This window comes from Elaeis guineensis, chromosome 4, assembly GCF_000442705.2.
Source record: "Elaeis guineensis isolate ETL-2024a chromosome 4, EG11, whole genome shotgun sequence".
NCBI lineage: Eukaryota > Viridiplantae > Streptophyta > Magnoliopsida > Arecales > Arecaceae > Elaeis > Elaeis guineensis.
In genome coordinates, this window is record NC_025996.2 from 136574772 (window position 1) to 136646860 (window position 72089).

At 38.8% G+C, this 72089-nt stretch overlaps 1 protein-coding gene and 3 pseudogenes across 1 annotated transcript; all 4 read right to left on the minus strand.

Annotated features, from left to right (window-relative positions):
- Positions 1-34779: 34779 nt before the first annotated feature.
- Positions 34780-35867, minus strand: LOC140857415 (wall-associated receptor kinase 17-like; annotated as a pseudogene).
- A 12766-nt stretch (positions 35868-48633) lies between these two features.
- Positions 48634-49788, minus strand: LOC140857416 (uncharacterized; annotated as a pseudogene).
- A 376-nt stretch (positions 49789-50164) lies between these two features.
- Positions 50165-51231, minus strand: LOC114914081 (wall-associated receptor kinase 17-like; annotated as a pseudogene).
- Positions 51232-61633: 10402 nt separating this feature from the next.
- LOC105042604 (wall-associated receptor kinase 17-like) lies at positions 61634-64364 on the minus strand. Its single transcript, XM_073256842.1, has 2 exons — positions 63634-64364; positions 61634-63061 (listed from the first exon to the last, which is right to left on the minus strand). Exon 2 carries the CDS (start codon positions 62871-62873, stop codon positions 62016-62018), a length of 858 nt encoding a protein of 285 aa, XP_073112943.1. The 5' UTR covers positions 62874-63061; positions 63634-64364; the 3' UTR covers positions 61634-62015.
- Between the last annotated feature and the right edge of the window lie 7725 nt (positions 64365-72089).

Consider the following 72089-nt stretch of genomic DNA (forward strand, 5'->3'; position numbering starts at 1 on the left):
CCCTGTCTTCCGCTATATGACCTAGCCTTAGGTGCCATAGATACTTATCATTTAGACTATCTCTAGGCCTTTTAATTCCTATGGCATTCATATTTTACTCGATATTAAATACAGATACATCAATATGTAGCTGATAGAGATCGTTAATAAGAAAACTATTTGTAATTTTATTATTTTTATAAAATATGTTATAATGGTCCTTATGAAAGCTAATCACATAGCCTTCTTGTGCTAAACATGAAACAGAAATCAAATTCCTGCTTGCTGCAGGCACATAATAACAATCTTTAAGAAATAAATCTAATCCTAATGGTAATCACAGAGGGTAGGTTTCCACGGTCACAGCAGCAACTCTTGCTCCGTTCCCTATGCGTAGGATCATCTCCCCATCCCTCAGCCTCCTGCTCTCCTCAAGATCCTGCATAAAAGTGCACAAATGAGCACTAGAATCAGAGTCAAGCACCCAACTGGATGCAGAAGAAATCGTAAGATTAGATTCTAAAATGAGCATACCTCCAGAAGGACCATCCTTCTTGTTCTTTAGGATGTCCAGGTACTGAGGATAGTTTCACTTCCAATGGCCATCTGATTAGCAGTGAAAATATTTTTCCTTTTTAGCAACCTTCTTCTTCGGTTCTATCTTCTTCTTTTTCCCATCCACTTTCTGCTTCTTCGTAGACTTCTTTTTCTTTCCAAAAGACTTTCTTTTGGAAGAAGTTTGCTCCACAGTAAGAACTAAGCCTTTTGAATCCTTCATAGAAAGCTCAGCCGTAACCAGCATGTTCATTAACTAGGCCAAGGTACACTACATCTTATGCATATGAAAGTTCATGATGAACTGACCATATGCATCAGACAAGGACTGAAGGATCACATCAGTCTGAAAATCTTTGTCTAAGATGACATCAAGCTTCTCAAGCTCCTCAAGATCCTTGATTATTGTCAAACAATGATCTTGGACTGACTGTCCATCACGTATTTTAGCCTTAAAAAGTCTTTGACAGACTTGATACTTGGCTGCGCGACTTTGTTCACCAAACAACTCTTGTAGGTGAGCCAATATTTAGCGGGTAGTCAAAATGTTCTCATATTGACGCTGCAAGTCATCAGACATGGCACCCAACATGTAGTACCTTGCTTTATTATCATCATCCATCCACTTTTTCAGAGACGCCCTCTGTTCAGCAGTCGGACGTGCTGGCATGGCAGGTGGGTCCTGGTCCAAGACATGAGTCAATTTTTTGAAATCCAGAATAATTCTGTAGTTTCTTAACCAGTCCTTGAAATTGGATCCAGTCAATCTGTGGGTGTCTAATATTTTGGTCAGGGGATTGGACGCAGACATATTTTCTGTAGAGAGTCAACCGTTTCTAGTTAGATTTTGTAATCAGACTTAACCAATTTATTTAAAAATTTTATTTTTAAACAAATTAGGCTTCCACTATTTTTTCAGATCTCTACACTCCTTTGGTAGAGATATGAAAATCTCCGTGATCAGTGATTTCTAGTGGGTGGTGCAGTCTCACCGACTGGCTCATCACCTCACCTAACAGTTATTGTTGATGGGTCAACTGATGAGTGGATAACTCTTGCCCAATGATTCTCTAATCATGGTGCACCCAAAACTTGGTCTCTAATTCATGAAGCTCACCGTGCCCGAAATATTACTCCAATCCTTAGTTAAGTCAAACCCACCATTTGTACGAACTAGATTTCTGATTGGGTCCCTCACCGTATCTAGAATATTGAGCCCAACCTGTCCTTTAATTCATAGCATCCAATGCCTAATGGACATGGTTGCATCTTTCTGGTGCAACTGAGCCACTGTATCCAATCGAGAACAATCAACCCTGAGAAAGGCCCGCACATCCACAATGGTGGAAGATCTAGACTTAATATTTTCTTAGAGAGATTTGATTTAGGTCTCTTTAAACTTGACTTGACATAGTCATAACAATTATGACTAACCTAGTGGCATGGGTTAGCTCGAATTGTTAGCCACCTTAAATCAGAACTGGATTGACACATATGGCCAGGTAAGTGAGACCGGTGGAAGGGATATGCCATTAACTTGACAAGAACGCATTCGAGTCGAGTAGCTCCCAATTAAAAATCATTCGGTCGCATCTGCCCAACTTATCTTAGACACCAAATTATCGAACCATAACTAATTGGGTTAGCCTACAATCCAGGCTCTAACCATTGAGCGAAATTAGGTCTTAACTTGATCGAGTCACATCTAAATGTGATTCGACTTTGACCCAGACTTAATTCTATTAGGCTGGTCAATTATTAGCTTTCATAATCTCACCTAACCAACTATTGATTCGATTTGATCAACCGTTAGACCTAATTGAGCTATCCAAGCTCGAACTCAATTTTATGAAAATGACTTAGATCTGAAATTCTCAATTTTAGATCTAATTTAATTTTATAAGCTTAATTTATTAATTAAGTCTTTGGTTCATAAACAAAATATATAAAATAAATTCTAAGATTTCAGGATCTAGGATTTTGCAAAAAAGTAAGTTTTGATTTCTGATTAAGGATGAACGCGCAACACCCCTACACATCATAAGAACACCCCATTGAATAGGAGAAGAGGGTCTTTAAATCCTACTTTATTCTTATGACCGGACGGCCATGAGGAACACCTTAATTAGAAATATAAATTTAACTACAAAATTAGTTAGATCTAAATTTACATATCACATATACAATTTAAGATCTAACTAATACATGCTTTGCATACATCTCATGTATCAAAAATTGATCTAATTAACATGCTTTCAGATTTAATACATCACATATAATATCTAAAAAATAAAATTTAAATTAAACTATTCAATATAAAATTTATTCTAGACAGTTACTAGAATAATTCTACAACTAGTCTAGGCATGCAACAGATCAATCTTATGTAATAATTAAAATTTTATTTTTTATTTTTTAATCTTATTATAATATTTATAACATCAAAAAAATAAAAAATAAATTAGATCTAATTCATATTTTAATCATATTAAAATATAAACTTACAAGACTATTCATAGATCAAACTATTCCTACTCTAGTCATGCATCTCATGCATGTTAGATCTTCTCATATTTAATTTTAAATATTTTAATTTTAGATCCTATCATATCTGATGTGATATCTAAAATCTTTTAATATCAGATAAATTAAAATTAAAATCAGATTTAAATTAGATCTGAAACTGAGCCATGAACCTGGCTCTGATACCAGTTGAAGGAAAAATTATCTTTTTCCTTATAGGATCTTTCAGATTTCATCAAATCTGGGATGGAATAATTTTAAAAAAAAAATTATCCTACTTTTATTTCAGATCTAAATCTTTAAATCTAATTTTGTTATCTGATATTGATTCTAAAATAAATCTAAAAGCATGAGGAAACATGAAATACCTCAAGGGTAATCTGATTACCCTGTAGATGATCGCAGCAAGCTTGAGGTTCTGATTTAGCCACGCAGTCGCCTGGCCTCTACCAGTATCCACTCAGGTAGGATCTGGATCATCTTCTCCTCATAAATCTTTGCTCCAAAAATCAAAATTAAATCTGATTAGAAAGATCTTCAAAAGTCTTCCTGAAGTTGGAGCAGCAGCCTGTCGAAGAAGTTCTGCAGTCTTCCTGTTTAAGGCATCACCACGCCTTGATCCTTCACCAGATGGATGCCTAACCTTTTGGGTGTGAAGAGGGAAGAGGGAGCACTAGGTAAGATGTGGAGAAGAGGAGGGTTGGCTGGCTTTTGCTGGGTTGGGAGCAGAATCACTAAACCCTAGGCGCAGACAGGGTTTATATAGACCCTGCTGCGCTGCGCAGTGCCACATCATTCGACCAATCAAAAAATTCTAATAAATTCAAAAAAATTTTGATTGATGGAGTGATATCATTTGATCATATCAGATAAGAACTCCAACCTCTCTCCAAGAGTTGGCACCAACTTTGGATAAGCACAATCATGTTGGCGCCAAAGAGTCCATGTTGATCAAGACTCCTTCCATCCTTATCCACTTGGGGTGCCCACTTAATCCAATTGGGCTCACGCTATAATCTGATTATGGCATCCAATTTAATATAATTTTGGCATGTGGACACTCCACAAAATTTCTTCAATGAGCTCTTGTCAAGTGGCCTTCAGTTTAAGATCCATATGTCAACATTTGACAGATGTCGTAGAATGAAAATGATAGGTGACAGAAATTAGCAGATGTTGTTTTAAATTCATCTCATGAATTAAGATAAGACTTTTTTTAGTTGAACAAGCTTCATTTAGACTAAAAGAAATCTTCTCAAGGTTCTCTAGATGAGTCAAATCATATTTGGCTCAGTCGAGATAGAAAAGATTACACGAGGAGAAAGTTAAGCTCAATCGTGTGCTAGCACGATTTCTTTGAACCTAATTGGATCTAATCTAAATCAATTGGGCTAACCCAACTGATGACATCCAGATCCTAACCCTTATTAGTGTGATCTAGTTAGGTTCAATTCTGTATAGTAATGAGACATGTCTTGATCTCATCATCAACATCATCGAAACTCCTTTCGATGGACCAAAACTTTTTTGATTCATACAATTAGAATGATCGATCATCAAGATCATTCTAATTGCTCCCAAAATCCACTAGTGATACCTAGTTGTATATGGTGGCAACCCATCAGAACTAAAGATGAACCTCTCGATGTAGCTACCTGTGTGATTGAGTTCCTCTATCATGAGTCCCGACTGAATTAGGGTTAAGGTAAACTCGTCAAACTCAATATCAGTCATATGAATCAATCGATCGATCCGAGTCCGATGTGAAATCCTAATGGAAAACTCTTTTCTATTATTTCACTTTACCATGATCATGGACTTAAGGACTCAATCTTTCGATCATCATAGGACTACTCATCTTGTCTACCGAGATTGATAGATCCCATCTTGGTGCAATCTGGTTCCTACAATGAATATGCTACAGCCAACATACACCTCAGGGTTTCGAATGGCTAGGAGATCGAGTTATGATGTAGTCAAACTATAACACACTCAAGATAAACTGTCGATGCACCTCAGGTCAAAGAACTAGACGTACAACTGCAGCATCGAGCTAGTCATCGATCAGAAGGTAGACTTCCTTATGACTGTTCGAGGTGGTCACGCTCAGTACTCTCGTTCTCAATAAATATCTATACTCTCTCTTCGGTGTCTTCACACCGTAGACTCAAGACACATCTATCCTAAGGAAGCGATCGTACACCAACCTTTCGGATCGATCACCATCCTCGTGATGATCCTATGGTCAGGAGCTATTTATGAGTTAGTTATGTAAATTCATGTCTTAAATTTTTAACTCTTAAAAATATGAATTGACATTCCTACTAACTCAAAAGATGTATCACAGACACAATGCACACAATGTGATAGAAGAATAACCCATTTATTGATTTATAGTCAAAATTATAAATTTACCCTTAGATTTGTACAGGAATGTGTCAGCTAATCTGACATCTAGGGCACATATCTAACAGTCATCGGGGCATAGCTACGGCATATGATGCCCAGCTCAGTCTGACATGGCTCATACCATCCCCTAATAGGTCTGGTGTAGCCGGTCGGTATCTCTATCTGGAGATGCTGTCCCGAGTGCTCACGTCTCCAACACTCTAAAGTGATGTTCTTTGATGGACCTCATCCTCGCCTGACCACCGATGTAGACTAATCTGAAACAACAATAAATAAATCATTAGTATGATTCAAATAAAAGAATCAAATTTGATTATATATAAAGTGTAATGATTAATACCACTGGGACCAGCCTCATTGGGATCCGCCTCACTGGGAACCGACTCAGTCGTAGTTGGCTCACTGGGACCCGCCAGTGCAGGACCCTCTGACACTGGAGCCGGTGAGGCCATGGAGATCGGTGAAGGCATCTCAACCTCCAAGCTGTCTGCAGGTAACTGTGAATGCGACCGTCGTCGTCTATCTCTTGGTGCCATATCTGCAAGAATTGAGATGTAAATAAATATAATATTATATAATAATAATAATAATCAAATAATATTTTAATGAATATAATTATATCGCTACCATTATTGCAATACAAAATTGAACGAAGAATAAAGATCTACTCATCAATATTCGTATCTTCCTCAATGTGTAGATTTTCGTCTGAATCACAGTAATCGATATATGTATCGTCTTCTATCTCATCATCATTTATGAACTGATCATCGCCCTCCGACTCATCTAGATTAGATACAAAATCAGCTTCAACTTCGTTGGATGGAAGATCAACCCTATGTTGGGAATAGTGTCCCAAAGCTAATCGTTAGCCTATTGACGGTCGTGCTCTTTCTTGTATTAGTATATGAATTATAAATTTAATAAAAGTTATTTTGATATTTTTTTATCATAAATTGTTTCATCTTCTAATGAACTCCTGTGTTGTGGTGAAGTCCTTAGGACTATTTAGACTCGATAAAGGAGGATTTGCTGTTTATTCCTTAAACTTGTTCATGACCAAATGATACATTGTTACCAAGGACAACAACGTTTATCAAGCATAGGTCATTGTGTGCCATATGGGTTGGTTGTCCTCTTAACCAAGAAATATGGAGATACTGGTATGACATACAGGTGAGATGTAAGGGTACATCTGCATTGAACGTGATCGACTCTGGAGCTTTTTCTGCTATCAAGATTTACTCCGATGGGATATGGGTATAACTGTCCCTCCAATCTGAGACCGTCATGGTGACTTGCAAGCAACTCACTGCACTTAGGCACTGGACTACCTGAATTTCTAATTCAGTGACGGAAGGCTACTGGGTGTAGTCAAGTACTTGACTTATCGGTGCGTGTGTCAAAATGGGATTGACCACTCTAGTTCAGGAGCTGTGTATAATTGTGTTTCAATTTAGCAAAATCTTGATCAGGATAGTCCTAATGAGGAGTCACAGGACTGATTGAGTTGAGCACGATTCGGATGATCTGATCAGGGTTGACAGTTTAACCCTGAGTCGTTCTATACACAGGGGTCAAAAGGGATGAATTATACAGTAACCATTTTGCGTAGGTTCTGAATATTGCGATTGTGACTATTCGACCTATCCGAACGTCGGGTACCATTGCTAGATGGTCACTTTGATTAGTACAGGAATTGGTTCCTGTGCTACCAGCTTAGGTTCGAACCTGCAGGGTCACACACATTAGAGGTTCCTATCTGATCTGATGGCTGGTGAAGAGTCCCACTGGACTGGGACTCTTCGACCAAGAGTCCTAATACTTGGGGACTCTGAGTCCTACGTATCTGAGACACTATGATCGAGAATCAAAATTCTCTGATCATGAGTTCTACACATTTTGGGTACCAGGATCAAGAGTCCCACTGGTTATCTCCCTGCGCCACCTTTCATATCGATGGACTTTGATGCCCGATTGCCCATCGAATTTGGACTCAGTATTTATGAGAAGTTTAATTAGTGATTTAATCACTAATTAACTCAATTTGATTGAGTAATTATTTTTGGATCAAGTTTAATTGAATTGGATTCAGTTGGGTTTGATCCGATTAGGTTAAGTGTTGACCTAATCACCGAGGTGGTTTGGTCCCTGATCTGATCAGGAGTTGGGCTTAGTCAATTTTTGATTTGATTAGAATTTTATTGAGCCTAATTAAGCCTAATTGTGTTGGATTTAATTTAGTCTAATTGTGCTTAACCTATTTTAATAAGGTTGGTTCAATTGGATTTGAAACCACCTTGACTTATCTCCCTGCGCCACCTCACCTCATCCTGCGCCCTTTTGAATTCATGAGAAATGAGTTCTCGTAAATTTTCTCCAACACAGAAGCCTTCCCACGCCCCTTCTTTGTGCACCATCTGAGTGGATAAAGATAGGTTGGTTGGCCATTCAAATTCAAAGAAAGTTTGAATTTGAATGGGCAACCAATCCATGCGCCACCTTATCCCTTGTGCGCCCCTTTTTCTACACGAGAAAAGGTTTCTCGTGTAGACTCTCCACGCACAAAGAATCCCACACCCCTCCCTTCTCACGCCAAGAGTGGATAAAGATTGGTTGGTTGACATTTGAATTCAAATTCGATTTGAATTCAAGTGAGAAACCACCTATCTTTATCCTCTCACACTGTAAAAATACTGTAAAGATGCGTCTTGCACTGTTTTAAAAGAAATGAGAAAATGGGGCGTGCGAGATCTGATCTCAGATAGAAAAGGGGGCATCAGATAGACCCTCTGCATAAGAAAAGAAAAGAAAAGAAGAGAAAAGAAAAGAGAGAGTGGGCGCAAGGTTTTTCTTGTGTACCCTAGGATTTCTGCCTAGGGTTCGAGAAGTGAGAAGGTGAGCTACGAGTGTTGTGAGCCCACCAAACTTCAGAAAGTGCTTCATCAACCTCTCTACTACATCTGCTGATGATCCAAAATATCTGAGGAGTCGACAGATCAAGATTGAAGGAGTTCGATCAGCATCAGCCGTCGAAAGGGTTCTGCAACGAACTAGCATTCGTGAGGAGCCGATCAGACTGAGAGCTTCGTGTGGATGATCCATAGAGATCAGACATACTGTGTGGCTACATTGCGATGATCAAACCATTTCAATGATGATCAAACTGCGACGATCGACTACCTGCACGAAGGTAATGTGTTCTGAACACATAATAGTAAAATATTTACTGTAGAAGTTTAAATTTTAAATTTAAATGCATGCTATATATATCATATTTAGATCCTTGTGTAGGGTTAATATTTATTAATTAATTAGATTAATTAATAATTTATGCTGTAAAATTATAATTTTGAAAAAGTTTTAAAATTACCATTTTACCCCTACACTGAAATTCACTACAAATGGTATAAGAGCGGGTTCTAAAATATGATATACATTTGCATGCATAGATTAAGCAGTAATCTAAAAATTTAAATTTAGATTTTGAAATTCAAAATTCAAAATTTAAATTTTAAAATTTAAAATTCAAAATTCAAAAATTTAAAATTCAAAATTTGAAATTTAAAATTTGAAATTGGTATATTTAGATATACTTGATCCAAGTAGCAAGTAGTCTAATTAGATTGGTTGCCATAGTCATCCGATCATAGAAGAAAAGTAGGGTTTAAAGGTCCTCTCCTCCCATTCGATGGGGTTCTCCTATGGCGGTAGGGGTACCGATGCGATTATATTCCATGCAGACAAAGCAGCGAAAGAACTTAATTGTAAAGATTCAATTATAAAATTAATCATGAATGTGTTAGATTAGATCTAAAAGAATATTCATGATTTATTTTGATTGAGTTATTTTCTGTTATGTAATTAGCAATAGGAGTGCTGTTTATGAAATATGCTGATCCATTTGTGAAATGAGTCAACACATTTGGTGAATAGAAAATAAAACCTTTCAAATTTAAAAATTATTTTCGAAATACCAAACACTGACCCATCAACCCAAATACTTAATTAAAAGAATTAAGTATTGTCTAGTTGGTCTAGAATTATGAATTAAGACCTAAGATAATTGCATAAACTTGTGGATCAATGGCTTAGATGGATTAGATCCATAATTGGATTAGACCTAAGGTTAGCTTAAAGAAATAGACTAAATTAGAGTAATTGATCAAATCTAATCAAAAATTGAATTAGATTAGGTCAAAGACACTCTATACTCAACTCCAATAGTTTTAGTTGAATGAGTCCATGTCTTTAACTAGATCAAGATGGACTTAATTCATGGCTACGCGGTGGAACCCTATTTACTAAGTTGATCAAATTAAAACTAATGAACCGGTTGGTGTCTAAGGTAAGTTCGGCAGTCTGACCAGTGGTTTTTAACTGGGAGCTACTCACATTGATTCGATCTCTGACGAGTTAATAGCATATCCCTTCCATTGATCTCACTTACTTGGCCAACCTAGTGAGTTAGATTTTGATTAGATCACTTGGTGATTAGGGCTCACCCATGTCATTAGGTAAATCAGTATGACTGATTTAGGTGTTCCTAATACCGACTTTAATTAAATTCTTTTTAATCTGACTTGGTGAAGTCAGTTGGAGGATTGAAATTGGCTGGTTAATTTCTTCTCTTCTATCCTTTAATAAAATTCTCAAAAATTATTAGGTCCCTAAAAATGATTAAGTTATAGTGATAACTAAGTCATAGCCTCCCATTAAGTGAGTGATAATGAGTCCATTAGTTTAATAATCACTGGAGGCCCAAAGGCCTGGTGCTTATTGACTAATGGAATTATCATTCATAATATGATCATTTGGTTGAGTCTTTCTGATGGTGGTCGGGTTGGTCGGTCAAAGTCGGACCTGATCTTTTATTGGTTAGATTCACCAAATCAAGTCATGTTAATGGTTGGACCTAACCAGATCTTTTCAGTAGAGACCAAAGCCTACTGATTAGGTTCTGGGATAAAATCAATTACTAGAAGTTGTTTAGAGAAACAACTGGTTATGAACCTACCCATAGATGCACATGGGTTGACCAACCAAAGTTGGGCTCGTGTGTGGTCTGTGTGGATTCTAGTACCCACTAAGGAATTAAAGTAATTTCTCGAATTGGAGGTTGAGGCTACCAGTTCGTAAAAATACTGATAGAAACTTTAGACTAAAGTCCAAATCTTTAGTATTAATAATTTATGTACTAATAAAGGTCTGATTTTTCTTTATGCAGCTATGGCCACTATCCTGTCACTCCGGTCATTATTAGATAATGACAAGCTTATGGGACCTAATTTCGATAGCTGGTATCGAAAATTGAAAATCATCCTTGAGAATGAGCAAATTCTTTATGTAGTAACGGATCTGGCACTTGAGGAGCCAGCCCCAAACACTAGAGGGACGGTCCGAGATACTTATCAAAAGTGGCTCAACGACCGCACCACCGTTCGGTGCATAATGCTGGCGGCAATGAATGATGAGTTCAGCCGCAGGTTAGAGAACGCCCAGCCGCAGGAGATGCTTCAAATATTGAACGACTCCTTTGGCATGCCTGACGACGTTGAAAGGCACAAAACTAGTTATGCCATTTCAATGCTCGGATGAGGGATGGGGCATCAGTCACTGATCATGTACTGTACATGATCGAAATGATTGAGTGCCTAAGTAAACTGGGCTTTCCCTTGCACGAGCAGTTCGGTAAGGATGCGATCTTTAATTCATTGCCCAAATCTTTCCTCCCATTCCTTACTCATTTTCGGATGACAAAGCCTGCAGTGAACTACCACGATTTGTTGGGGTTGCTGTAGAACTTTGAGAAGGACCACCAGCTCCATAAGGAGTCGGTAAATGTTATGGGAGGGTCTTCTTCTGGTCGTTGACCCTTTAAGAAAGGAAAGAAGAACAAGAAGAAGAAGAATAAGAAGGTGCAGCCGCATACTGGGACGTCTGCACTGGGTCAGACCAAGAAGCACAAGCCCGATCAGAGCCAGGTGGAGTGCTTCTTTTGCAAGAAGCAGGGGCACTGTAAGAGGAACTGTCCTCTATACATTGCCTCCCTGGACCCGAACAGGCTGAAGAAGAAGCAAGATAATTATATGATAACACCTTGCAACTTTTTCATTTGTGACACTACTGCCTGGGTATTGGATACCAGAAGCCCTTATCATATCTGTAATTCGATGCAGGGTCTGCAGGTCAGTAGGAGATTTGATGAAGGCGAGAGATTCTTGAACGTTGGAGATGGAAGCAAAGTTCCAGTTCTAGCTTTAGAAATCATGAACCTTGTAATCAACTCTCGTAATGTAATTCTGAGTGAATGTCACTATTGTCTAAGTTTTTTATTAAATATTATTTCTGTAGGCCTTTTGGCCATGAACAGTTATAAATTTTTAATAAAAAAAAATATTTGCAATATCATTTTGAATGGTGTTACAATATTTGTTGGACAACTAAATAATAAAATTTACTTACTATCACAGCCTGTTAATGTGGTTCAAACCTCTGGTAAACATCCTAGAATGAAAAATATGTCAGAAGTCTACCTTTGGCACTATAGGCTACGTCATATCAATAAGAACAGGATAAACAGGTTGGCTCAAGAAGGAATTCTTAAAGTTGGTGATTGTGAATCACTTCCAACCTGTGAGTCCTGTCTTCTTGGGAAAATGACCAAATCACTTTTTATTGGAAAATGTGAGCGAGCCAGTGAACTCTTGAGTCTGATACATTCTGATGGATGTGGACCCATGAGCTCAAGTGCAAGAGGTGGATATTTCTACTTCATAACCTTCACAGACGACCTATCGAGGTATGGGTATGTCTACTTAATGAAACATAAGTTGGAGTCGTTTGAAATGTTCAAACTATTCCAAAATGAGGTAGAAAAATAAACTGAGAAGTGTATTAAAACTCTTCGATCTGATCGAGGAGGTGAATATCATTTCAATGAGTTTCTGACATATCTTGGAGAGAATGAGATTCTCTCTCAGTGGACTCCTCCTGGAACACCACAGCATAATGGTGTGTCTGAAAGGAGGAATCGGATCTTGTTGGACATGGTTCGATCCATGATGGAGTTTGTTGGTCTGTCGATCTTCCTCTGGAGATATGCGCTCGAATCGGCTTGTTACCTTCTAAATAGGGTTTTGAGTAAGTCTGTAACCAAAACGCCACATGAGATATGGATAGGACGTAAGCCAGTACTCTCGCACCTTAGGGTTTGGGGGTGTCCGGCTTATGTTAAACGTTTAATTACAGACAAGCTTGGACCTAGGTCTGACAAGTGCTATTTCATAGGGTACCCAAAAGAGATCAAAGGGTATTATTTCTACCTAGCTGATGAGCAAAAGATGTTTGTCAGTCTTAAGGCAATCTTTTTGAAAAAAGAATTTCTTGGTGAAGGGACTGTTGCCTCTAAGGTCGAACTTGAGGAAGTTCGGCAAGTGCAAAAACCGACACAAGTTGCTGAACCTGAATCGGATTTGGTTAGATCAGATCCGGAGCCCATTGTTCCTGCACCCTTAAGGCGGTCTGGTAGAGTACCACATCAATAGGACAGATACTATAATTTCTTGGTCCGAAATGGCGATCCTGTCGAACTTGATGAAAATGATGAGGATCCGATCACCTACATGGATGCAATGCAGAGACCTGACTCTGAGAAATGGCTAGAGGCCATGAAATTCGAAATGGAATCCATGAAGGTCAACGATGTGTGGACATTGGTTGACCCACCCGAAGGAGTAAAACCCATAGGGTGTAAGTGGGTCTTCAAGAAGAAGAGAGGCACAGACGGAAAGGTGGAGATCTATAAAGTCCGTCTGGTTGCCAAGGGATATCGTCAACGTTATGGTATAGACTATGACGAGATATTTTCTCCTATGGAAATGCTCAAATCCATTCGGATTATGCTTGCGATAGCTGCCCATCTGGACTATAAAATCTAATAGATGAATGTGAAGACAGCTTTCCTAAATGGAGAGCTGGACGAAGAGGTGTATATGATACAACCTAAAGGGTTCACGTCCACAGATGAGTCTAAGGTGTGCAGGCTACAGAGGTCCATTTATGGACTTAAGTAGGCATCCCAGAGTTAGAACATACGTTTTGATAAGATGATCATAACGTATGGCTTCGTTAAGAACGGAGAAGAGCTCTGCATTTATAAGTGGGCTAATAGTCCAGTAGTGGTATTTCTTGTATTGTATATGGATGACATTCTCTTAATCGAGAATGATGTCCCTGCATTGCAGGGAATAAAGATTTGGCTGTCGTCACAGTTCTCCATGAAGGATCTGGGAGAAGCTTCCTACATCCTAGGGATGAGGATCTATAGGGATAGATCTAAAAGGTTGCTTGGCTTATCCCAGTCCACATACATTAATACTATGCTGAAGAGATTCAGTATGGAGAATTCTAAGAAAGGCTATCTACCGATAGGCCATGAAATTTTTCTCTCGAAGAGAGATTGTCCGACAACACCTCAAGAGAGAGAGCATATGGATAGAATTTCATATGCTTCGACAGTGGGATCTATCATGTACGTCATGATATGTACACGACCAGATGTGGCATACTCACTAGGGATAGTGAGTAGATACCAATATGATCCAGGGAAGAATCACTGGAAGGTTGTTAAAATCATCCTGAAGTATTTAAGAAATACTAAGGACCAGTGGCTTGTTTATGGTGAATCAGACTTGAGACTTATAGGATTTACAGACTTCAGTTTCCAGTCTGATCACGATGACAGCAAAAGTGTGTCGGGATTTATTTTTATCCTTAATGGTGGGACTGTCTGCTGGAAGAGTTCCAAGCAGCACACTGTGGCTTATTCAGTTTGCGAGGCAGAGTATGTCGCTGCATCAGATGCTGCCAAAGAAGCGGTGTGGCTGAGAAAATTCATCATCGAGCTCGGAGTAGCACCCTCCCTTGTTGGTCCAGTTCTGCTCTATTGTGACAGCTCTAGAGCCATTGCTCAGGTGAAGGAACTGAAGGCACACCAGCAGATGAAACATATTCTGCATCGCTACCATCTTATCCAGAAAATCATGGATAGAGGTGACGTCGACCTTCAGAAGATCGACGGAAAGGAGAACCTAGCTGACCCATTTACTAAAGCCATTGCGGTGAAGGAGTTCGACGACTTCAAGTCGAAGATGGATATTAGATACTGCACCGATTGGCTTTAGGCCAAGTGGGAGATTGTTGGGAATAGTGTCCCAAAGCCAATCGTCAGCCTATTGACGGTTGTGCTCTTTCTTGTATTAGTATATAAATTATAAATTTAATAAAAATTATTTTAGTATTTTTTCATCATAAATTATTTCATCTTCTAATGAACTCCTGTGTTGTGGTGAAGTCCTTAGTACTATTTAGACTCGACAAAGGAGGATTTATCGTTTAGTCCGTAAACCTATTCACGATCAAATGATACGTTGTTACCAAGGACAACAATGTATATCAAGCATAGGTTATTGTATGCCATATGGGTTGGTTGTCCTCTTAACCAAGGAATGTAGAGACACTGGTATGGCATACAGGTGAGATGTAAGGGTACATCTGCACTGAACGTGATCGACTCTGGAGCTTTTTCTGCTGTCAAGATTTGCTCCGATGGGATATGGGTATAACTGTCCCTCTGACCTGAGACCGCCACGGTGACTTGCAAGCAACTCACTGCACTTAAGTACGGGACTATCTGAATTTCTAATTCAGTGACGAAAGGCTGCTGGGTGTAGTCAAGTACTTGACTTGTCGGTGCATGTGTCAAGATGGGATTGACCACTCCAGTTCAGGAGCTGTGTACAATCATGTTTTAATTTAGCAAAACCTTGGCCAGGGTAGTTCTAGTGAAAAGTCACAGGACTGTTTGAGTTGAGCACGATTCGGATGATCTGATCAGGGTTGACAGTTTAACCCTGAGTCGTCCTATACACAGGAGTCAAAAGGGATGAATTATACAGTAACCATATTCGTGTAGGTTCTGAATGTTACGATTGTGACTATTCGACCTATTCGAACATCGGATATCATTGCTAGATGGTCACTTTGATTAGTATAAAAATTGATTCCTGTGCTATCGGGTTAGGTTCGAACCTGCGAGGTCACACACATTAGAGGTTCCTATCTGATCTAATGGCTGGTGAAGAATCCCACTGGATTGGGACTCTTCAACCAAGAGTCCTAATACTTGGGGACTCTGAGTCTTACGTGTCTGAAACTTTATGATCGAGAATCAGGATTCTCTGATCATGAGTTCCACACATTTTGGGTACCGTGGTCAAGAGTCCCACTGGTTTGGGACTCTTCGATCAAGATTTCATATTGATGGACTTTGATGCCCGATTGCCCATCGAATTTGGATTCAGTATTTATGAGAGATTTAATTAGTGATTTGATCACTAATTAACTCAATTTGATTGAGTAATTATTTTTGGATCAAGTCCAATTGAATTGGATTCAGTTGGGTTTGACCCGATTAGGTTAAGAGTTGACCTAATCACCGAGGTGATTTGGTCCCTGATCTAATCAGGACTTGGGCTTAGTCAATTCCTGATTTGATTAAGATTTTATTGAGCCTAATTAAGTCTAATTGTGTTGGGTTTAATTTAGTCTAATTATGCCTAACCTATTTTAATAAGGTTGGTTCAATTGGATTTGAAACCACCTTGACTTATCTCCCTGCGCCACCTCACCTCATCCTGCGCCCATTTGAATTCATGAGAAATGAGTTCTCGTGAATTTTCTCCCACACAGAAGCCTTCCCACGCCCCTTCTTTGTACACCATCTGAGTGGATAAAGATAGGTTGATTGGCCATTCAAATTCAAAGGAAGTTTGAATTTGAATGGGTAACCAATCCATGCGCCACCTTATCCCTTGTGCGCCCCTTTCTCTACATGAGAAAAGGTTTCTCATGTAGACTCTCCATGCACAAAGAATCCCATGCCCCTCCCTTCTCACGCCAAGAGTGGATAAAGATTGGTTGGTTGGCATTTGAATTCAAATTCGATTTGAATTCAAGTGAGCAACCACCTATCTTTATCCTCTCACGCTGTAAAAATGCTGCAAAGATGCATCTTGCACTATTTTAAAAGAAATGAGAAGGTGGGACGTGCGAGATCTGATCTCAGAGAGAAAAGGGGGCGTTAGATAGACCCTCTGCATGAGAAAAAAAAAGAAAAGAAGAGAAAAGAAAAGAGAGAGTGGGCGCAAGGTTTTTCTTATGTACCTTAGAGTTTCTGCCTAGGGTTCGGGAAGTGAGAAGGTGAGCTACGAGTGTCGTGAGCCCACCAAACTTCAGGGAGAGCTTCATCAATCTCTCTACTATATTTGCTGATGATCCAGAGCATCTGAGGAGTCAACAGATTAAGATCGAAGGAGTTCAATCAGCATCAGCCATTGAAAGGGTTCTGCAACGAACTAGCATTCGTGAGGAGCCGATCAGACTGGGAGCTTCGTGTGGATGATCTGCAAAGGCCAGACATACTATGTAGCTGTATTACGATGATCAGACCATTTCGACGGTGATCAGACTACGACGATCGACTACCTGCATGAAGGTAATGTGTTCTGAACACATAACAGTAAAATATTTACTGTAGAAGTTTAAATTTAAAATTTAAATACATGCTATATATATCATATTTAAATCTTTGTATAGGATTAATATATATTAATTAATTAGATTAATTAATAATTTTCACTGTAAAATTATAATTTTAAAAAAGTTTTAAAATTATCATTTTATCTCTGTATTGAAATTCACTACACCCTATTCAAAGGTGCCATTACAAGTTCTTCATCAATCAAAAACTCAACTGATGTTTGTTCTTCTTGTTGAAAAGCTTTCTCTTCATGTAAATCCAAAATTTTATCTACTCTAATCGAGTTGGTATGTCATATACGCCTCTAGGTATTATTTTTGTACGATATATCAATTACCTCGATACTTTAGGTCCTTCAAATATATTACTTGTTTCGCTTGAGTTGCTAATATGTATGGCTCATTTTGGTACCACGTTCGTGCAAGATTTACACTGATAAATTATGAATCAATATGAATCCCGATCTTTTTATTACTAATATCCCATCATTCACACTGAAACAAAAATACAGAATTACTGGATCCATACTTTAGTTCTATGATATCTACCAGTACACCATAATAATCAATCTCTCCTTCTCCTTCATATCCTGTTGTAGCAATTCCACTATTCTGGATTTGTCATTGCATCTCAAGCTTCTTTGTGTAAAATCTGATTTCTCTAATGATACAGGATGTATAGTGATTAACCCTTCGATCGGGACCACATGCTAAATCTTGCAACTCATCGATTGCACCCATTTCTTTATTAAAATACTTATATTTCATCTGCATCATAAGATAAAAAATTATATTGATTGAAATAATATTATTTATAAGTAAATAAATAACATATCACTAATGCAACTTACAAGATTATCAAACTATTTTATAAATTTCTTCCTATATCGATCATCGACATCCGTATTATTCTCTCTACGTAGTATACTCTTATGCTCACCGTAAGAAGTTATAATTTTTAATTTTACATCGATATGAAAAATTTTTTTGATCATTAAACAATATCATAAGATGATACTTACTCAATAAAATCTTCAATTTCTTCATAATTATTTAGAATATAAAAATATGCCTTGGATAGCTCATTCACATCTATAAATTTAAATTTTCTTACACCAATAGGTCGAACCGTTTGTTTAAATATAAACAACGTTGGCTCATTATCATCCCATTCACGGTCTACATTACGATCTGCATGATTGAATCTTATGTTGATATCATCAAGATACATTGAGCAGAATGTGACAGACTCGATAGCTACATATGCTTCCACTATAGACCCTTCAGGCCTTGCTTTATTGTGCATATATTTTTTTAAGGTGCACAAGAATCTATAAATAAAAATAAATTTAAATTTTATAAATATATTTATATTTTATAATTGATATGATAAAATATGTATAACTTCTTTAACTTTCAATAGGATACATCCATCGATAATGTACCAATCTGATCAAAAGAACTTTCTTTGGAAGATGGACAGCCAGATGTACCATAACATCAAAAAATGATGGTGAAAAAATTTTTTCTAACTTACAAAGAATGAGTACGATATTTTTCTTTGATCTCTCAAGCAAGTTAATCTTCAATTTTCGACAACATAGTTCTCGAAAAAATACTCCCAGCTCCATCAATGCAGTTTGAACATCACTACCCAAATAGCCACGCATAACCACAGGAAGCAAACATTGCATCATCACATGAGAGTCATGATTTTTCATGCCAAAGATATTGCCATCGTTGTTTTCAACACACTGCGAAATATTTGAAGCGTATGCATCAAGATTACGATTTTGAACCATCCACAGAAAATTTTCTTTTCCTCTCTAAATAGCGAATAACATATGGATGGCATAAAAAATCTCTCACCTCGATGAACTAAATGCAACTCTGATTGAATTTCCATTTTTTGTAGATCAAGATGAGCTTTTGTACCATCTTTTATTTTTTTTAAAATATTCAATACAGTACCGATGATATTATCATAAATATTCTTTTCAATATCCATTACATCTAGATTATGATGAAATAGTAGCTGCTTCTAATACGGTAGTTCGAAAAAGATGCTTCACTTCATCCAATTCAGCTCAGCTTCAGTACGCTTCCGCTTGCAAGTACCCGATATTTTTTCAAATCAGACATTTTCAATGATTTCAAGTTATTCTAAAATTTTTGATCCACTTAACTTCTTGGGTGGCAGACATCGATCGGACTTACCATCAAAGAATTGATTATAACAGATCCTCCAAGAATGATTAGTAGGAAAAAACCGTCGATGACCCATGAAACATATTTTTCGTCCGTGCTTTAAATGTAAGGAGGATGCATCCCTATTGCATATTGGAGATGCCAGATATTCTTTGGTGCTCCATCCAGATAAATTTTTATATATCGAAAAATCATTTATAGTCCATAAAATCGAAGCATGCAACTTAAAATTACTTCGACTCATAGAATCATATGTCTAAACTCTATTTTTCTATAACTCCTTCAGATCATCAATCAAAGGTCATAGATATATATCAATTTCATTACCTGGTGCTTTCAGATTCGAAATTAACAGTGACATAAAAATAAACGGTTCTTTCATGCACTTCCAAGGTGACACATTGTATACAAATAGCATCATAGGCTACATGCTATAAGAGGTACTTATATTGCCAAAGGGATTAAATCCATCTGTTGCTAGACCAAGCCTGATATTGCGTGGGTCACTCGCAAAGTGCGGATGCTTTGCATCGAAGTCTTTTCACACTAAAGAGTCGACCAGATGGCTAAGTATGTTCTCCTCTGAAACCCGCTGCTCATAATGCCATCTCATTTTTTTAGCTGTCTTTGTAGATATATACAACCTTTGAAGTCTTGGAATCAATAAAAAATATCTCAAAATCTTTTGAGGTATCATCTTTTCTTTTCTATTATCAATTTTGTATCTAGGCTCACCGCAATTTGGACATTCAGTTGCTTGTTCGTTATCCTTATAAAATAATATGTAGTTATTATTGCAGGCATGTGTAGGAGTATAACCAAGTCCAATTTTCGACATGTATATTTTTGCTTCAGAATATGATTTCGACAGTCTCTCTCCATCAGGCAGAGCTGCTTTAATCAATGTTAAAATTTGATCAAATGACTTCTAACTCTATCGATTCATGATTTTAATATTAAGCAATTTTATTAAAAATTCTAACTTGAAAATTTTATACAATTTGGATAAAGTGGCTCTCGTGCACCCTTACAAGCTTTGTAAACTGTTCAGAGATCCCTTCTACCTCAAGCTGGATATTATGTTCATGATCAGAATTGCTTTCAGATGCAGCAGTATTCATTCATACATTCAAACAAGTACCTTGATATAAATTATCTAACAATTCTTCTATACCACTTTGTTCGACAGGTCCATCAGCATCACTATCATCTTTAGTATCATCATCGTCGCGCACCATCTCATTCGGATCACCCTCCCCATGCCATGTCCAACAAGTATACTTCTTATCCATACCATATTGTAGCAAATGCTCTTCAACAAGTGTTATGTGATGATATACCATATTGACACATCTCTTACATGGATACTTTATCCGACTAGCACAGTCAGTCTTATGCCATGCAAAGTCAATAAAATCTCGAACTCTTTTTCGATATTCAGGCGAAAAAATTTCTCTAGCATTCATCCAACTTTTGTTGATAATCATCTAACAATAAACACAAAATCATTAACAACCAAAAAAAGTTTCGTGGTATTCAGGATCCTGACTCAAATTTCGGACTGAATCACGTTCCAAATTTTAAACAAAATTTTGACTCGGATCCAGATCCGAATCACTTCACACAAAATAACACATATTAAAAAAGACATGCAGACTGAACATTAACACAGAAAATATATGGCCCTATCCCTTTATGAAGTAAAAATGCATGATCCTATCCTTTTCAAATCATTACTAACAGGTGTGGCCCTATCGCTTTCAGAAAAGTAATAATCTCATTATTGTTATTAGTAGATATTTTATCTCATTTTTATAAAAATTTCAGCAGCATCTCCCTATGGTTCTCCAAGTATATGATGTGGATATGGTGCCCACGCACCCTATCCACCACATACCTAGAGAATAATAGATAGATAACTACTGAATACCACATAATGAAATGAAATATCAACTATTAACAATAATAATATTATTACTTTTTCCAAAAGTTTGAATATGGGATATCCAAATTTCAATCTCGATGAAGATCAAAACTTGAACAGAAATCTATGGCTCAATATAATTTAAGTACCATCTTTGAACGTACATTCGAAGATGAATTTCTAATTTATCAAAAAAGAATAACTTTGTATTAAATTTTTTGATCAAAAATTTTAATAAAATTTTCTCTAAAATAGAAATATTTTTTTTTATTTATAATTTCAGTAGCATACAAAATAGCACATAAAATAATTTAATTGTAACAAGTAACAGCAACGTGCATTGTGTTAGTGAAAAAATAATCAATCAAATAATTAACTAACTTCAGTAGTAACACTAAAAAATAATATACAATAATTATAATAATATATAATAATTATAATAATTCGAGTGCCCTAGCCTGGCCCGGCACTCCCCGGACCCAACCCGACCCGGCACAGACCGGACCCGACCCGACCAGCCCCGACTCCACCCAATCCACCCTGACCCAACCCGACCGGGCACCACTCGGCTCACCCCAGGCTGACCCGACCCGCCTCATCCCGGCACGACCCAAAACCGACCCAGCCCGGACCCTACCATCCCCGACCCGACACAGATCGGACCGGACCGGACCCGACCCGCCCTAGCGCCACCCAACTTGCTCCAGCCCGACCCGACCCAGCTCCACCCGACTCGCCCCAGCCCGACCCGACCCACCCCGGCTCCACCTGACCTGCCCCGACCCGCCTCATCCCGACCTGACTCAGAACCGACCCGGCCCAAACCCTACCATCCCCGACCCGACCCAACCTGCCATAGCTCCACCCGACCCGCCCCAGCCCGACCCGACCCGGCTCCACCCGACTCGCCCCAGCCCAACTCGACCCGGCCTGACCCGCCTCATCCCAGTCCGACCCAGAACTGACCTGGCCCAGACCTTACCATCCCTGACCCGGCACGGATCAGACTTGACCCGACCCGCCCTAGCTCCACCCGACCCACCCCAGCCCGACCTGACTCGCCCCAGCCCGACCCGTCCGGACCCGACTCCACCCAGCTCACCCCAGCCTGACCCGACCCGGCCCTACCCACCCCATCCCGACTCAACTCGGCCCAACCCGACCCAACCCGACTCCACCCAACTAGCCCCAGCCCGACCCAACACGATCCAGCCCAACCTGCCCTGCCCCAGCCCCAAGCCCCGGCACGCACGCACACCGACCGCAGCACGCCGGCTGCGGCACGTCGGCACCGTGCCCGGCACGCTGGTCTTGGCACTCAGGCCTCGGCATGCAGGCACGCAGGCCCACCATCCCAGCCCAAGCGACCGTCCACGGCATGCCGGCCACAGAACGCCGCCACCGTGTGGCCACGGCCCTGCCCGACTCCACCCGACTAGCCCCAGCCCGACCCGACACGATCCAGCCCAACCCGCCTCGCCCCAGCCCCAGGCCCCGGCACGCATGTCGGTCGCAGCACGTCGGCCGTGGCACATCGACACCGTGCCCGGCATGCCGGTCTTGGCACTCAGGCCTCGACACGCAGGCACGCAGGCCCACCATCCCGACCCAGGCGGCCGTCCCCGGTATGCCGGCCGTGGAACGCCACCATCGTGTGGCCGCAGTCCGCAGGCACGCAGGCCCCACGCGGCCGCGGGCCACCATCCCGGCCTAGGCGGCCATCCCCGGTACGCCGGCATTATGCTCGACATGCCAGTCCCGACACATAGGCCCGCAGGTCCCAGCATGCAGGCACGTAGGCCCGCCGTCCCGGCCCAAGCGGCCGTCAACGGCACGCCAGTCGTGGCACGCCGACTGTCGTGTGGCCGCAGCCCGTAGGCTCGCATGCCCGCAGGCCCCACACGATCGTGAACCACTGTCCCGGCCCAAGCGACCGTCCCCGGCACTCCGGCACCATGCCCGGCACGCCGACCGCGGCATGCTGGCCCCGCGCCGTTCCCCATCCCGGCCCGAAGACAACCTAAAAGAAAAAACTCAACACGACTCACCTCGATTGCGGTGGCGGCGGCGGAAGAGCTCCGGGCGGCGAAGGAAACTGGAGGGGATGCAGGAGGCAGGGAGAAGAACACGGGAGGCCGAATGCCGTGGGGGTGAGAGAAAGAAAAATGGGTTTCTGATTGGATGTGAGGTATTAGCGATATAATTTTTCATCGTCAATAATTAATTTTCATCAAAAATAAATTGAACGAAAAAAATATTTACGATAAAAAATATATTTTCATCTCTAATAACATTATTAGCGACGAAAAATTTTTTCCATCGCTAATAATTCCCACCATAAAAAAATTTCTCGCTGGAAAAATTCACGCTCACGCCCTGAAAAAATATTATTTATGATGAAAATAAGTTGTTTCATCACTATTTATATAATTAACAATAAAAATTTAATTCCGTTGCTAATAATCGTTCAAAAAAGAATTTTTTTAATTTGGATAATGCAATGATATATGTGATATATGTATATATATACATATATACATATATATACATATATACATGTATATACATATATATATATATATGTGTGTGTGTGTGTGTGTGTGTGTGTGTGTGTGCGTATATGTGTATGTATATGTGTGTGTCTATATATATATATATGTGTGTGTGTGTGTATGTATATATATATACATATTAAGTTGGTAAAATCTTTGGTCGTTGGATCAACTAAAATGGGATCAAATCTTACCTCCGATTTTGGAGGTCTAGGGATATTTTGGAGAGCGCAACTTCAAAACACAAAATGGACTAATCAAACAAAGATAGGAAAAAATTTTAATTGACATACTCATTTTACTCCAAACCAATATTATATATTGATTTATATATACAAAACTATATATTACTTTATATAATATAAATAGAACAATATTTTATATCTTACACTAAACAAATTGATATTTATCTATCTTATTTTTGGATCAAAACTAAAGGTTGAAAACATAACTTTTGAATATAAACAATTAGAGACTCAAGAAAGACATATTAGAATGACAAAAACCATAAGAAAAAATACCATGATAAAATATAGGAATAGAAATAAAAGTAATCACCTCGAGCATGCCTTCATCAACCCCATCCACTTCGACCCTCCCATGTCCCAACATTTGCGACAATATAATTTTCATAAGCCATGACTTTTCACGTGCCTTTTATATACACATATCTTGATATTCTACATAACATTATTTTACATATATTATATTTTAAAACTATCTTATAATTTTTTATAAATATAGTAATATTTATTATAATATATATCTTTTAATATGAAAGTTTTTTTAAATTTTTAAAATTTTTTAACCATTAGCGACAAAATATTCCATCGTTAAAACTCATTCTAACGACAGAAAAAGCTTATTGCATCGCTAATAGTTTAGTTTTTAAAATTTAAAATTATTTTTTTAAATATTAGTGATGAAAATAATTCATCATTAATAAATGAAGATTTATGATGATAATATGATTTATCATTGCAAATAGTTCATTATTTACGATGAAAATATTTTATCATAAATTATCTTTTATTTTTAAATTTTTAAAATTTAAATATTTAAAATAAAAAATATTTTTTCATCATTAATATTCATATTAGTGATGAAAATATTTTTATCATTAAGAAAATAACTAATTTTTTATTTAAAAATTATTTTCATCTAAAAATTTATCGTGAAAAAAAGCTTATTAGCATTGCAAATAACTTACTTTTTGAAATTTTATATTTTTTAATTTCTTAATTATGAGTGATGAAATATTTCATCATAAATGTTCCATATTTTTTGATAAAAATTTTATTTTCTATCATAAATATTTTGTTATCTATGACATTATATTTTCATCATAACTAATTATTCTGTTTTAAATTTTTAGTTTATCTAACTTTTAAACTATTAACAATGAAATTATTCATCGTTAATATTTTTAATTTGTGATAAAAAATCTTTATTGATCATAAATAGTTAAATTATTTGCGACTAAAATTTATATTATAAATAATTAAAAATATCTAATTTTTAATTTTTCTTGACTTATTAGTGATAAAAAAAATTTATCGTAAATAATTTTATTAACGATGCAAAACCTAATTTCATCGAAAAAAATTTTAGTATTTTTGATGAAAATAATTTTATCGATAATATCTCTATATTTTTTATTTAAAAAATATTTTCTTATTTATGATGAAAATTTTTATCGCAAATATTCTGTTTATTACGATGCAAGTAATATTTTTGTTGCTAATTATTTTTAGTTACGAAATATTTTTTTATTATCGATGAAAATTTTTTACCGTCATTGACATTGTTATTGGCGATGAAAATTCTATCTGTCGCAAATAATTTCATCGCTAAAAATCTCTTCCCTTGTAGTGAGTTCAAACTAGATTGGACTTCTCTCTAGCACCAACCCCCTTATATTCCATGCCAAAAGAAGTTGCCCATCTCACTTTTTTACGTGAAAATTTTCATGCCCCAACCCTTCACGCGTGCCCGCTTTCCATGCTAATCCCTTTCTTCTCTTGGATAATGATAAGGTAAGTTTAATTTTGATTTAAACTTCCTTATCAAGATGAGATTTGATCTCACCCAAAACTCTTTGATGCCAAACCATAAAATGCTTTCCTTTTGCGCATTGTGATGGGATTTTCATTATGAGAAAAATCTAATGTTCACCATGTAAAATTAGAGGGAAGTGGGCATGGGATATTGAGAGGTCATGCACATTCTCTTGTGGGCAAGAGGTTTCTTGGGGTTTCATTCTCTAGGGTGTTGGGTTTAAGGAAAGGGAGAAAAATAGAGAAAGGATTCTCCTAATTTTTTTTTTCCTCATATTCTTCCTCCTGTGTTCCTCTTCAAGATCTGAGAGGATTTAAGATATACAAAGAAGGAACCAGATCAACCATCAGGAGATGACTTCTGTAAGAGAGCTAGCACTTCGATGAAGTCACAAGCCTCTAATCGGATCGAGAATTTTGTGTGGATATCTATAGAAGTCGGATGCATGTGTGGCTCTGCAGAAATCTTATTGGATTATCATGATCATCAACGGTGGAGATCATCGATTCGTGCAAAGGTATGGAGATCGGATATTTGGATTTCTATTTTATTCAAATCTGATTTTATTTTCAGTATCTTAAAAGTATGTGATCAATTCTGTTGCATGTAGATTAGATCTACTTTATGCATGTTAGATAGATTAAAAGTATTTAATCTAAATCAAATTTTTATTCCACTGTATTTATGATTTTTAAAAGTTAAAAATTTACATGCTCTGATTTCTACATGCATGTCCCCAGATGTGTGATATCCTTCAAGTGGTATCAGAGTCAAGTTATCGTTCACATGCATTTTTAAGATCTAAAATCAAATTTAATAAATCTAAAATTTTGGATTAAAGTTTAAGATCGTTCTGATAGAAGTTTTATTCTAGAACGATCGTTGCATGTTATTTGATAATGCATTAATCAAAAATTTCAGATCTGAATTTTTATGATGTATGAGATTAATATCTTAATATTATATGATGCATAAGATGTATTCTCACAAAGGATCATGTTTAGATCTATCTTGCATGAGATTTAATTAGATTAGATCTGAATTACATGCGTATGATCTGGTTTTTAGTTGATACATGAGATGTATGTTAGATCTATGTTGCATGAGATATATGATTAGATCTAAAATCAGATTTAATAATTAGATTAGGCCTAATTTAAAACATGTAATGATGATCCTACTCATACATGAGATGTATGATATCTTTGTCCTTTTATGCATATATGATATGTGTAGATGTAGATTGATTTATTAGTAGCCTAGTACTCTTCGAGAATCATAGTAAAAGCTGTCCTGCCATAAAGGGCTATGGTGGAAGGGGTGCTTGTACGAATCAAGAGGAAGAACTGTGATAGAAAAAAAAATTACTTTTATGCAAAATCCTACATCCGAAACCGTTTAGGATCTAAATATGAATCAGAATTTTATGTAGTTGTGTATGAGATGCATAATTAAATGTTTAGATATGAAAGTAGTTTCGACGTCTAAACTAAATCTGATTTCATAATGCATTTAATTAAGATCTAAAATTAAGAATTAAGGATCTAAAATTAAGGTAATTAGATTTTATGTGGTTCATCGATACATATAGTGGTTGCACTGAATCACTATAACCCTTAATGTAGGGTATATCATGAACTCAAATTGAAAATGATTGTGATTGCAATGCATAGTGGAAAATCGAAGCCAATTCCGCCAATTCAATCTCGAATTGTTGGACCAGTTCAATCTCAAACATGTAGTTATTTAATTAGGACCGTTGCCATAGGTAGAGGAGAGCATCCCATACATGTTATCTTAGCTAACCATTTTGGGGAGCAATTTTGATTTTATGGTGCTTAAGGTTGAGTCCACTTCAATTTGCATTGCACTATGGGACCGATTTGGTGAGACCAAATCAGGATCTGTTTAGTAGATCCAATTTAAGTGTGGATCTACATAAGATATAGTAAACAATTAAACTTAAGAGACCTAAATTAAAAACCTCCTCAATAATATTATGAGGGGACTTCCACTGTTATAGAGTGTCGTGCCCTCTCCGATGTTGACTATTCTCGACTGAATACAGTGGTTCAATTGCATCAGGAGAGAAGCAACCACTCTATTTGTAGTAGGATAGAGATGAGGTTGGATCCAATATCTATCAGGTGAGGGTCCAATGATGGCTTCACTCATGCTCAATGATGGGTTTGACTTAACTAAAGAATGAGGCCAAGATCTGTTAGGTGAGATTTCAGAATTTAAAGATCAAGTCTGCTGTAATTTGCTTAAAAAGTATTGAGCAAGAGTTGTCTACTCATTGGTTGATACATTCATCATGATTTGTCAGAAAATATGGTGTATCAATCGATGCGACTGCAGTACCTAGGAACCTTAACTCTCAAAAAAAATTTCGCTTTCCAATCCGAGGAGTGTTGGGATCCAAAAAAATAGTGAAAGCTCTTAAAAAATAGTGGGAGCTAAGTTTATTTTTAAAATAAAATTTTTAAAATAAACTAAAATCAATTACAAAAGTCTAACTAGAAAGTTCTTCTCTCTATAAGAAATTATCTGCCTCTAATTATCTAGCCTGTATCTTAGAAATCAATCAATTTTCAGGTTCTAACTATAAGGATTGGCTAAGGGACTTGAAAGATATTTTAAATTCTAAAAAGCTAGGTTGTGTCTTAGATAGATGCCTGGCTCAAAACACGAGTGGCTGGATCTTAGCAATCATATATCATTGTTTCCTTTTAGATAGATGTAAGTTCAAATTCCATTTTCTTTTTGCAAAGTTACCACGAGGCCGTTGAATCACAATTTATTAAAAAATATCCTGTAGTTTGAACAAAGTTTCTCAAAATTATTAAACAATAAAGTTACCTATACTTCTAAAAGAATAGAGACGGAAGTGGTATAAATATTATTCATCCAAATTTATTTTTATATCCGAATCAATTTGAATATGAACAGAAATTTGAGGATCCGACTAGTATCTTTATCTATATTTGTATCCATATCCATTAAAGAAAAATGAATATGGATATGAGTAGACAACTATCCAATCTATATTTGAATATCCGAATTTATACATATCCTTATATAATTTTATATAATATTTATTAATTTTAAAAAAAATATACAATCATATAAACATATTATTAACTTAATTTATTATCTATTTAGTATTATTTTTGATTCTGTAGTCATAAAATCTAATTATTTAAATTATATCTCTAATTATATCCATATTTTTAGTATCTGAATTGTATACGTATCTATTTAAAATAAATATGAATATAAATTTTTATATTCGAATAATATCTATATCTATATTTATATTCATCAAATAAAATAAATATGGATATGGATATGTTGATCGATATCCAATCCGATTTCAGTCCTCTAGCGATGGAGGCCCAACAACAGCCCAAGACAGAGCATGACCCATCAATAACATCACTAAAATTGGAGCCGCAGAAGGTAACACAACCAATCGTCAAGTTGCCATGCTGCCCTTCCATGATCATCGCATCATTACAACCAACCATCGTCAACATGTTCTCTGAGCTCTCTGTGTCTGATATCGTGTAGGGGTTCCCCTCCAGGTTGATCCAGTCGGATCTTGGAATTAAATTCCTGTTGCAGCGCCGAATAATAGCACCAGTATAGATGCTGAGCTGGCCTTGGAGCGAGATGTCTTCAATTGCGAAATCGATGCCATCCAGATGTAAAAATTGGAGAAGTGCCATTGCAGCTCATTTCGAAGCCTTCCTTAGCTTTACCCGTTACGCCAAAGGGGTAGGGAACGCTGGTGCAAGTAAGTGGAAATGACGAGTTTGCCTCCAACATGTATATACCAAGTGGCGCTGCCAACCACAGTAGTAGCTCAAAAATCAGAGGCAACATGGAAATCATGTGTCTGACTTCTCTAGATACTCCCCTCCCCTGCATCAACATCAACATATTATTTTTAACATGTTTCTTGTTGGGTGGATGTCTGGTCAGGATACCACTTCTCAGGATCTTTTCAGTACCACGCGATGCAGCAAGAAAAAAGAAGAAATAAAACAAAAACAATCAAAATACGTGGATCAAACTCGAAAGGGCTTGCCTCCATGGGGTATGCAAACTTCACTATAAAAAAAAAATTTACAAGAGAAGATCTCACTCTCAACCTTCATACCCCCAATTTCTCTCTCACAGAAAGTTCTCCTCACAAAAGCTCTCTCTCTTAGAATATCCTCTGAACCCCTAAAGCAACCACTATCTGCTGTCCAAGAGCCCTGCTCCTTCGCTCACAGTGTTGTATGTGGTTCTCGCTCTTCACGATGTTCACGGCTTCGGCCTGACGAAAATCACGCCGCACTCGTCCGCACGTCCAGGGAAAAACAAGCCACCACCACAGCCCGGTTCCCCTAATCACAGGCCTTTTATAGGTCTTAAACCCAATTAGATTAGGTTTAACACTCTTAATCAAGCCCAAAAACCATTTTGCACCATTGGATCATCATTGGGACATCTCAGAGTTATTCGATCGCGATCTGTCCATGAAAAAGTGCCATGGACTGTGCAAAACACGTGAAAAATGCCCACGCGGTCCACACATTGGGTCGTGGACCACCTGGTCCACGATGGACCGAGGTACAGGCCCCAGGCATGGCGCCTGGGCCTGGACCGCGCCCGTGCCGGGCGCCTGGGCCGTGGCTGCTCCCTGTGTGCGCACCTAGGTTGGGCCGCGCGCCCGTGCCTGGGCCGCCCGCCCCATGTCGGGCCGCACCCTGCGTGCTTGGCCCGCATGCTGCCGAGCCCAAGCGATGCACTGTCATGCCTGGGCAGCATGCGACTGTGCCGCCACCGCTCCATCGGCCCGCCACCAGCCACCGACAGTCCTCTGCCGCCTCAAATCTCGTGTCGATTTCAAAAACTCGTATCTTCTCCATCTGAGCTCCGTTTGGAGTGATCTTGATCTCATTAGACTTCTTTTTTCGTTACGAACCTCGCTGTGGGCTCAATGTAGATCGAATCTCGAGACGTCAAATTCTAACAATCTCCATCTCGACTCGATATTCGGCCTCTTTCTAACTTCGAGAGCTTTTGGATCTCCTTACCTTCATGCCTTGGGGCCATCGCCTGCTGATCATGGATGGACAAACATGAGAGTCGAGCCAGACTGCTTGATCCCATCTCTATCGTATGCTGTACTCCTTCTGACTTAAGATCTACTCGGAGCATCATCCTACGGCAATAGGAATTTCACCTTGCAACGTCGCCTCTCGTCCTCCCGAGTCTCCTGTCTCGTGCCTGATCCACCTCCACCTGGAGCTCCATCTCGCTCTAGGCTCCACCTGGCTCTCAAAGCTCCACCTGGCTCTCAAAGCTCCACCTTGCATTGGACTTTTTGTCAGGTAATAATGTCCTCTACTCCCTTTCTTTCCCTCCAGTACAATCCTATCACCGCATAGCACTCTCAGGATTCCTCCACCAGCTACCGTCCTGTAGTCTATTGAATCCAGTCTGCTAAGTAAGACAAGATTCTATTTAAAATTGGATATGTATCGGACCTCCCCCAATCTCCTCACTGCACCATCATATGTCCTCCAGCTGACCGTCCTGATGCCTCTAATTGCATAGCTCGATCCATCCAATAGATGTACAGTGCTCTCACTATTCTCTATGGAGTCAAACTGCTCTTCTCTGCAACATACATGATGGGTGCATACAAAATTTAATATCCACCGCTGAGAAAAAGTAGATACCTCATCAAATATCTTCAGGATATCTCCATCTAAATCGCTGCTGGCCGTCGCCACAACAGCCACCATCTGATTTTTGAGTTGACGGCAATCTCTGCCTAGATGTCCCAACTCCTCACATCGGTAACAATTGATTTTGCTTAAGTTCCTCCTGGACTTGGACCGCCCTCATCGCGATCTCCTATCGCTCTGTTTACTGCCTCCTATTCCTCTAGAAGCCATCAAAGCTGAGCTACCGCCACCTGAGCTCAAAGTCGAGTTCTCCCTCCTGAGAATCTCGTTCTGGAGTATCGCCGCAGTGACCTCGTCTATCTTGATGGTGCTCTTCCCCACTAGAAAATTGAAATATTTGTGATGTAAAATGTACATCACTAATATTTTTTTAAATTTAATTTTTATAAAATTTTTTAATTAAATTAATAACGATAAAAATATTTTTATCGTAAATAATTAATAATTTGTTAGTGATGAAATTGTGCATCAAAAATTATCATATTTACGATGAAAAATTAACGTCGCTAATTTTTTTTTAAAATTTTATTTTCATAAAAATTTTAGTGACGATGAAAATATTTTCATCACAAATAATTGATATTTATTAGTGATAAAAATTTCATATTTGTGATGAAAAATTTACATTGCTAATATTTTTTTAAATTTAATTTTTATAAAAATTTTTAATTAAATTAATAGTGATAAGAATATTTTTTTCGTAAGTAATTAATAATTTATTAGCGATAAAAATTTACATCAAAAATTATCATATTTACGATGAAAAATTTACGTCGCTAATATTTTTTTGATTTTCATAAAAATTTTTAATTAAATTAATAACGATGAATATCATTCATCATAAATAATTATTTTTTATCAATGACATAATATTTTATCGTAAATTATCTTTTCTTATGATTAAAATTTTTCATCGTAAGTAGTTTTCGAAAAAAAAAATTTAATGACGAAAATTTTTGATCGATAATATAGATTATTAGTGATGAAAAATTTTTTTTATTGTAAAAAATTATCAACGATGTCATTATTTGCGACTAAATATTAGTGATGATAATTTTGTTGCTAATAACCATTAACAATGAAAATAGATTATTAGTGATAAATTTTTTTTATCGCTAATATCCTATTCTGTTGTAGTGATAAGAAGCATTCTCTCAAGCCCTTGGTTATTGGGTGGTGATTTCAACATTAATGATATAGAAGAGGTAATCCATAGAGTTTTAACTTGGGGATATGTGTTATTGGTTAAAACCTACGGCTTCACCCAAAAGGGTTCATAGTTATTTGGATTTCTTAGACCATGCTACGATTTTTCCTAGTCTACATAAACCATGGGTAGGGTTTGCTTTGATATTATTTCTAACAACTTAAAACCTTATGCAAAAAATCTAGTTAGAAGGTATTACTTGAATTCATTGGCTTTATATATCTATCTAAGATCTATCTAATACCGATGTAAAATAAAGGAGGAGAAGGATGAGCTTGTGGCTTTGGTTTTCTTTTTGCTGCAAAGGGCTTGGATTGTGATCTGAAAAGGTAAAGCACTTACTTTTTTATCTCAAACATATAATTATTTTATTCTTTTCAATTTGGATAGCATTTTTCATATTTTTTAGATTCAGAATTTTCATCAAATTTGTGCCCATTTGTTAGATTCCCGACAATGATTTGAGTAAATGGTATATTAATTCTTATATCTTATTGCATATGAACAATATTTGGTGTAACTCAGAGTTTAGAGTTTAATTGATCGCGACACCATATACAGAATGGGCAAAAGGACACTAAAAACTTACTGCATTTTTTTGTGAAGAAAAATGAAGTAACTATAACATACTAAGTTACTTCCATATTTTGAGTGAAGAGAAGCTAGGACTTCAACTAGCATATTAGAGTGAGTGATGGCTGGACAAAAATTCGCCATGGCGGAGGCACGTACAAAGGTAGGTCATTGTTGACATGGAGCTCAATTTGCAAAAGTAGCCTTCCTTTATCAGTTCTGTATATTTCTGAAAGTTGTAGTCTTCAGTCGAGCAAAGATATATAGCTGCGAGAAGGAGAAATTTCCCCCTAGAATTTTTTTGTTTATTCATTAAAGATTTAGTGTCTTTCTAGAGTCTAGTTAAATCTACGGTATATGATAATAAAGAAGATTGTCAAATCTGGGTGTATGAATTGGTGGATGGTTTTCTCTAAGAGAACGGCAACTTCTTGTTTTATATCAACCATAAGATCTGTCCCATTAATTATAGCAATCCTATTTATACAAAATTTGTAATTAAGCATTTTACATACATAACCCTATAAATATGACTTATTATATTTACCCTCCAAAAATCACTATTTGCATATATAGCTCTCGTATCATCTTGTTTTTGCAGTGATACATCTCCGATTAGATTTTTAACTAATAGAATTAAAAATTATCATTTTAAATCCAACATATGTTATTAACCTTATACATCAATACTCTTAAAATCTAACACTTATTTTATATTGTAAAGAGTAATTTTTTTTAACGTTTCAGGGGTGCAAATGAAAAATGATAATTACTTTGTTTTATACTTAAAGCAACTATCTATTAATAGCATTAGTCAAATATCTTATGGGAGGGGCATCCTTTCAAAATAGAAAGATTTGAAGATATATGTATATATGCAAATAGTGAATTTAATTTGAAGGATAAACAAGTAGTATGTCATATCTGCAAGGGTATATATATAAAATTCTAAATTATTTAAGACTATTGCTTTGGTATGTTTTATTTGTTCCATGCTATTCATGCTTTCTTTTCTAATGGTCTATATTTGACCCTTTAACCAATTTAACCAAAACCATCCTCTAGAACTAGGAGCAAACATGTAATTAATCTTCAACAAGCACTAAGAACTCTAGAAGAAACCAATAGTATTTAGCACTTGCAACTCATACAAGCAGGATAAAGTCAACTAAGAATCCTAGTACTTGGTACATGTCACCAAACGGTATGTCATAGATAAATTCAAATACTCAGTAGTACAAATAACATAATTACATCAATAAGTATGTAGCTGGATCACTAGTTTTTATCACATAAATCTTCCATAGTACAATCTATAAATTAGCAGCAAAATACCAAGTTCAAATCATAATTCGATGATCATCTACTTAGTAAAGTAGGGAGCATCAATACCACAGAAGATACCTCAACAGCTCTCTACAAAACTAGTTTCTCATAAATTCATCACCGTGGGAGATCCATGGAAGCTAACATATCACGTTCCAAACTATATTGTCTAGTTGCCTCCTCAGTGCATCCATTTGAAGGTTCAATCCCACCTAGCAAGTGTTCCATTTTCTCAGAATTTTGGGGAGCCAGCCTAGGGAACCTCCTTAGCCCTTCTAACTCTATGGCAACTTCTTTCATGGTTGGCTTTTCTTCTCCTTTCAAATTTAAGCATCTCCTATCAAGTTGTGCAACTACAAGGAGTTGCTCCATTTCAACTTCCTCTAAAATTTGAGGATCTATCAGTTGAAGGAGGTGCAGCTCATCAAACATCAATGTAAAATAGGTAGCTAGATTTATGTGATCTTCTGACCTAGCATGAGATACTAAAACCTCTCTAGTTAATATCTCTACAAGAACTACCCCGAAGCTATAGACATCGCTCTTCTCTGTTATCTTGCTTGTGTGGAAGTACTCTGGATCTAAATATCTAAATGTCTCTTGCACGATTGTGGTTATGTGTGTTTGATCAAATGGGACTGACCTCGAAGCTCCAAAGTCTGATACTTTAGCTCTATAATTCTCATCTAACAGTATGTTTATAGATTTGACATCTCTATGAATGATTGGTACTGAAGCAGTTGAGTGTAGTTATGCACTGGTGCATCTGCAGCTATCTTTAGATGAACTTCCCAGGGCATTGAGAAATCATGACATTGACCATGGATATGGTGGAAGAGGGTTCCATTGGATATGAACTCATATACAAGCAATGGAACTTAGGTCTCTAAACAGCAGGTCAAGAGTCTGACAACATTTTTATGATTGATTTGAGAGAGGATGACAATCTCATTGATGAATTGCTTGAGCTGGCTCCCGTCAACTAATTTGGACTTCTTGATGGCGACAACTTTTTGACTTGGCAAAACACCCTTGTATACAGTACCATATCCACCACAACCAAGGATTTGGCTCTCATTAAAGTTGTTGGTGGCCTTTTCTAGATCCTCTATACCGAAGATCTTTACTATTACATTAGAACCTTGACTTAAGATTTACTGCTGTAAAAACAAACCTCCATTTTGTTGAAAGAACTTGGCTTTCATCTTAATTAGTTTCCTTTTCTTTAAGACCCAATAGAACAACAAACTTCCAATGATTAAAATAAACAAGATGCTTAGCCCCGCACCTACATATAAGCAGGAAGAAGTTCAGTTCTAAAAAATCTCAGTTGACGGTAGTTCTTACCAGTAAGGGCAGGAGATGGTTTTACTGCTGAGCTTTGAAATTTTAAACAATACTAGGAATTTTACCACTCTAATTGTAGACCTGTTTGTTCAGAAAAAAACAAAGCAACAAATATTTCTGCATGACATTATCTTGATCATCAACAGTTAGATTTGAAGCAAATTTTACATTGCATTTCTATAAGACCAATTAAATTCTACTCCTGTAAGAATTAATAACATAGGTAAAACATCTCATTACTAATAACATGACTGTGTCATTTCTCAAAAATAATTTAACTGTGCTTCTCAGCGAAGTATAATTTTTTAATAAATCTTTGGGAGAAAAATATATTCACGGAGCTAAGGCATGCCATGTGAGCAGCTTTAGATGACAACACAATATCCGGTGTACAAGGATATGATGGTAAAACTAAACAAGAACCGCAACCAATAGCAAAATTCTTTTCCTCCCCCCAACCAAAAACCCCCTGTGCATCAATAAAAACAAAATATGGGATTAATTAGATACTTAAATTACCTTTTTAAATATTAGATAATGATCAGACTTGTTTTCGAGAAGAAATTATTAGAATTATCTTGATTAAGCATTTTCTTTTTAACGGGAAATCGATAATCTTGACAAAAACAAGATAATTTGGTTGTCCAGCACCTTCTTTTGCAACTCCACTCAATCACAGCCTTGTTAAATAGATTTTTCTCTTTATTTTTTCAAATGCAGGTCCCATACACATCACAATCCAAAACCAAGATAAGTTAGGCATATCATACAATTTTGATTAATAATAATAATAGTTTTAAAAAATGATAAAACTTGGTTAGGTAGTTACTTCTAATAAAAGTCTTTTATCTGAAATTTTAAAAATTCTTAAATGCTTGGATGGTTATTAGCTATTGCAAAACTTCTATAATGTTTAAAAGAAAAATTATGCAAAGTTGCATCATTCTGAAAGTGAACGTACACAACGTCTGGACTTTTATAAATCCATTAGAACGTGTGAAACAAATAGTTATTTTCTTTCTTCTTTTGACTTTTAATTTCCAAAGGTTTCCTTCTGCACTAGCACATAACTGCTTAGTTCGAAAGGAATTTAGTTAATTTTATAGTCATCAAATACTAGTGTGTAGGTTGCATCTCAAGTGCATTTTTTCTTTGGAATAATGGTGGTATGAAACTATATATAGTTCCATTTTTATGTGAATGCACCGCGTTCACTCCAACAAAATAGGTTGAATAATATTCTTAACAAAACTCATAGCTTGTGTGGGGTAAATAGTGAGGTTTCGTACATCCTTGATAAGTTTTGCTTTTATAAGTTTGGAGGTTAGGGCTGCTTCCAAGGGGCTTATATTCTGCTTAATCCATTGACTAATGAAGTGGATCGGGTCTTATGGAGGTGAGATAGTTCTGGTTTGCAATAAAGGGCTCTCGTAATTTTTTCAACACAAGAGTGCTTTCTCCCTTTAGATAGATTGTTTGGAAGAGTGGTTCACTACGAAACATCTAGGACAATATACACAAGTCCTTTCTCCCTTATTTTTGATTTTGTGGTGCTTAAGGTTGTGTCCACTTCAAATTGCATTGCACGATGGGGCCAATTTGGTGAGACCAAATTAGGATATCTTTAGTAGATCCAATTTAAGTGTGGATCTACATAAGATATAGTAAACAATTAAACCTAAGAAACCTAAATTAAAAATCTCCTCAATAATATTAAGTTGAGAGATCTTCCATCATTGTAGAGTGCCGTGCCCTTTCCAATGTTGACTATTCTCGACTGAATACAGTGGTTCAATTGCATCAGGAGAAAAGCAACCACTCTATTTGTAGCAGGGTGGACATGGGGTTGGATCCAAAATCTGTCAGGTAAGGGTCCAATGATGGCTTCACTCGCATGCAATGGTGGGTTTGATTTAACTAAAGAATGAGGTCAAGATCTGTTAGATGAGATTTCAGAACTTAAAGATCAAATCTGCTGCAATTTGTTTGAAAAGTATTGAGTAAGAGTTGTCTACTCATTGGTTGATACATTCATGACGATTTGTCAGATAAGATGGTGTGTCAATCGGTGGGACTGCAGTATTTATTAAAAATCTTAACTCTCGAAGAAATTTTTACTTTTCAACTTGAGAAGTGTTGGGATCCGAAAAAATAACGAAAACTCTTAAAAAAATAGCTTTCAAAAAATAGCTTCCATAGTTTTACCCGATATGCCAAACGGGCAGGGAACGCTGGTGCAAGTTAGTGGAAATGACGAGTTTGCCTCCAACACGTGCATACCGAGTGGCGCTGCCAACCATAGTAGTAGCTCAAAAATCAGCGGCAGCCTGGAAATCATGTGTCTGACCTCTCTAGCTGCTACTCCCCTCCCCCTGCAAGATTAATGTCCATTGAGTCCGCTTAAATGGCAGCACGGCTGTTCTTGTTACCAGGTAGAGACAAAATTGTCCAATTAAACTAAAGAACGGCCACGTTGACTTCTTACACTCCTGCCATGTGCCATGTAGCCGTAAATCCTTCGTTCTTTCCAACGTCTACGAAAAATTGGATTGACTTCTTGTATACCTGCCACGTGCCATGTAGATGTAAATCCTTCATTATTTCCAACGGCCAGGAAAAGTTGGATTGACTTCTTATATTCGTGCCATGTGTCATGTAGATGAAAATCCCTCCTTAACGAAAATATTTTAATAATTCAAAAATCATTAGGGTCAACCATCCATAGAATTAACCCATCAGCACGGTCTTCAAATCACTACCAGATCACCACCTGAACCTTGACTTCTCCAGCATGTTGCCCATAACCCAAATGGCTCTATACTCAAGCATCTACAAGATAATAAGAAACCAAATAATAAGCTAATTGACCAATAAGATATCTCTAACACCTCTACTTGATTCAAGCATATAGCAATCTCAAGACCATATACAGAAGATTAGAATATAAATTTATAGATATATACCTGTATTTGTCATTGATTTTCAAAACTCGAATGCTCAGACGAACACCGAAGGCCAAATTCTTCTCTCCAACTTTCTCTCAACATGCGGTTATTTGATGGGACAAATCTATGAACTAATCTCATAATATTTATAGGAAGTAGAGAGGAGATCTAGCCATTCAAAAAGAAATCCTAACAGGTCCTCCCATCATGGGCTCAAGTCGAGTTCAGGCCTATATTGTGTCGCCCCAACCATAACATAAGGCCTGTATAACCTAAAACATAAGGATCACTAGCAATATTGGACTTACATGCATGTCCATTAACCTGGACCATATAATTAGCCTATTTTTAATAAAATAAAATTAATTAATTAATGACAGTCCATAATTAGAAAAATTTTCACATTCTCCTACTTGGACAACATTAATTATGATTTATTTTAAAATTTTAAAAATATTTTATTTTTAAAAATGACTCTCGGACTGAATAATAGAAAGCACAGTATGTAGTCATAATTTTTGAAAAATATATGATCCATGTACAGTACCTTAGAATTGATTTGGTCCAATAGTATCACTTATACTGAATCACGAAAGTCATAGCATCCTTTATTTGACACAAGATCTATCAATGGTTACGAACATCACTAATACAATCGACATGAGTCTTGGTGTGGTAGTGTAGCAAGAAAATAGCATCCAAAAATGATCCTAATATATACTATTTTCATTGTCGGTCCTCTAATTTCTCTTCATTCTTAGATACTAAATAAGCAAGAAAAATTTTAACAGCTTCAACAATAAGCCATTCTGTCTCACATACTCAACATGATGTCAGTGACAACATAGCATAACATATCCGAGACTCGACATCTGGTCTCAGATTTCATATAACAGGTACATAAACAAGAGATATCTTCAAGTGTGCTAAAATAAATATGTATACATAATCCAAAGAATTAATACAAATGTACCATCAATTTGTCATATCAATAATGTATACTAATATTCATCATAAGTGTAAGAGATGAAAAAGGTCTATAATAATAAAATGATAATAAATCATAAATACAAAGTCACTCCCGCTAACCAAGTACATTAAAAAAACTCAATATGCCTATATTTTCAACAAGCTTTGTAAAGCATATAGGCCTTAAAGCCTTGGTCAGAGTATCAGCCAACATGGACTCTGTATCTATATGCTCAACAGCTATGTCCGCTTTCTTCATAAGATTTCTTTCTGTCAGGTACTTCCATTCTAAATATTTAAATCCACCAGAAGATTTATTATTTTTTGTAAAGAATACAACAGCTCTATTATCCCAATAGATTGTCAGTGGTCTAGTATTAGCATGAACAATCCGAAGCCCTACAATAAGATTTTTTAGTTAAATAGCTTGAGTAGCAGCCTCATAGTAGGTAATAAATTGCTTACATAGTGAAAGAAGCAATCAGGGTCTATTTAACACTCCTCCAGGATAATGCATCTCCAATCAACATAAAAATACATCTTGAATTTGATTTAAAATTATCAGGGCATCCAACAAGATCTGAATCTGAGTAGCTCACAAAATCTTGGTTATCAGATCTTCTATATATAAGCATGTAGTCTTTGATTTTCTATTAGTACCTCATCATTCTCTTTACAGCAATCCAATGTTGGAAGTCTGGGTTTGACAGATACCTACCAAAAACTCCCACTTATGAAGGTAATATCAAATCTGGTGCAAACCTGAGTATACATCAGACTAGCACTGGCATAAGGCATATACTTCATTTGATCTTTCTCAAGCTCATTTTTGGGACACTGATCTTTGTTGAACTTATCACCTTTGGCAACAAGCATATCATATGGTTTGCAATTGTGCATATTAAATCTTTTAAGAACCCTATTAATGTATGCCCTCTATGACAACCCAATAGATGAAGTAATCTATCTCTATGACTTTCAATGTCTAGGACAAAGATTGCCGCCTCAAAATCTTTCATATTAAAAGTCCTAGATAGCATTTGTTTAGCTTCACTAAGTAAATCAACATCACTACTGGCAAGCAAGATATCATCAATATACAAAATAAGAAAGATAAACTACTCCCACTGATTTTGAGATAGATACATTGAACAACCTTATTTTTCTCAAAGAGAGCTTACCACCTCATCAAATTTCAAGCACCATTGTCGAAATGCTTATTTCAAGTCATAGATGGACTTCTTCTTCATAGCATCTATCCATAAATCAGATTAAAGATATCTTACAGCATCATAATATATTATAGGATCAACTACGTGCCTAATATTATAGTCACATTTCTCGAGATAGACAAAGAAATCATCAAGAATGAAAGGCCTCCTCTATCTGGCAGTCCTCCTTAAAGGCACCTACTCAACAGACTGGACTGATTGAAGATTCTCAATAGGAGTAGGAGGATCAGGGGCCTAAACATCCACTCTATTAATGGGTGCAGGAACTACATTCTTATGTAATATGGACATAGGAATATAGACAGTCTCAATCTAACTATTGTCAACATCAATAGTCCGAGAAGATTCAACATCAGTCACATCAAGTTTTAAAAATTTAGCAGTCAGTGATTCTACAATTCTGTTACCTCTCCTAGGATTACAGAATCTATATCCTTTAGCATATTCTGGATACCCAATGAAACAATAACAACTAGTTCTAGGGTTAGTCTTTTTCTTTATTGGATTGTATATTCTTACTTCTGTAGGACAATCTCAAACCTGAAGATGGTTAAGCTAGATTTTCTATCGGTCCAAAGTTCAAAAGATATTTTAGTTATTTGATATATAAGATAGTTTTAAGAACCCCACCTCATAGATATTTTGGTAAGTTAGACCTACTCATCATATCTCTCATCATATCTTTAAGGGTGTGATTATGTCTCTCGGTCACACTATTCTACTCAGAGCTATCAGGTATGATATATTGGACAACATTCCTACAATCCTGTAAGTATTTAGCAAATGGACCCATATGCTGTTCTGCCATATCATGTTTGCCATAATACTCACCCTCATGGTCAGATCTCACAATCTTGATGACCTTTCTCAATTATTTTTTAACTACTATTTTGAAGGTCTTAAATTTTCAAGAGCATCTAATTTTTCTTTAATTAAATATAGATAACCATACCGAAAAAAATCATTAATAAACATGATGAAACATTTATTACAATAGATTATAGAGGAATAAGGTCCAGTAATTTTAGTTTGAATTTTTTCCAAAAGCCCGAAACTATGAATTGTCCCTTTATTTTTTAGTCTTAATTAATTTACCCCTAATATAATCAATGAAAGTCTCCATATCCATAAAATCTAAGATGGCTAAAATATCATTCTTAATCAATCTATCAATTCTTTTCTTAGATATGTACTCTAAGCGCTTGTGCCATAATATAGAGGATCTATCTTTAATCCTAGGATGCTTTACAACTATATTCTCAATATTTAAAGAAGCATAAGGATTATCACAAGCTAAACATGACTTATATAATCCATCATTCAAAATACTATAACCTAAGAGTTAAACATCAAATTAACTTTTCCATCATGAAAATCAAAATCAAATCCAAGCCTATTTAAAGAGGAAATAAAAATTAAATTCCTTCTAAAAGAAGGTACATAGAAGGTGTTCTCTAAGAAAATTTTAAAATCACTTTAAAGATAACTTGACAACTCCTATATATTCTACTTCAATTTCAAGATTATTTTCTACTTTCAGTTTCACCTCCTTCGGACTTGGTTTTCACTTGCTTATGAACCCTTGCAAAGAAATTGCCACATGAGTTGTGGCACCACTATGAATCCATCGGAATCAACAGGGACAATGATTATATTTGACTCATAACAGACAAAAGCTAGGGGCTTACCTTCCTACTTTTCTTTCATTTCTATCCAAGATTTGAACTTATAGCACTAACTCCTTATATGGCCTTTCTTCTTACAATGATAATATCTGACATTTTCTTTATGGCAGCTTTAGGGCCTCCTACAAAATGATATTGATCGGGGTTGTTACCATGTTCTTTTGCACCCTGAGATTATTTATGAGCAGTAGGTTTACATCTTTTCTAATTCACAGAACTCTTGCCAGAATGAGATTTGTATTGGAAGGAAAGAAGAGTACTCTCACTCTTTTCTTTCTTAAGCTTTTCTTCCTCAAAAACACATTTGGTGATCCAGTCATTAACACTTCAGATTTCATTCAGAGTGTTGTAGGCAGTTTTGATCTAAGAGAATTCAATAGATAAAGAATTCAAAATATGAGGCACAAGAAAAAAAATCAGGTAGATCAATTTTGAGACCCTTAAGCTTAGTTGGGAGATGAACCATTTTCAGAATATATTCTCTGATACCCCCAATATAATCATATCTCATGGTTATTAATTTTTTCATTAGGCGTCCAAACTCAACATTCCCAGACATAAGGTATCTCCATCCTATAATATCAAACAGTTCTTTAGCATTATTGGTCTTTGGTAGATCACTCAGTAGATGCTTAGAAACAAATCTCTTACTAGCAATCAAACTAAGCTTATTAGATTTTTCTCATTTGACAAAATAATCCTTTTGTTCATGTATATAATATCATGTCATATCGAACCATGGCTTTGATACCACTTTTAGGATGTGCAGGGGTTATATGGATGTATTTCAAAAATTTTTACAGCAAAAAATATTAGATTAAACTATTTAATTTATAAATACATACATAAGATTTGATATTAAAACTCCTATAAATAGGTCTATGACATAAATTTATATGCATAAAAATCTGAATTTAAAACAGTAAGTATGTGAACTAAAAATCAGCATTTAGTAATAGATCTAATCTACTACTATCAAGATTCCGAACCCAGTACCTGAGTGTGGATAGTCGAACTCCACAATCAAGAACGTAAATTCGAAAGTTCTCTCTGATCGCTCACAGCCGCACAAGCGTTCGGCCTCTATGGATGATCTACATAAAGCCTTCAGACCGATCAGCCCTCCGTGAGAGTGCTAGCTCGTGTAGTCGGCTTTTGATGGCAAATCTGATTGGATCTCCTTCTTCGATCACCTCAGATCTTTTCGATGTCGAAGATGGATCAGAGGAGGGATGCTGGATAGTGAAGAAAAATTTGATGAAAATTCTCTTCTCTTTAATTTTTTCCTCACCCAGAAATCCTAGAACAGTTCTAGGTCTCTCATCCGAGAGGAGATCGGTCACCTCCTTTGTTCACGCTAAGAAAGATAGAAACCCACCCAAACCTCACACCCCAAGAAAGGTATTCAGCCCCTCTTTCTCTCTGGTATCTCATGGTGAAAGTCTCAGAGTAGTTGGCACACAAAAAGGTGAGCTTTTTATGGTTGTTGCACAAATCAGATCAGATAGGATAAGGACTGGAGTTTGTTGCAATTCAAATCATTTTGAATTTCAATTTAACTCTAACTTTTTCTCACTTTTATCTGACTTAAAAGGAGACCTACTAGAGGATTTTGAGAATGGAAAACATATGGGAGCTCCTCCTTTTTGTCACACAAATCAAGCTCCTTCACAAGGCACCGACGAGTGGGATGATAAGGATAGGTTTTTGACTTTAAATTCAATTTAAAACAAACCTTATCCACTCCAAAGAGGGCGACAAAAAGGAGTTTAGCTTAAGATTTTCTCATGCACAAACTGATTTTGTGCGATGAGAAAAGGATGAGTCTTTCTTGATGGCGCAAGAGAGAGAGTCCCATTCATTTGGGACTCTAGGGTTTAACCAATTGGATTTCTTTCAAACCCAATCCAATTAGACCCAAATAAAATATGATGAACCTAATCTAATTAAGCTTCAATAACCTCAATTAAATCCGATCAAATCAGCAAATTAATTGAGCCATAGACTCGATCAAATCAGGATCATTTCTTCCTTACTGATTAGGTTATCTCATAACCAACTCAGACTTACCTGATTGAATCCAATTCAATCATACTTGATCTGGACTTTAATGCTCAATCAAATTGAGTTAATTAGTGATCTAATCACTAATTAATCCTCTATTAATGATAGAATCCCAGTCTAGTAGGACTCTTCACCAGAGTCTCCGTCCAGTGGGACTCTTCATAAGAGTCTCAGTCCAATGGGACTCTTCAGATTAGCCATCTGATCGGAGAAAAATTTCTAATATGTGTGATCCATAGGTTCGAACCTAAGCCAGTATCACAAGAATAGATTTCTGTATCAATCAGAGTAACCATCTAGCAATGGTACCCGACGTCCGGATAGACCGAATGTATGCAAAGCAACACTCAAGAACCTACTTGGATATAGTTACCGTATAATTCATCCCTTTAACTCTTGATGCTAGGATGACTTAGAGTTTAAACTGTCAACTCTTAATAGTACATCCATTATGTATCTCAACCTAATAAATCTTGCTACTCCTCACAAGGATTGCCCTGGCTAAGGTCTTACTAAATTGAAGCATAAAACATTCTTTCCAATCCTTTGGAGTGGTCAATTCCATTTTGACTCACTCACCGACTTCACAAGTATTTGACTATGCCCAAAAATCTTTCGATCTTGAATTAGAAATTCAGATAGTCCGACACCAAAGCACAGTGAGTTGCTTGTAGGTCACCATGATGATCTCAGATCGGAGGGATACTTATACCTATATCCCTTCGGAGTGACTCTTGACAGCAGAGTGCTTCGAAGTTGGTCACATTCAGTGAAATGTACTCTTACATTTCACCTGCATGCCATATCAGTATCTCCATGCTCTTTGATTAATAAGACAACCAATTTATATGGCACACAATGATCTACACTTGATATGTCCATCGTCCTAGTAACAGCATATCATATGATCACGAACTTATTTAAAGACTAAACGATAAATTCTCCTTTATCGATTTAAAATAGTCCTAAGGACTTTCATCATAATACAGAAATTTGATATAGAAGATGTACAAGCTTATGATAAAAAATTATCAAATAAATATTTTATTAATTAATTCATATACAATTACATCAATTAGCACAACCGTCAACAGGCTGACAATTGGCTTTGGGATATATTTTTCAATAAGTACATGCTACCAAAGGGTTTATCACATGCCACAATAATTTTTTAAACTATTATATCTCAAAAAATATTTCAAATATGATATGCTATGGCAAATAATTATAGAAATATCAAAAAAAATTAATTTTCTGAGGACTATCATCAGAAATAAAACTTTCTCAAGGACTAAATTGAAGTTTCGAAGGACTATTATGTAATAATAAACTGCAGCAAGGGTTAAACTATAACACAGATTTTTTATATGATAAAGTGAATCACAGGGACTACATTGTAATTTTGAAGTACTAAAATCAGATATTGTAATTTACCAGGGGTTTAACTGAAAATGTGCCATATAACCAAATAATCAAGTCGGATCTGTATTTCGGATCAAATCCAAAACCCGAACCCGAAACCCGTTACAACCTCTCCCTCAACTTGCGGTGGGAAAAGGGGCGTTGGAACCGGCGCTCCCCTTCACAATTCGGTCCGGCGGTCAGCGGGAAACTTCAATAGGCCGACCGCCAGCCCCTCTCCCGTCACCCGGTCGGCTGCTGGCCCCGATCCGCTTCCCGCCTCCGGTGGACATAGAGTCCGGCGGCCAAAAAAAAAAAGTCCCATCTTGCGGGGGCAAAGGGGGCGCCGGAACCGGCTCCCCACCTCTATTTGATCCGGCGGTCGGTGGGAGGCCGACTGTCGTCCTCTCTCTAGCCTTCTCCGTCGGCCGTAGAAAGGGAAGGAGAGCACGGCGGGGAAGAACCGCCGGCCCTCTTTATTTCTTTTGTCCCTTTTTTTATTTTTTTTGTTTGTTTGGTTCCAATCTTTGATGGGAGGAAAAGGGTGCTTACTCACGGCATCACCGCTCGTCGGAGTCGCCGCCGCCTCCCCGGACGGCGGCCTGCAGTTACTGCACGGAGGAGAAGGAGGACACGGTGGCGGGAGGACCGCCGGCCCTGTTTCATTTCCTTCTTCTTGTTTTTTTTTTTTTTTTGTTTGGGATCTAGATTGGAACCACCGGCTACTCACCGCCGGCTGGTGCCGGTGGCCGCCGGAGCAGGGTCCCCAACAGCGACGGGAAGAAGAAGGGACGGCCCCAGGGAGATCTGTCAGTCTTCTTCCTCCCTTTTTCCTTTTTTTTTTTTTATGAATCCAAAAAAAGTTTTGTTATTCTAATCTTCTTAAAAAAAAAAATCAGACACTGCTATTAATTGTTGAGATTTTTTCCAGATTATATACAGAAGATGAGAACATAAATTAATAACTATGTACGTGTATTCACCGTTGATTCTCAAAATTCGAATGCTCAAATGGATAACAAAGATTAAATCTTTCTCTCCAGTTGTCGGATATTCGATCGGATAAATTTGAGAATTAATTTCATAATATTTATAAAAAATAAAATAAAAATTAATTATTTAAAAAAAATTTAACGAATTCTTCCATCACGAGTTAGAGTTAGATTCAGATCTATACTGTATCATTTCAACTATATTACCCAACATAGAACCTGCATAATCCAAAAATTACTAACAATATTGAATTTACATGCACATTCATTAATATGAACCATATAATCAATTTATTTTTAATAAAATAAAATAAATAATTAATTAATGATAATATATAATTAAAAAAATTCTCATAATGTATATCTGAAACAGTAATTTGTAAATTTAGAGTAAATATTTTATATTTGGCTTCCAAATGTACAACAACTTAAGCAGCTAATATTTCATCGTTGAGAAGACATAATTTCATGCGATTGTTAAGAAACATTAACAAATGCAACCCTCTCTTGGTCTTTGTGAGTACAGCTACGATAAGCCCCAGGACAAGGTCTAAAACTTGAAAGAAAAAGGTTGGCGGCTTGAAAGAAAAAGGTTGGCGCCTTTTTCTTTCTTTTTTTTTTTTTTTTTGCATCAAAATAAAGGAGTCAACCAATTAGCTAGGCTAGAATCATAATTAGACTAAAAATAACCAAAATCAAGAAGTATTGCATAATATTTGATTTCCAAATAATTTTTTTTTGGATCTACAGACTATATATTCAAAATATAGCATGTAAAAATGAGAATTTTCATCAAGTTATGCTATAAGTATCTCAACGCCTTGAAACTGACCTGAGATGATGAAGCAAATCAACTAATGAGAGCTCACTACCTAGCCACCGTCTGACTGCTCAAAACTTGTCATGTGACCAACCAAGAAGATGCATAGAGAGTCCTTCGTATTTCAATCTCTGCCCCTTGCTGGCAGCACCTCAGCCATGATTGCAAATTGTTTCTAAACAAATGCAATACACAAGCAATCTACGCAGCCAAGAAGCATAGATATAATTCAAAAGTAAGAGAGTTAGCACAATAGCCAACATACATGTTCAAACTACTTGGCAACGAGCTCCAACCCTACATATATGTAGAGGTGGAAATGGGCTCAAGCCAGTCTGATGGGCTTCAGGCCGGCCCAAGTGCGGGTGAGGCTTCGAGTTAGATCCGAACAAAATTAAATTAGATTTAGACTCAAAAATCTATCCATTTCATTTTTAGATCAGACTCGGATCTATCGTTGGCCCGGCTCGGGTCCGAGCCCAACTGTAATCCGACTACAAGCTACTGTTCTTGTTCTTAATCTTTCATTCCGTAATTTCGTTCTTCGTTTCCCTCAAAAGACGCTTCCGGGACCACGGCCCTCCTCGTCGGCTCCGACTTGCACCGCGTCAGTATCAGGGGCCGCGATCCCTCCTCTCCCCCCTCCCCTCCATTGCTCGAGTTCCTCCCCTCCTCCTCCTCATCATCTCCCACTTCTATCTTCTTCTCTGTCGGAGAAGACTTCAATTCTAATGGCGGAAGCGGGGAGACAGAGATCGAGAACTGGTTGGCGACCAGGGACGACATCCGGTTGTGAGGAGCCGATTGGCATCTCATCAGCAGCAGCGCATTCTTCGACGGCGTCGTAGTCGCCGACGAAACAAAAACCCTTGTCTCATCCTCCTCCTCCTCCTCGTTCTCCAATTTCTCCTCATCGTCGTCATCGTTCCTATATTCTTCTTGATTCCATTCAAAAACGCCTCTTACCATTTCAATTGGTGGCTTCATGAGATTTGCCTCCTTCTCGATTGATCTTCTCTACTGGTACCTCCGGCTCTGTTCAGATCGGAGACTAAACTCCCACTGCCACCACCACAACCACCGCCACGGCCACCCGCCTGAGTCTTTTCTCCAACTAGCAAACATGCCGCAAAGCAGCGGCCTCTGGAGGCACCGGCAATGCTCCACTACCGTCGGCGTCGGACGACAACGGAGGATAAGACGGAGGAGGAGAGGAAGAGCACACACATGGGATCGGGCCAGCCCAAATGGTTTCTGGCCGGGCTCGGACCTGGGCTCAGGCCGGGCTCGGGACGAGATTTTTACATATTTATCAGGCCTAAGCCCAGCCCGAAGTCCGAAAATAATTTTCGGACTGGACTCGGATAGGGTAGGACCCAGCCCAGCCCAATCCAGTTCCACCCCTACCTATATGTTACATTCCTCGAAGCCCTTCAAGTAACTTCTCTTTTGACTCTCTTGTACTACTTTTCTACCACTCTTAGGCCTCCTATTCCCCGATAGCCATATTTGACTTAGATATCAGAGGGTCTCCTACTAGACATACTTGGGTGCATCAAGTTTTTTGTCTTTGTTGTTTCAAGTTAGTTATAGCATCGGAGCACTGACAAGAACAATACCTCCATCATCCAACACCAACTTGAAGGCACATAGCATTGAAGCCCTCACCATTTAGGAACAACAACCATCAGATCATCACCATGGAGGCATGCAGTGACCCTCATCCAATCTTTACGATCTAGATGATGGATGAGCTAAGCAGTTCGGTAACCTTGTCGGCTATAATATGAGATAATTACATCGACAAGCATAGCTAGATCACTAGTTTTTATCACATATATAGATCTTTAGTAGTACAATATGCAAATTAGAGAATAGTAAAACACAAAGTTGAAAGAATAATTTGATCAATATTTGCTTAGGAAAACAGGGAGCATCAATAGCATAGAAAATATCTTTAACAGCTCTCAACAATAAGAGCGATTTCTCGTACATTCATCACCTTAGGTGATCCATGGATGCTAAAATATAACTTTCTAAAATGATGTTATCTACTTTCCTCCTCAATGCATATATTTGAAGGTCCAATCCCATCTATCGAGTGTTCCATTTTCTCGAGATTGGGAGCCAACCGCTGCTTGTGGAACCTCCTTGGCCCTTCTAATTCCATGGTGACTTCTTTCATAGTTGGCCTTCCTTCTCCTTTCAAATTTAAGCACCTCCTGGTAAGTTGTGTAGCCAAAAAGAGTTGCTTCATTCCAGCTTCCTCTAAAATTTATGGCTCTAGCAGTTGAACGAGGTGCTGCTCATCAAACATCAAGGTGAAATATATAGCTAGATTCCTCTGATCTTTTGACCTAGCAAAAGATACTGGAGTCTCCCTAGTTAATAGTTTTGCAAGAATTACTCGAAAGCTATAGACATAGCTCTTCTCCATTAGCTTGCTTGGGTAGAGGTACTCTGGATCCAAATATCCAAATGTCCCTTGCATAAGGGTGGTTATATGTTTTGATCAAATGGGACCAACCTTAAAGCTTTAAAGTCTGATACTTTAGCGGTATAATTCTCATCTAATAATATGTTTATGGGCTTGACATCTTTGTGAATGATTGGTACTGAAGTAGTTGAGTGCAGATAAGCTAACGCTCTAGCAGCTTCTGTAACAATTTTGAGATGAACTTCCCATGGCATTGAGAAATCATCACTCTCACCATGGATATGGTGGAAGAGGGTTTCATTGGATATGAACTCATGCATAAGCAATGGAACTTGGGTCTCTAAACAGTAGCCCAAGAGTCTAACAACATTCCTATGATTGATTTGAGAAAGGATGATGATCTCATTGATGAATTGCTTGATTTGGCTCTTGTCAAGAAATTTGGATTTTTTGATGGCCACAACTTCCTAGCTTGACAAAACACCCTTGTATACAGTACCATATCCATCATGACCAAGGATTTGGCTCTCATTAAAGTTGTTGGTTGCTTTTTCTAGTTCTTTTATACTAAAGATCTTCACTGTTGCATTAGAAGAACCCTGACTTAAGATTTGCTGATGCAGAAACAAGCCTCCATTTTGCTGAAAGAACTTGACTTTCATCTTGATTAGTTTTTTTTTCTTCAAGACTCACTCGGTCGACACGGCTCACACGCGCGAATTCACAGTGTGGCATGATGTGGTACATGCGGATGATGGTATGATTATTTTATTATTATTTTAATTTTTTATTATTTTATGAGCATAATTTTTAAAAATTTTGCTGCGATAATGGTGAATTGACCATTTGATCAAACGGCGGTATTTTTCAGACGGATATTTTTTTTCTGATTGGTTATTTTTTTTTGTGGTCAACCGATCAAAACATCCTCTTGTCGTATCTTCCTGTAGTCTGTATAAGACTACGAGTTCAGATGACATAGTATATCGAGAAAGCAAAGTAGCATATTTTTTTTTCTTCCTTTGCTTTTTTTCTCTCCTATTTCACTTTGTTGAGTTCTAAGTGATCTGTCCGTGTCACGCCCCCGACCCGAGATTTGTGAATCGAGGGTCGCGGCAACCGTCGCATACTCATGAAGAACTCTCTTCATAAGCATGCAAGGCATCTCATCACGATATCAATGCATCGCAGCGGAATAAATTCAAATAATTATTATTCAACTGTAATTCAAGTAATTAAATCAAATATCTTACATCCAATAAAATTTTACTAAAACAATAGATCTAAGTTCAATAAAGTTGACAATGCTAATCTCGCTTCTAAAAGCTCTGTCCCAATATTTCGTCCCACGCTTGAAATTAATTATCTGAATCTGAAAAATAGAAAGAAAGATAATGAGCTAGACAGCCCAGTAAGTAACAAGTATCTCTACCAGATATTTCAGATATTATCTAATTTTCAAGAATAATGCTGCAAATAAACATAAGAGTATATTTCATGCTGATTTAATACAAATCAAATATTTTTAAATATTTACATATAATATAATCATAAATCCGATTCGATTCAAAACACTCGTAACTCAACAGCCTTGACTATGACCAACGTTTAACCCCTATTGGCGGGGTCCACAGAATACCAGCGCACAACCCCCACTGGCAGGATCCACAAATACCAGCGCACAACCCCACTGGCAGGGTCCACAAACACCAGCGCACAACCCCACTGGCAGGGTCCACTGAGTACCAACGTATAATCCCGTTGGCGGGGCCCACTGAAACATAGTTAGGCCGAGAGCATAAATCCGATCTATATCAAAACACTGTGTACCACAATATATATCATAATCTTTCACTAAATATGTGCATAAATCGATATACCATAACATTTCAAAGCACTTTCTTTAAAAACATAATTTCATAAATCATGCATAATTTCAGAGAATAATTATTTATTTTCAGAATAAATATGGAATATCTCGAGAAGATGATTCATTACTTACCTTTCACGGAGCATTGAACGAATGGATCGACTAACTTCTAGTAGATTCTTCCGCGCCTATTATCCAAAATTATATTTTTACATTAATTTAATTCAAAATTAAATCTAACAAATCCAAAATCAAAACCTCACTTAAAATCAGATCTTCCCTAAACTCGATCAGAATCATCAGATGAAGCCTTCCACTACGCTAATCTTAGAGGAATAACTTTAGAAAGAGAGAAATCCATCAAGAGAGAGAAACAAGCTAGAGAGAGAAATTCTAGAGAGAGAAAGTAGAGAGAGAAAGTTTAATTTCAGAGAGAGAAAGTCAGGGTTCAGACTGAAAGAAGAGAGAGAAACTCTCTCTCTCATCAATTTCAATTTTTATTTATTTATTTATTTATTTACTTACTTATATATATATATAAATATATATATACAATTTATTTTATTATTATTATTATTTTTTTCTTATTTTTTTTTTTCCTTCTTTTCTTTTTTTCTTTTTCTTCTTTTCTTTCCTTTTCTTTTCTCTTTTTCCTTCTTTCTCTTTTCTTTTTCTTCTTTTTCTTTTTCTTCTTTTTTTCTTTTCTTCTTTTTTCTTGTTCTTCCCGTGCCGGAACAGAGGACCGGCATCCTCCGACCTTGACCGGCCGTTCGGGCCATGGCCACCGGCGGAGGCCGCGGCCGACGGGGGCCACCCCCTGGTCACGGAGGAGCGTGGCCGGCGATCAATTCCGATCGCTGGCGCCGGAAAATCCAAGAAAAAAACTCAAAAACAGGATCTCTTTTCCGTTCGGAAATCGACGACTCTCATCGCCGGCAGCCACGCACAGGAGCATGGGAGGAAGGAGAGGAAGGAGGGAAAGAAGAAGGAGACTCACCTCAGCCTCCGGAGACCTCGTCGGCGGCAACACGGCGAGAAATCAAATGGTGTCTGCGGCCTTCGATCGAGAAAAATGGAGAGAAAGAGAGAGGGAAGAGGCCGATGTCGGTCTCAAGGGAGAGGGGGTCTTCTTATAGGGGATCCTAGGACTCGAGGGGTCCTAGGAGTCTGATTTGTCTGGGTTTCGTCGGAGAAGAAGACTCCTACGGAGTCTTCTTCCCGATTTTTGATCCCTTTTTTTTTTTTTTTTTTTTTTTGGGCTATAACATTCTTCACCCCAAAAAGAAATTTCGTCCTCGAAATTTTTATACTGTCACCATTATATTGGAAGCTGTGGATTCTGTTGAGTAAGCGCATAAACTCTTCCCTGGGTTTTAGAAATCTGTCCGCCATCCTTATGTTGTCCTTCATGAGTTCTTTTGCCAGCTTGATTTTCAGTATTTAGCGGGCAGCTAGCAATTTTATGATCTTCTGACCACATTTGAAACAAGCACCGTATTCCAATAGCAATCTTTGTCTGCATGATTTTTGCCACATCTGGAGCACGGCTCACCATCAATCTGTTGAGTCTTATTGTCTACTGTTTCCTTGGCTGATCTTTTGATGTTTTTATTATTTGCCCTTGTATATCATTTGATCTTGCTCTCTTTCTTTGCCTTCTTTCCCTTTCCATGCGTTCTGCATTGACTTCCTTTCAATTATCAGTGCTTTGTTTACCACATCTGCATAAGTTGTCAATTCATATGGAACCACTTGTTTTCGAATCTCAGTTCTCAGTCCCATCTCAAACTTGTGAACATGTTCTTGCTCACCATCCACTAATCTCGGAGCAAATTTGGCTAACTCTGTAAATTTTGCTTCATATTCAGTCACACTCATACCTTTTGCTTCAAATAATAAACTTTGCTCTTTCTGGATCCTTATACTCCGAGAAAAATACTGATCATAGAATGCAATCCGAAACTTTCCCAGGTAAGTATTTCGCCGTCTTGTTCATGCTTGCGCTGTAGTCGCTGACACCAGTTGTATGCTTCTCCTTGTAGTAAATAAGCTGCATATCGAATCTTTTCTTCATCAAGACACTCTTGGATAGTGAAAGCCTTCTCCATCTCCATTATCAGTTATCAGCCTCCAAAGGTTCGGTAGTCCCTTGAAAGTGGAGGAGCAAGCTTTTAAATTTTGAAATATTGTTCCGTTGTACTGGTTGCTCTCCATGTGTGTGGTGATGCTGATGTTGTTGTGTATTCGTTGTATCTGCTGTTGTTCAAACATTTGCTGCTGTATTTGTTGTTGCGCTTGTACATCTGATTAGGGTCTGTATTACTGAGCATATCTGGTTCTTGACGTGCTCTCGAAGCACTTCCATTAGGATCTACGACTCCCTCCTCCTGAGGGGTGCACTGGTCAGATGGGAGTGCTACCATCCCGTGGTTGTAATGTCTTCTTGCAATTCTTGAGTAGTTCTTGTCATTCTACGGGGAGGCATGGTAATCTTGTAGTAGTAAAACCTTATTAGATTCATTTATCTATTTGTTAGGATGGGTTTATTATGATGCTCATATTCTAACGTCCCAATATTCCTAATGTATACCCACCTACACTCATACTATGTCAAATTCTAGGTGTCATAATTTATCCACTTATGCTCTGATACCATATTAATTATCACGCCCCCGACCCGAGATTTGTGAATCGAGGGTCGCGGCAACCGCCGCATACTCATGAAGAACTCTCTCCATAAGCATGCAAGGCATCTCATCACGATATCAATGCATCCAGCGGAATAAATTCAAATAATTATTATTCAACTGTAATTCAAGTAATTAAATCAAATGTCTTACATCCAATAAAATTTTACTAAAAACAATAGATCTAAGTTCAATGAAGTTGACAATGCTAATCTCGCTTCTAAAAGCTCTGTCCCAATATTTCGTCCCATGCTTGAAATTAATTATCTGAATCTGAAAAATAGAAAGAAAGGTAATGAGCTAGACAGCCCAGTAAGTAACAAGTATCTCTATCAGATATTTCAGATATTATCTAATTTCAAGAATAATGCTGCAAATAAACATAAGAGTATATTTTATGCTTTAATACAAATCAAATATTTTCAAATATTCACATATAATATAATCATAAATCCGATTCGATTCAAAACACTCGTAACTCAACAGCCTTGACTATGACCAACGTTTAACCCCCATTGGCGGGGTCCACAGAATACCAGCGCACAACCCCCACTGGCAGGGTCCAAATACCAGCGCACAACCCCCACTGGCAGGGTCCACAAACACAGCGCACAACCCCACTGGCAGGATCCACTGAGTACCAACGTATAATCCCCGTTGGCGGGCCCACTGAAACATAGTTAGGCGAGAGCATAATCCGATCTATATCAAAAACTTTGTACATAATATATCATAATTTCACTAAATATGTGCATAAATCGAATATCCATAACATTTCAAAAGCACTTTCTTTAAAAATAATTTCATAAATCATGCATAATTTAGAGAATAATTATTTATTTTCAGAATAAATATGGAATATCTCGAGAAGATGATTCATTACTTACCTTCACGGAGCACTGAAGAATGGATCGACTAACTTCTAGGAGATTCTTCCTGCCTATTATCCAAAATTATATTTTTACATTAATTTAATTCAAAATTAAATCTAACAAATCCCAAATCAAAACCTCACTTAAAATCAGATTCTTCCTAAACTCGATCAAAATCATCAGATGAAGCCTTCCCACTACGCTAATCTAGAGGAATAACTTTAGAGAGAGAGAATCCATCAAGAGAGAGAACAATCTAGAGAGAAAATTCTAGAGAGAGAAAGTAGAGAAGAGAAAGTCCAATTTCAGAGAGAAGTCAGAGTTCAGACTGAAAGAAGAGAGAGAAACTCTCTCTCTCATCATTTTAATTATTTATTTATTTATTTATTTATTTACTTATTATATATATAATATATATATATATATTATTTATTATTATTATTATTATTTTTTTTTTTTTCTTTTCTTTTCCTTCTTTTCTTTTTCTTCTTTTTCTTTCCTTTTCTTTTTCTCTTTTTCCTTCTTTCTCTTTTTTTTTCTTTTCTTTTTTCTTTTCTTTTCTTTTTCTTCTTTTTCTTGGTTCTTCCCGTGCCGGAACAGAGGGACCGGATCCTCCAGCCTTGACGGCCATTTGGGCCATGACCGCCGCGGCGGAGGCGGCGGCGATGGGGGCACCCCCCGGTCACGGAGGAGCGTGGCCGGCGATCAATTCCGATCGCCGGCCGGAAAATCCAAAGAAAAAAACTCAAAAACAGGATCTCTTTCCCGTTCGAAAATCGGCGACTCTCGTCGCCGGCAGCCGCGCACAGGAGCATGGGAGGAAGGAGAGGAAGGAGGAAAAGAAGAAGGAGACTCACCTCAGCCTCCGGAGATCTCGTCGGCGGCAATCACGGCGAGAAATCAAACGGTGTCCGCGGCCTTCGATCGAGAAAAATGGAGAGAAAGAGAGAGGGAAGAGGCCGATGTTCGGTCTCAAGGGAGAAGGGGTCTTCTTATAGGGGATCCTAGGACTCCGAGGGGTCCTAGGAGTCCAATTTTACCTGGGTTTCGCCGGAGAAGAAGACTCCTACCGGGAGTCTTCTTCCAGTTTTTGATCCCCTGTTTTTTTTTTTTTTTTTTTTTTTGGGCTATAACAGTCCGTCTTCTCCATGATTGTGCCCCAAGAGAGGGTATTCCGATCGTATCTTGAGATAAATTTTCAATAAGCACTGACACGCGGGATAGGAATTTGTCTTATATAGGACAGTGATGACATGCTTTTGGAGTTTTTCTCCTTCTTCTGCTCCGTATATGATCGAGTCAATCCAATCAGACTTTCAATAAATTTAATTTTTTTATTCTTATCATGTAGTTTAAATAATTTTAAAATTTATTAAAATTTTTATTTAAATCCGTCCTCTCTTTAAATACTATTAGTAGAAAGGCTAATAGTATTGATGTTTTTTTTTGGGTTTCTGTTGGGAGGTGTTTCTGTAAGAGATGGTTTCTTTATGGATGCGGTCAGCTAGCTGTTATGTTCGTATTTGTTTCTGTCGGTCAGAGAGCCGTTGTACTTGGGTAATTGCCGCCTCATCTGAAGAAATAAATGCCACATGGCTACAACCAACCATCGTCAGCATATTCTGTGTGTCCGACATTGTGCAGGGGGTTCCCGTCAGGTTGATCCAGCCGTCAGATTGCCTTGCAGCAGTGAGATGTCTTCAATCTCATAAGTATTGTTGCCTAGCCGTAGAATTGGAGAAGTGCCATTGCAGCTTATTTCGAATCCTTTCATAGCTTTACCTGATATGCCGAAGGGGTAGGGAACGCTGGTGCAGGTCAGTGGAAATGATGGGTTCTTGGCCTTGGATTTGTATGTACCGAGCGATGCTGCCAACAGTAATAGTAGCTCAAGAATCAGCAAAGCCTGGAAACCATGTCTCAGGCCCCCTGGCTGCTCCCTTCCCCAGCTAGATTAATGTCGATTTAGCCCCACTTAATGGTAAAGGGCTTTCTTGTTAGAACTCGGAAGGCAGAGACAAGATCAAGGGGCAAAAACTTCTCTAATCAATATGAGAGCGCCATGTGTGGTTTAAATGTGGAGCAAAGAAGTCATTGAAGCCAATGGGGAAGCCAACGGGCAAACCACCTGGCAAACGATGCAGAAAAATTTTGGAAAAATCTTCAGAAAAAAAAAAAAAAAACTTCTCTAATAATCAATATGAGAGCATCATGCGTGGTTTGAACACGGAGCAAATAGTCATTGAAGTCAACTGGCAAGTCAACACACAAATCAACGAGCAAACGTTGCAAAAAAAATTATGAAAAAATTTTCAAAAAAAAAAAAAAAATCTTCAATCAATATGAGAGCGCCACGTATGGTTTAAACTTGGAGCAAATAAGTCATTGAAGTCAATGGGTAAGTCAAAAGGCAAATGATGCAAAAAGACTATAGAAAAGGGTGCAATGTGGGGATAAAATGAAACGCGACAACGGCCAGTTTGACTTCTATTCTTGCCATGTCCAAAAAAAAAAATGACAGCCGCTCCAAATAAAAAAGTAAAAGCGTGCTAATTTCTTGTTTTCCTACAAATGCGTTGGTTACTTTGAAGCGGTCTTAAGGAAAGGTCTTAGCCATCGTAGTTGATTGTGCGATTGGATTCTTCAAACCAATTGATCGGCCCTCCTCACAATTGTTGGAGGAAATAGCGGAGTAATGGAAGAAAACAAAGTAATCTGGCAATATCTAGAAGTAGAGACAATTTCTAGCTTACAATTGCTCATCCCATGCTCCCTTATCGAAGGAGTCAGTGTCCACATGACAGCAGCATAAAGTAGTTGAAGGGATATGACACTAAGAACCCTAGAAGCAACCAGAGGCAGACAATGAGGTTATTGCATCAATGAATCCAATCACTTGAGATTCACATGAAGGTTCTTGCTAGGGATATGACAGACCCATTTAATCAATAGGATCACCTAGTGTCTTTATATCAATGGGATCACCTAGTCTTGATAAGGATATGATGGACCTACTGAATTTATGGTATCATTAGAGAGTTACATATGGTCATGCTCACATAGGAGGAGATTTGAGCATATCTTGATAGGTTTAAGAATGGGAGGGGCCTCCATAGAATCATTATTACAAAAAACAAAGTGCAAAAGAATGATAAGTGGCATTAGGCTGTCAAGATACTTTGATTGGAGGGGATTTAGGGAAAAGAAGAAATCTTGGCTCATAGATGGAGTCTAGTGGGGTATATACATTTTGATTCTGTAAGTTACGAGGAACTACAAATTTTTCTAGAATCATATAATAGATGCATAACTAAAAACTATGATAAGTGCAAATATTTTATGTTTTAGTTATTATTGTTACTTTATTATAAGTTGTAATTGCTAAGGAATTTGTATCATATGTAACATGATATTTTTAGATAAGAAAATGATCAGGAAAATTACTTGACCTAACTTCTCCAAATTGAGAAAACGAAAGACAGGTCCTCTACAAAATAGGAGAATTCTAGCAGAAATGTGACAAAATGATTAGAAAATAATTTTTTTTAAAAAAAAAGAAATACCCTAAGACACTTCCTTAGTGGCTACCTTGTAATCTGTTGCATGTTTTCTTCACATCTACCTCACGTTTTTGGAAGTATTTGTTACCACTGATTTTCAATTAGCATCAACATATTATTTAATAACATGTTTCCTATGGTGGCAACTATGATCCAAAAAGTTAAAATGTTCAACATTCTATTCTATAATTGAATCAAGATATTAGAAGAACTTGGCAACTGGCATACATGCATGAGCTATTTGGCAATCATACTACATAATACGCAATTGATACAATAAAGTTTGAAGGCTTCACCTCTTCTTGTGTACTAACAGTGGAAGCCTGGAGAATCTATAAAAACACCTGTAGGAGTGTTCTGGCATCATTAAAAACCTATGCTCAGGAGCTCAATGGAGCCTCAAAAGCCAATTGTTTTTGCTAAAGAGCTCCCTGGTGGTGTAAAGTAGTGGGCTTGGATGAAGAAATTGGAGGCGCTTGCTCCTTACCCGTGTGGCATGGGTCCTGCCAGGCTCGGATGAAGAAATTAGTTTTATTTCGAGCTTCTACCCAAGCATAGGCATACATTAATGTTAATGCCTTAAAAGACACTTTGATAGTTGAGAAAATTGTGGCTTTTTTCTGTAGGTTCTGTGTCCTCTTGAAGGATTTATTTTATTCCCTTGGTTTCCTCTAGGTTAATTTTAATGATAATATTGTGCTGCAAAGAGCTGATTTAGGTGGAGCTAGCTTTGTTATAACGAGCTCTAATGGAGTTTTAGTAGAAGCTCTAGTGGAGTTTTGGTTGTGGTAGTGGGGGATTGTTTCGCTAATACTATAGTGTCGATCGTAGAACTTTGTACTGCATGAGAAGGTATATCATGTACTTCAAGAATTATGAAGGCAACTCCCATTATTCTTGAAGAAGATTCTTCGGTAGTTGTTAAATAGTGGTTGGGATCCATACCTTTTAAGATTGATTCTCATCCACTTTTACAGGATTGTTAGAAAATGATGATACCTCTATAATATTTTGAAGTTAAATATGTTTATAAAGAGGCAAATAGTGCTGCAGTTTGAAAAGTTATAGGTACATGAATTAGTAGATGGTTTTTCTTTAATAAAATAAAAACTTCTTGTTTTATATCGACTATGAGATCTATCCTGTTAATTATAATAATTCATATTTTTAGAAGTTTTATAATTAGGCTTCTTACATATATTACCTTATAAATATGATTTATTATATATTTACCCTTCAAAAATTACTATTTGCATATATAGCTCTCAGATTACCTTGTTTTTCCATTGATACATCTCCTATTAGATTTTTGACTTACAATATTAAAATTATCATTTTAAATCTAAATGGTATTATTGCCCTTTTGCATTAATACTCTTAAAATTTAACATGTAGTTTACATTGTAAAGATTTATTTTTTTAATAACATTTTAGGATAATAAATTTGTTTTATACTTAAAGCAGCTATCTATTAATACTTAGATTTGAGAGGGGTGTTCCTACAAAAATAGAAAGATTTGAGGATATATATGCAAATAATCAATTTTGAAGGATAAATAGGTAGCAAGTAATATCTGCAAGAGTACATTTATAAAATTCTATATTATTTAAAAGTATTACTTTGATATATTTTATTTATTCTATTCCCTTCATGCTTCCAAATGATCTATATTTGACCTTCTAATCAATGTAACAAAAACTATCCTCTAGAAATATGAGCAAACATGCAATTAATCTTCAACAAGTACTAAGAACTCTCGAAGCAATGAAAAGTATTGAGCACTTACAAGTCATACAAGTAGGAAATTAATAAAGCTTTGTACTATTGTGAAGATTCACTTCAACAAGAATGAGCCATGACAGTGGAGAGATTGACTTTTCCTCAAAGAACGGAGCCATAAATTCATCAAAGGCACTGAAGGTGCCTATTAATCGGCCAAATTCAAGAAAGATCACTTATGAGGAGATGGTGTGGATGGAAGAGCAATCTGAAGATGGTGAGCAAGAGGAGCCGGGTAATGAATCTCAAGACCATGTCAAGGAGGAGTAAAAGAAGTCTTGGTTTCAAGCGGTATATTTAATATATATAGTACATGTCACCAAATTTGCCATGGATCAATCCAAATCCTCAATAGTACATAACTATATCAATATGTAGCTAGATCACTATTTTTTATCACATAGATCTCAGTAATACAATATACAGAGATAGCAGCAAAATGCAAAGTTCAAGGAACAATTTGATCAATATTTGCTTCAGAAAGTAGGGAGCATCAATAGCATAGATAAAATCTCCATAGCTCTGTACAAAAAGAGTGGTTTCTCATCAATCCATCACCTTGGGAGATCCATGGAAGCTAGCATATCATCTTTTAAACTATATTGCCTGCTTGCCTCCTCAGTAATGCATCTACTTGAAGGTCCAATCTCACATAGCGAGTGCTCTATCTCATTGAGATTTTGGGGAGCTAGCTATTGATTATGGAACCTCCTTAGCCCTTCTAACTCCATGGTAACTTCTTTCATGGTCGGTCTTTCTTCTCCTTTTAAATTTAAACACCTCCTAGCAAGTTGTGCAATAAGAAAGAGTTGCTCCATTCCAGCTTCCTCTAAAATTTGAGGCTCTATCAATTGAAGGATGTGCTGCTCGTCAAACATCAATTTAAAAAAAGTAGCTAGATTCCTCTGATCTTCTGACCTAGCAAAAGATACTGGAGTCTCCCTAGTTAATAACTCTGCAAGAACTACCCCGAAGCTATAGACATCACTCTTCTTTGTTATCTGGCTTGTATTGAAGTACTCTGGATCCAAGTATCCCAATGTCCCTTGCACAAGGGTGGTAATATGTGTTTGATCAAATGGGACTAACCTTGAAGCTCCAAAGTCTGATACTTTAGCTCTATAATTCTCATCTAATAGTATATTTGTGGACTTGACATCTCTGTGAATGATTGGCACTGAAGCAGCCGAGTGCAGATATGCCAATGCTTCAGCAGCTTCTGCAGCTATCCTTAAACGAACTTCCCATGGCATTGAGAAACCATGACTTTGACCATGGATATGGTGGAAGAGGGTTCCGTTGGATATGAACTCATATACAAGCAATGGAACTTGAGTCTCTAAACAGCAACCCAAGAGTCTGACAACATTTCTATGATTGATTTGAGAAAGGATGATTATCTCATTAATGAATTGCTCGATTTGGCTCTCGTCAACAAATTTGGACTTCTTGATGGCCACTATTTCCTTGCTTGGCAAAACACCCTTGTATACAATACCATATCCACCACGACCGAGGATTTGGCTTTCGTTGAAGTTGTTGGTTGCCATTTCTAGTTCCTTTATATTGAAGATCTTAAATGTTGCATTAGACCCTTGACGTAAGATTTGTTGCTGTAGAAACAAGCCTCCATTTTTCTGAAAGAACTTGGCTTTTATCTTGATTAGTTTTTTTTTGTTGAAAAGCCAGTATAACCACAAACTTCCAGGGATAATAAACAAGAGGCTTAGCCCCACACCTGCATATAACCATCGAAGTTTAGTTTTAAAATTCTTAGTTGATGGAAGATCTTTTCAGCAAGGGCAGCAGAAGGTTTTATTCCGAAGCTTTGAAACTTTAAACAAAAATAGAAATTATATCACTCCAGTTGTATATAAGACATAACAACTGATATCCACGTATTAATGGTTTAGGTTGGCTGGGTCCAAAATTCACAAAGCTCATTGTATAACATGGAAGAGGCAGACTAGTTGCATTTTATTCTTTTTTTGCCTTTTGTCCATGATACTATTCTAGAAAAGCTATTCAATCTTTAACAACCATTCATATTTAGGTCAGACATTAAGTAGACAAGAGGTCCACTTGTATTAGAAGGACCACATTTGGCTATGAGCAATAAGAACAATTATTCTTAAAGCTGAGCAAATTCCTTGTTGATCTTAAACATTAATAAAGTGGTTGATCATAATATTGTGCTTGCCCAGTCCTAGGATTGGAGACCAGAGTTGGAATTGGCTTGTTCCTACTTTATTATGTGATCTCTTTCCATTTATGAATTACTATCGTGAAGCACTAAAGATTGATAGTTACCTGAAATGAACAAGCCTACTCTGGTGCATCTGCCTGATATGTATTTTGAAGCACTGCATCGAGAAACCTGAACTGCAGTAAGCCAACAGGAGACAACAAAACAAAAAACATGTTAGAACTCTCAGTCAGCTATCTATGCTATATTACTTGCACTGCAGTTTTGTAGGGTTTTCTAAACTCAAAACATCTGTTATTTATTTATTTTTTTAACCCTAATTACATGTGACCATGATATAACAAATTTATGATCATCGAATTATACAATGACTCAACTGCAGACAATTGCAACAAGATACATTATGCCATCGAAGAAATATTGCAATCCCAAAGCTGGAGATATCTAATTAGCAGTTGTATACCATAAATGGTTGCAGTTGGTCAGTCGTAGTTGAACTGCAATCTTAATGGGTCTAGTAGCATCAAACCATATTTCTACAAGGATAAAGTAGGATCTGGATGTCAACACGTCTCCATTCTTCTAAAAACTAGGTTTTGCTATTACCCTTATGCGCTGATAATTATAGGGTGCTGCAAGTTTGTTATTTGCAATAATAGCAGAAAATAGTATTTTAATAATGACTGTTATAGTGGATTCACTTAAATTAATGTTCATATAATATAATATTGGTTTCTGAATTGGCGTGAGACTTGTATTTGGAAAACAAGATCACAGCAAAAGAATGCAATGATTTTCTTCAAGGAGTTGGAATAAATAGTTGTTATTCTTTTACTTAAGATTGTCTGAAATAAATAAATTACTTCTTATTCTAGTCCACGAGTATTTAGCATGTTTCATGCGCAAGGCCTGCTAGAAAATAAGAGGAAAAGAAAGGGAGTCAGGAAGGAAGCCAAATGTAGACCCCCCCCCCCCCCCACCCAACACACACCCACAACCCAAAGAAAAAAAAATAATAATAAATAATAATAATAAAAAGAAGAAATTCCCGCTAAGTATTAGATATATTCTTATATGTACGTTATTCGAGTGAATGTGGAGGCTATGTGAACTTGGAATTAAAAAAATTAAAAGTTGTCTTGTAGAGAGATTGAAGTATATTCAAGACATGGTTGGTGAAAGGAATGAAATCCGGGCCCCATGGATGGATATTAAGAGAGAAAGAAAAAAAAAAACCATTTTTTAATATTATTCCAGCAAAATAAATAATAAAATCCTTTCATATATAATGTGAAAGATTTAACATCAGACACATGCTAAGCATTTGGGAAGCATCCTTTTCAGCTCTCACATGAATGGAGAGTACCGGTTCTCTAATCATGACCAACCATGATTGGTGTGATGCCATGATTGGATGGGCCCCACCTATACATTGTTATATATATAAAATGGGGGCTCTTTCAATCACGACCATCGTATCAATCATGGATGGCCGTGATGGAAAACCCAGCCCTTTGCGAATTCGAGAGAATCTGAAGTCTATTTTAATCATCAAAAGGCAAGTCAATGAACCTCCATTATTCCAATCAGAGAGCCAGAAAGAGACGATAATTTAACTCCTCATTTCCAAGCTTTCCAGGGGCTCATGTGCATCGCTCACACCAAAGACTAGTAATTTGTTAGTTTACCAAAAAAAAAAAAAAAAAATAGTTATTTATCCAACCACCAATATTCTCAACCATATTAAGAATATCACTCTTATGACATAACAACCACTCATTTTAAGGTTATAAGTTATAATAAAAACTATTTACAGAACATAAGTGATACTTCTCAAAATCAAATATTCTAAAAAAGATGTTTAAAAATTTTATTATTAAAAATATTAAAATAATTGCTAGACTGACTACAAGCAGTATCGTCGTAGCCGTCTAGCATGCCGTAAGCTGACTATAGCCAATTACGCCTCCACTATTAAGGGTGGTAATCGGATCGGATTCGATATAAACGGATCAGATCAGATACGGACCGAATCAAAAAATTTTTGAATCCGAACCCGACTTGTTTATTAAACAAATCAGACTTTAAAATTTGAATTCAATTTATTTAATAAACAGATTATCTGATCCGACCTATTTATAACCTGATTATAACTCAATTAAAAGACTAATAAAATCCAACCCATTTATAGCTTTGTTTTAAAAAAATAAAAAAAATAAAAATCTGCTCCATAGCCTTCGCCTGATCGTACTCTCATCGCCTCCTGCTTTGCTCGATCGGAGCTCCTTGGCCTCCTTCGGCTCCGATGCTTTGTTCCAAACTCCACCATGATCCCCTCCATCGAGCTCCCAACCGCTACCACATGGGCGTAGTGGACCACCACGGCACCGTCCACTGGGCACTGGGTCACCGATCATTGCTGCATGGCAGCGGGATCCACAGGCCATAGCTTCTGCCGATGTCGTTGGAGAAGGAGCAAGAGAAGTGGACGACGTGCATAGCGGTGGAGTGGGTGGGAAGGGAATACCGTTGTCATCGAGAAGGGAGAGGAGGGAGCAAACCTAGAAGAGGGATTTAATGGCAACATAGGTGGTGGCATTTGGGGAGTACCTTCGGTCGATGTCCCATTACCTCTTTCATCTTCGATTCCTTCACCTCCAGTAAGCGGCAAGCTCGATCGATGTGTTAAACTCGGCCTCGGCAATCTCTGGAACGGCGGCGGCAAAGAAGAAATAAAGGGAGGGTAAGAACGCGGAAAACCCTAGCCATAGGATCTAGGATATTGACGAGATACAAGGGATAGTGTGGGTATGGTGTGATCGAAAATCGATAAAATACAAGTGGTAGCATGGCGTGCCATCCACTGTAGGATTTGATGTGGTCCAATTGCCATATCACGCAACACGGAGTGAAAGAGTCCAATTAGCTCGTTACTCAGGCTATTTTGATGACCCAATTAATAATATACAAGTTCAATCCAAAAATTATATAGGTTAAACGGATTTAGTAGGTTAGATAATTCAAATCTGAATCTGATCTAAATAAAAATAAATTAAATAGATTAATTTATTTATGATCATGTTGCGGCCAATCCCCTCGTCGTCTGGTCGTCGGAAACGAGCGCCTGCAAAAGAAAGTCCGCACTGACCGGAGGCGGCTCCGGCGGGGACCCTCCGACGGTCAAGTCAGAGAGGAGACTAGGCAACAGTGAGAAGAAAACAAGGAGCTCAGCGAGAGAGGGAGAGAGAGAGCAACCCTGAGAGTTTTGAAAGGACCTCTAGCACTGTTGCCTTCCCCGATATATATAGTGGGGCATGGCATGGCGCCGTTATTAATGACGCGGATAATTGAGGAATTGTCAATTCACTGTAGACTGTCAGAGTCATCGTAAAGGTGTCAAATCGTCGTGGGGCTGTCAAATCGCTAGGGTTGACCCATACCCTAGGTGGGATAATGCCCCTAGGTGGCAGTGCCGCATGCCGTTGTCAGGACCGACAGTCTCTGACAGAAGTATGGTAATTGGAGGAATCGACCGACCTTGGGTCGGTGGCCAGCTGAGGGGCGTCGGGTAGAGATTCGGATCCCTCCGACGGTCAGTCAGGCATGTTGCGGGAGTCGGGCATCGGACCCCCTGGTGCAGTCGGTCGGGAGGGCAGGAAGGGTCTGCCCGACCGACATATCCTCGATCGATCGATAGTCATCGATCGGTCGGTCGGTCGGTCGGTATTTCCGACTGTAAGTCGGCGTGAGCGGGATTGGCGGTATTCCCCAACAGTTGCCCCCCTCCACTCCTGAGTCGGATGGTGCGCTGGCCGATGTCTTCGTTTGGGCAGCAGCGTCGGGCGAAAAGGAGTGGATCCTCTGTGTGCCAGGTTCTGACCGTACCGCAGGTTGATATGATGTCAGGCGTCTCATGAATACCGGGCGATTCGCCGGCGTCAGCTGTCCAGTTGGTGTCAGATGCCTCGTCGGTGTCAGACGTCCTGTCGGTGTCAGACATCTCGTCGGTGTCAGACGTCCTGTCGGTGTCAGGTATTTTCGTCCCATCAAAAAAGAAAACCGTCGTTCCCGCCGCCCCTTCTGGGATACGAAACGTCACGACCTCCGCGCCACGTGGCATGTGGCCATTGGGATGGGTCCGTTGGAGCGGATTGAGGTGACGTTGCTTGATCTGAGGATGGGTGTGTTGGACCGTCGGGCCGACGGATGGCCCGGATGATGCCACGCGGCGAGATCTGGGGACTCCTCATTGGTCGTGCCTTCATCTCGACCGTCGGGGGATACTATATATACAGGGTCGCCCATATTCAGTTTTTACCCCCCCCCCCCCGTTACTTTGCTGTCGAGACTCTGCCCGTGTAATCCCTCATTCCAGGTACTCTTCTCTGCTTCCTTTCTTCTTAGGAGCTCCCTCTTCTTCTTCTTGGGGCCATCATCACCTTCACCGTCTCCTCCTCCCTACCTTCTTCTTCATTTCCTCGTCTTTTGTTCCAGTCCATGGCTAGAACATCTCCACGAGGCAGTCGGTCGGGAGAGCCGACCGACGACCCTCGGTCGACCCCGGAGGTGGAGGTTTCTTCACTTTCGGAGCCGAATGTCGATCGGCTTCGGGAGCAATATTGCATCCCGGAGCAGTTTCGGCTATTCGCCCCTGGTGTCAACGGTCGGGTTAACAGCCCGCCTGAGGGCCAGGTGGCCTTCTACGTGGAGAACCTTCGGGCCGGCCTTTATTTTTCGATCTCGAAGTTTGTCCGAAATATTCTTGACTATTACGGACTGTGCCCAGCACAACTCACGCCAAACTCAGTTCGGCTAATAGTCAGTTTTGCTCTTCTGTGTCGGCTTTTGCCGACTGATCCTCGGATTTTCCTCTTCCGAGCTTTCTTCGTCCTCCGACCCCATCCTAAAGCCCGAGGATGGTGGTACTTCAATCCTCGGAAGGGGCTTTCTTTCATCACTGATCTTCCGTCGTCCATTCATGGATGGAAGAACCAGTTCTTCTTCGCATCCTCCTCCGCTCCCTGGGGGTTTCCTGCCCGATGGGAGAATCTCCGAACCGAACCGAACGAGAATAGTCGGGTGGAAGCCGAGGATCGGGAAGACTTCCACCGGCTAAAGGACATCTCGGTGCCGAAGCAGAGGGAGCTCGTCACCGAGCAGGCCCTGTACGACGCCGGCCTCAACCCGATCCCTCGCTTAGGTCGGTTTTTCATTTTTCTTGCCCTTTTTCTTCTCTTTGTTTTTTCTTTATGGTGCTGACCGTCTGTCGTTGCTTGCAGATATGCCGCCGAGATAAAGACTGATGGCAGCCGATGTACGTCAATACGCCATTCGAAAGAGACCGGCGCAAGGGGCCGGGCCGTAGCGGCCTCCCAAGAGGCCCCACGTAGCTCCGCCGAGCGAACCGACTGGGTCGGGGGCGGAGTCCGTCATCGCACTGTCGGCATCGACAGTGCTCGTCGAGGTCCCGTCCGAGGGACCGTCGGGCGAGGGCGCCGCCTCGCCCGAAAGAAGGGCGGCCGATGAGTCGGTCGATGGCACACCGGCTGCTCAGCCGGTGGAGAAGGATCGGGAGGAGGCGCACGAGCCCGAGCGACCTGCGCCCGCTGCTACCGTGCCATCGGTCGAGACTCGGTCGGGCTCAAGCTTGCCGTCCATCTCCAACGTCAGGGCCTGGGCGTCCGGCCGAGGGAAGGCCCCTATGGCATCGGGCGACGAAGGACGGTCGGCCGACGGTGGAGGATCGACCGACTTCCCACTCCCCGAAGGTGCACCGGGCCTGGCCAACCACGACTTGGCCAGGAGGCTGTGCCTGGCGCTCCTCCTTCCCGCCGACATCGAGGCGATGAAGAACCAGCGTGTCTCCGACATGCTGTCTTCGTTCTACCCGATGATGATCCGGGTAAGTCCTTCTTTCCTTCGTTTCCAACGTGGTTTCCGTAGGCTCGGCCTCCTGACAGTCGGTTTTATTTTGTGCAGCTGGTTTACAACATATCCGAGCTAGAGGCCGGATACCGGAAGTTCGACGACATGCGCGCAGCTTGGAGAGACAAAGTCACGGCCGTTGAAGCCGACAAGGTCGTCTTGGTCGACCAGCTGCAGCAGTCAATCGAACGGGAGGGCCGACTCGAGGGGGAGGTCTCCCGACTTTCGGAGGAGGTCTCCCGACTCAAGGGAGCCTTGGCGACGTCGGAGTCAGAGCTGCAGTCGACCCGGGACGACGCGAAGAAGAAGTCCCGGACCGTCCATCGGCTTCGGCACGAGCGGGACAGCTTCGCCAAGGAGCTGGAGGCCGACCGTGAGCAGCTCCGAGTGAGCCTCAGAAATCTTGCTAAGGCCGAGGAAGGTCTGTCCGTCGCCTAGGCCGACACAGACGTCGCGAGGGGCAGAAGCAGAGTCGGCGAAGGAGGCCCTGGGTCGGGCCATCGAAGACTTCCGTGACTCGAAAGAGTACCGAGAAGAACTTCTGGAGAGCGGCTTCCTTTCGTACTGGGTCGGGTACGAGGATGCTCGGAAAGCCATTCGAAGCCTGTACTCAGAGCTTGATCTCAGCAGCATTGTTCTGCCAGAGTCGGAGGCCCCAGCTGCGGAGGAGACGGCCGACCCAGCATCGGGAGGCCTCACCACCAGGGCGGAAGCCGAAGAAGACGCAGAGCGAGCTACCAAAGATCGGGCGGCCCCGACTACTGAAGTCAGAGCGAGTTCGCCGATCGTCCCCCGTCGTTATCCAGTGGAGGAGGCCGACTCTGAGGACTAGTCGGTTTTCTATTTTTGTTTTTCCTTTTGCTCCAGCTTGTATCCGGGCTTTGGCCCAACTTTGTAAGCTTATTTTGATTTTTAATGAAATCAAAGTCAGAGTTTTTTGGACTCGAACTTTTCCCTTCTGCATGTCTTTCTTTTTTCCATGTGTTGCGGAATGCATTCGAACATGTAAGTCGCTAACCCATATAGATCAGTTAGGACGTTCGGTAATTCGTGCCGCCACGAAGGTAGAACAAGTCCCGACTTTGGATCGGCCTTTCGATGGTCGAGGGCCCAAGTCAGGCGTCTTTCGTCTGGCTGTGAGTCGGACGTGTTCGTTGAGTCGAAAGCCGACCGACCGTCGGATAAGACTTGGCAGTCGGGTCTCTTTCAACGCATTCAGTCAGATGTCGTCTGGCGCGTCTAGTCGGAGAAATGATGATAAGTCGGATCCCGATACCCTTATGTCGGGTACTTACACTGTGCCACATGATATACGGTGGTGAGCCGAATATCTTTCGGCCGGCCGTAGCTCGGTCGGTGAGTCATGAATGCGACAGTGGTCGCTTCGTGTGATAGACGGTGGTAAGCCGAATATCCTTCGACCGGTCGTAGCTCAGTCGGTGAGTCGCGACGGCAATTGCGCAGGCGTTAAGCCTTTCTTTGGTCGGGGCTCAGTCGGCAAGTTAGCCGATCGTTTGGCCCGAAACACTGATCATAGAAGGAGTGTTAACTCCCGTTGTCGTGGTCGGTTCGGCCCTTGTGAGCGTCCGATGCATCGTCGGCGATCGGACCGTCGGTTCCACGTGGACATTAAGTCTGAGTCGGGACATCGGGACTCGGCCTTCTTGGCGAGCGCCGATCGTCAGTCAAAGAGTGAAAACTCCGAAACTTGGAGCTGGTTTTGCATTCCAAATGAACAGGTACAAAGCTCATTGGTGATACAACTTCAGGTTGTCAACGTTCCAGGTTCGGTGAATCAATTTCCCTTCCAGAGTTTCCAGCCGGTAAGCCCTTGGCCCGTAGGTGTCCGCCATCGTGTAGGGCCCTTCCCAATTCGGAGCTAGCTTCCCTTGGTCCAGGGGCTTCGAGACTTCTGCCTTTCTCAAGACTAAGTCTCCAGGCCTGAAAAGCTTTGGCTTGACCTTGGCGTTGTAATATCGGGCTACCCTCTGTCGGTATGAAGCCATGCGAAGTTGAGCCTCGTTTCGTAGTTCGGGGAGGAGGTCTAGGTCGGCTCTCCGGCAATCAGAGTTGTCCGGCTCTTGATACCGCTCGATCCTGATAGATGGCAGCCCAATCTCGAGTGATATCATCGCCTCCGTCCCATAGGCCAAACTGAAAGGCGACTCCCCGGTCAGAACGCGGGGGGTCGTTCGGTAAGCCCACAGAACAGAGCCCAGCTCATCGACCCAGAGGCCTTTGGCTTCATTTAGTCGGGTTTTGAGCCCGTGTAGTATGGTCGGTTGGTCACCTCGACTTCGCCATTGGACTGTGGGTGCCCGACTGAAGTCAGTCGGTGCGTGATGTGAAACCTCGTGCAGAAGTCTCTGAAGTCTTGATTGTCGAATTATCACCCATTGTTGGTGATAATGGTATGCGGCAATCCAAACCTGAAGATGATGGACTTCTGAACGAAGTCCTCCATCTTGCACTCGGTAATCTGCGCCAAGGGCTTGGCCTCCACCACTTGGTGAAGTAGTCGATAGCAACGACTATGAACTTCCTTTGGCCCGATGCTGGAGGGAAAGGACCAAGGATATCGACCCCCATTGAGCAAAGGGCCATGGGACGGCGATAGGAGCGATTTGGCTGGCTG

Excerpts from the sequence above, each read along its gene's own strand:
- LOC105042604 (XM_073256842.1), bottom strand. The coding sequence starts at position 62,873 with ATGGCAACCAACAACTTCAACGAAAGCCAAATCCTCGGTCGTGGTGGA.